Source organism: Meles meles, chromosome 8, assembly GCF_922984935.1.
Source record: "Meles meles chromosome 8, mMelMel3.1 paternal haplotype, whole genome shotgun sequence".
NCBI lineage: Eukaryota > Metazoa > Chordata > Mammalia > Carnivora > Mustelidae > Meles > Meles meles.
The window spans coordinates 104,218,547-104,289,569 of record NC_060073.1 but is presented as its reverse complement, the minus strand read 5'-3'; the positions used below and the strand labels follow the sequence as shown (position 1 = coordinate 104,289,569).

General features: G+C 51.9%; 1 long non-coding RNA gene across 2 annotated transcripts; it reads right to left on the bottom strand.

Moving 5' to 3' along the window:
* Positions 1-34,771: 34,771 nt before the first annotated feature.
* LOC123949943 lies at positions 34,772-66,438 on the bottom strand. Of its 2 annotated transcripts, none has more exons than XR_006820101.1 (4): positions 65,864-66,438; positions 41,664-41,870; positions 40,467-40,699; positions 34,772-36,333 (listed from the first exon to the last, which is right to left on the bottom strand). It is a non-coding gene; the product is annotated as an uncharacterized LOC123949943 (long non-coding RNA). The 2 variants fall into 2 exon arrangements; XR_006820100.1 differs by lacking the exon at positions 34,772-36,333 and adding an exon at positions 38,133-40,397.
* Between the last annotated feature and the right edge of the window lie 4,585 nt (positions 66,439-71,023).

Genomic DNA, 71,023 nt, shown 5'->3' with positions numbered 1-71,023 from the left:
CCCTCCGGCCTCCTGTTAGCAGGTGGGACAGCGTAAATACTCCCCGCGGTGAACACAGGAGGGAGGGGGTTGCCCTTCCCCCGACACCTTGGGAAACAGGGCGGGCAGCTCCCTGGGCCTCTCCCAGAACTTGTGGCGGAGGACTCCAGTGTTTGCAGAGATAGTGGTGTTGTGATGGAAAATGTTATCATGGGACGGACTTCCTGCCAGCAGCGCCGTGTTCCTTGGAAGAGCAAAGGGCTAGCGAGACAAGCGCGATCCAGAGACCACTGCAGGGACAGGCCTGAGCAAGGATAAACAACACGGTGGCTGGTGCCGGGAAGGCAAAGAAACCAGGACGAGTAAATAAGGAGACAGATGCTGAGCATGGTGCCAGGGGAGTGAGTGTGCAGGAGGGCGCTGGGGCCAGGGAGGCCTGCTTGTGCACGACGGAAGTATTTGATAGATGAGGACAGGTACGGAAGGTGGGGGCGGGGGGAGGGATGAACTTTCTACTGCTTTCTCTCTGCTTGGAGCTGAAGGGAGATGGGGGTCTCTGAAGCTGGTGGGTACCGTTTTTCTTTCCCCTGGAGCTTCCAACTGCTGGTTCTGAAAAGCCCGAGAAGCACAAATAGCCCGTGCTCCCCTTGCAACCAGAGGTGGGGTCTTCAGGCATCCAGATGGCCCCTAGTCCCACCTTAGGAGGCCTGTTCCACCCCAGACACACGCTGTCAATACCCAAAGGCAGAGGGATAAAAAAGGTAATAACAAATCAGAAGGTAATAAACCAGTCAGATGGTTTCTTTCTAAGGCAGCTTTGCAAATAAGAACGCAATATGCCAGCCTAAAAATAAGTCTTCTTGATCGGCACCCCCCACCAACGAGCAAGAGGCAGTCAAGGCAGTGACGTGGGCACCAATTGCCTGGTGGCGTCTGTGGAAAACTAACGGCGTGCCAGGGCGAGGGCCCAAGGGCCAGCCCATTCTGTAGCCTTCAAGTCTGGTACTGAGCCAAGGGGACAAGACGTCCCCCCGCCAAGACCACCGTTATGGCTCTAGCTAGAACCTGGAGGAGCTGGGGCCAAGAGGCTATATCCTCCTCAAGATGGCCCCAGAGTTTTCCAGAGAGACCTGCCCCCCTCCAGGGACCGCAGGCTGATGTTGGCAGGGATAGGGATCCATGTGCCTTCAACTGTGGGTCTCGAGAAGGAACTTCCATCTGATAGCCCGGCTGGTTCATTTGTATCCATTTGGTGTCCTCCTCAGATGCTGGGATTTATCTTCATTACGGAGGGAAGGAGACATTTTCTGATGAGGTCTGAGAGACTGCTTCACCTTCCTCCTGTCTCACCCGAAAGCCGGGGCAGTGGGCAGGGTGTTCTCCTGAGATCTCAGGTACCTGAGACAGGTCCCTGTCCCTCTCCAAGAAGAAAGTGTCTCTGGACAAAGGGAGGCCCCAGGAGAGGGTCTCTGGCTTTGCACGCACCTTAGGGCCTCTCCTACTTTCAGGGGAAGAATCCGGAAACTATCCATCCCTCAGGCTGAGGGCTCTGTGTAGGAAGCTCTGAGCACATTAGTGCCCTTTGTTCTGAGGAGGACGGTCGTATTAGTTATCCATTGCTGTGCAATAAATCACTCCAGAACTTAGTGACTGAAAATGACACTAATCATTTATTATCTCTCCTGGTGTCTGGTACTCAGGAGCAGCTTGGTGGGGTGGTTCAGGATCTCTTATGAGGTTGCAGTTGGGACGCTCCTGGGGCTGCAGTCATCCGAAGGTTGGACTGGGACAGGTGGGGGGAGGGGCACTTCTAAGATGGCCCTCTCACATGGCCGGCAAGTCGCTTCTTCTCATGCAGGCTCTCCATGGGGCTCCTGCTTCCCACAGAGCAAGCAATCCAAGAGACCGAGGCAGAGTTGTGGCACCCTTTATGAGCTAACCTTGAAAGTCCCATGCTCCCACTGTGTTCCACTGGACATATAGTGTAGGCCTGCTTCAGTGTGGGAGGGAACTATACCAGAGCCCAAGTCCAAGAGCATCCATGGGGTCATCTAGGAATCTGGGCATCACAGCCAGGATGAGAAATGGCTTGGGGTAGGGGTGGTATCAGGATGAGGTTTCTCCCAGGACTGGGAGACTAGGGAATGGAGATCATGTAAAGAGAACTGACCTCAGAGTCAGAAAGATCTGGGATTGAATCCCAACTGAGTCACCTGCTAGCTGTGTGACTTTGGGCAAATAACCTTGCCCTCTTAGCCTCAGCTTCCACATCTGCTAAAAAGAATGAGCATCCTGCCTTATACTCTTCTCTTATTGAGGGTAGGGGACACATAGTCAGGCTCAGGAAGAGATCATTTCTTCCTTCCAGTGTCTTGTCCTTCCAATGTCACGATGAACCCCACAAGTGTTCTGGCCACCTACCGACCATCTTCTGGGGGCCACTAACTAGGACAAGCACCTGGAACTCACCACATGGGAGTCTGAGGTCTGGGAGGAGAGGAGGTATGTCTTCTATCTCTTCTGGTCTGGTTGAGATGCTCTAAGATGGTTCATGGACCCCAATTCTGCCTCCTTTGTCCACCAGGTGAACCCTTGCCTGGGGGAATCACAGGCCCACTCTCCATAATGGTGTACTTGTTAATGCCTGGAATGCTAATGCCTGCTAGAAGCAGCTGCTTAAATAGCACCAGGAAGGAGCTGCTGAAGAGCCAGCCCCAAGTGGGGTGGTGGGGGAGGGCAGGAGCAAAGGAAGGAGGTGCATTGATCCGGGGTCCTGAGCTTGTGCTAGGCAGGAGGCATGGGGGATGTCCGTGGCTTTGACTTCAGGGACTCTGGGTCTGAGTCCTTCTCACCCCTTCCCTTTAGCTCATCTGCTCAGCACTCTATGGCCAAGGTCCCGAGGAAGTTGCCAAGTGCTCAACATTGACCATACACTTGCCTCTGGCTCTGGTGCCCGGACAGAGACAGTACCCCCTTGGCGGAGAGAGCTGGTTGGTTCCTGGGGCACCTCTGCACCCGGATGCCTTGATGTGTGCCCAGACCCTGGCTCCAGACTCAGCGAAAGCCCCATGGTCTGCATCTGTGCCTCAGTAAATCTAACACTTTCTGCACCTGCTGCCATCTCCTCTGGACCCACCTCCCTGGGAGGGGATTTGCAATGACCCAAAAGACGCCATTTGGTTTTACCCAACAGACCTCCCTTGAGTACCTCCTAGGGGAACAAGACCCAGCTTGTTCCTCCAGAGCCAGGGAAATGAAGAGCTACCTTTTTGAAACAAAGAATTGTAGGAGCCCAATGGAGAGAAGACTTGCATCTGCCTCAAGATGGCGGCTGCCAGGGATGGCCTCTGAGAAGGGATAACTAACATGTGGGGAGAACAGCATGAGCAAAGGCCCGGGGGTGATGTGTGTATTGTGTCTGGAGTGCAAAACTTGCGGTGCTGAGAGATGGGGCTGGGAACGCAGGTTGGAGTGAGAGCATCACATCCTTTGTGCCTGGGTCCACGGGGGCTCCAGGAGGTTTTCAAGCAGGGAGAGGGCAGCATGGCCCGAGCACTGCTTTAGAACAACCAACAGCAGGAGGGCCCAGGTTCGCTTTCTTCTCTGCCCCTCCGGTCATCATTCACCTGCCCCCGGTCAGCCCCCCAGACCCAGTGCATCAGAGAAAGAGGCGCGGACAGAGCTGCACTACCAAGTTAACACAAAACCCCCAGGGCCAGGGCCACACCAGCCCAGGGGGGAGGCAGCCGTAACAAGAGAGGAAATTACAGATAAGAGAGGAGAAATGGCCACAGCAAGAGGAAGGGAAGGCAGGAGCTGGCAGAAAACAAACCAAGGTGTCAAGACAGAATCAATAACCATCACCGCGAAGAGAAGAAGATGGGATTCATTACAGAGAGGGTAAAACAGACATTACCCAGCCTGCCCACGCGGCTCGCTGTACAAGTGGAAGAACTTTCGAGGCGGCAAGTGCTGACGGTGGGAATACTTGACAACACGGCAGCGGGGGGGGGGGGGGGGGGGCGAGAAGGGAGAGGGGGACACAGGGAGGAGCGGAGAAGGAGACACACGCAGGGTCTGGGAGACACAGCCTGGCATGCGGGGGACCCCGGGTCCGTTCGGAGCAGGTGCAGAGGGATGAATTCACGGTGGCATTGGATTGATTTTATGCCCCGGTTCTTGGGCCAGGGGTGTGGAGGGACAGGGACCTTGCACGCTGTGAGGAGCCAGGACAGACCTGAACCTGTCGGACTGAAAGCAAACGAGGGACCCAAAGGCATGAAGAACACCACACCATGCTGGTGCAACTCTGAGCATCAGGCCAGAACCCCTAAGATCTACCAGTCCTATTGCTGAACCCGGGCCTGGGGTGCGGCCTACAGCTGGGAGGAAGGGAAGGGGGGTTTGTGCAGCAAGAAACCCCAGCCTTGGGAAGAAGAGGGCTGCAGAGGTCAGGACCCAGCAGGTCCAGGGACCACGGCCCCACCCTGGGCCTGCCTGGATCTTCTCCACCCCAGGTTGCTAAGATGGGCTGGTCGAGAGCTTAGAAGGATGCACAGGACAGCTGTGGGCACAGGTATTGGCATGCCAGAGGACACGGGACCCAAGAAGAAACAGCGGCGGGACCCTGCGCCCCCAGCCTTCGCGCTCCAAAGGCGGGCACCTGCTGTGGCTTGCCTGAAGGGTGCTAGGAGCCGCACTCGGCGCTGGGGTTTAAAGAGTGTACCTGTCAGGGTCAGTCTGGAGAATGAGCGAGACGGGAGCTGGGAGAGCCTCCAGGCCCCAGTGCACTCAACCAAGAGAGGACAAGGCCCTCAGCCACACGGTCCCTGCTTAGACACCGTTCTCCCAGGCAGGGGGCCAGACAGAACAATAGCACCGACAAGCAGTACGACGGTATGTGCACAGCGCACCCGGCACCGTGCTCAGTGCTGTGTGCTTTGCCTCCTCGGAACAGCACAACGAAGAGTGGGCCCGTTTTAAAGAGGAGGAAACAGGTTCAGGGACGTGATGGAACTGGCCCAAGGTCACACAGCCTTGAAGGGGAAGAACCAGGATATGAACCCAGATGGTGTGGCTCCAGAACTCAAACCCTACCCCATTAGGTTGTCTTCGTCCAAGGGCAATCCTTAAATTCTTCCGATTCAACAGCTTCTCAAAGCTGTTGGCAGCTGACCCTCTGAGCTGCCCCCATCCTACGATACCTCGCAACGCCAAATCTTCAGGCTTCTTGACATTGGCTGGGGGTGGTGGACCAGCTGCCTTCAGCACGCCAGGTCTACCCTACTCCTGGGCATTCCCCTTTTCCTGGAAGGAGGGTTCTGGGCTCCCTGTGCCAGAGGGGGTGAGGACCAGCTGAGTTGCAGAACGCCTGCATCCCGCCTCGCCGTCCCTCCCAGGGTGTATCCCTTCATCCCTCCTGTTTCCGTCTCTTCCCCCTCATCCTGGCTCTCTTTCCTTCCTGTCTATCTTTCTATTTGTCTCTGTTCCTCTTAGCTTCTGCCCCTCCCCCTCTGTCATTACATCCAGCGTCCTAGCCTGTGTCTTGCCTCTGTCTTCCTATATTCTTTTTTTGTGCTTTCTACATGCCTGGATTTGCTTCCGTCTTTCCTGTCTGTCGTTCTTGTACACCTTGCAGAAAAGCCCTTGGTCATCTGCTGTGATGCGCTTGAGAGATCTCTCGCACGCACGTGTATCATACAGGTTCTCCCCCATGCGCGTGACCAGTTTCCTTCCCTTTCCCGGAGCCCAGCTCAGAGCAGGCTTTGCAGGCAGGACCAGCCCAGCCAGAGCAGGCAGAGTCCTGAGCTGAGCAGAGGAGCTCTCAGGAGAGCGAGGAGCTTTGATCATGGGCGGTCAGCATGGAGACAGCATCCTTGGCCTTTGGGGAAAGAATGATGGGCTAGAGAGGAACAGGGGGTAGCTGAGTTGAAAGCACGTGGGTGCCAACAAAACTCTGGGTAAAACAATGAATTGGTGAGATACAATAATTACTGCTTTCTCCGAGCTTGGGGTGGTACGGATGGGCCCTGTCCTGCCCCATAATAAAGGATGCTCAAGCCCAGATCCCACCCTGGGCCCACCTTGAGAGCAGCAAATCCAGATGAGCTCCTCCTCGGGGGACCCGGGCCTAATGACTGTTTTCTGGGGCAGAGCCAGACTCCCTGACACCTCAGGACCTCAGTACCGGCCCTTCCCCTGCCCAGACTGCTCCTTCCCCTGCAGTCTGTGTGGCCTGCTCCCCACACCCCAAAGGGATTTTGCTGGGATATCCCCTCTCAGCCAGGCCTTCTCTGAAAACCCCATTTAAAATTACCCCTGCTTCACCACCGCTCTCCCCTCCCCTGTCTCTTTCTGTCACTCTCTGCCTCCCACCTACGGGTCACCCCCTCCCATCTCTCCAATTTACTGCCTCCCCAGAACCTTTCATAAAGCCTGGTATGTAGTGGGTACTCAATAAAGATTTATTAAATAAATGGGTGCTCTCTATACCTGGGTTAGAACATTTTGCTGTACTATGGAGATGGTTTGGCAATCTTTATGCATTTTTAAACATTTATGTCCATTTTTTCCAGAACCTGAGTTATTTCCTTTTGTGTTTTTTTTTTTTTTGAATTTCTAATTCACATGCAGCGTATTCTTGCTACTCCGAACTGCTCAGATAATACAAATGGTCATAAAAATTTAGAAATAACTCAAATACCCAATACCATATTAGTTGGAACCCTACCCAGTATTACAGAACAGAATATATGAGAAGACTATTTTTGTAAACTAAATCTGTAGATATAGATATTTGTCTCTCATTATTTGGCGAAGTGTCTTCTCAGAAACACGAATATGGATATTAATAGCTGCCAGATGAAAGGGGACTCAAGAGTCAAAGAGTTTAGGGAACAACAAAGTTAAACAGATTTCTTAGCTGGGGATCTCTCCAGAGCTTTAAATTCATTTATGAGGAATATCACAATGAATATTCATGCCAACGACTATTACAAGCTCCGAGAAGGAAATAGAATACGTAATACTTTTCAAACTTTGACCAGGTTTGTCGTTGCTGTTCATGTTCCTGTGTTATTGCATGGAGGGACCGAAGTTCTGGAACTTTCTCTGGGAAGCGGTAAAATGTCCATACGCACACACACGGAGAAAGGAATCCAAGGTGTCTATACCAAGATGTGCCCAGTGGTTGTGTCTGAAGGGGGGGAGGGGCTTATAATTGTTTGTTTTATTCTCTTTGCTTGTTTGTATTTCCCATCATGTATATTTTTTGGTAATAAGATAAAAAGAAGCATAAACAAAAAATAAAACCAAGAAAGACACTCTTAAGGCAAAGTCTCTGGAATGTTTCCATTTGGCAGTCTCCTCCCTCTATTTAAGCATTTCTGATTTGTGTCCGACCTGCCGTGCTGTGCTTTTTATAATTTTTATCTTGAAAATTAGTTGAAAATGGATGTTTCCAATCGACAAGCCATATTTTTCATGACCCATACATCATCCTGACCAAAGAGTCATCTGTGGACCCAGCCAGGCAGGGGAAAGGGGCTTGGAGAGGGAGGCAATGGAGAGACTAGGTGTAGACAGGTGGGAAAAGAGAGTGGGGAGGAGCAGGGAGCTGGGAAGGAGTGGGAGGAGTGGGAGGACTCAGAGAAATGGCAGAATAAGCAGGGGGAGAGGAGGAAGGAAGGGGCAGCCACGGACACGCCCAGTCACGTGCTGAGCAAGGGGGCGGGGAATGGTGCACAAAACGCTTGCCCTAGAGGAGACCACAGCCTTTGGGGAGGTGGATAGCAAACCACTTCCAGAGAGTGCCCCGATGCAGGAAGCCCAGGGTGCTGTGGGCCGAGGGAACCCAGAGAGGCTGCTGTCAGCACAGCCCCCAGGCGGGGAATGGCGGTGCCCACCTGCGCTGCCCTTTCCCCTACAGGACAGAAGCCGGGTCCCTGAGCTCCCGGCCAGGGTCTCCATGGAGGGGCTGCAAGACAGCCACCTTAATCAGTCTGGGCGGGGTGAGAAGGGCTGCCCCCGCCCCAAAGCCGCACATGCGTGTGCACACTGTTTTTACAGAGACTGTTTGTTATAAATGGACAAAAATAGAATTTTTTTTTTAGACTCGCTCTTATTCACATGCTTTACATAAGATTGAGAAATGTCAATTGCCCACAGCAGAGAACACATATTATTACTACCATGTGGAGACCGGAGGCTGTTATGCCGGGGTTAAAGCCGCCCTTGTCCCCAGCCCGGGGCACGGCCTGTGTCAGAAATCGGTGCGGTCATGTCCTGCTCCAAACCAGGAACGGGGTGAAAATGGCCTCTGGAGGCCCCTTTCCAGGCTGTCGGTCCCTGAACCCGCAGAGCTTGGTGAGGGCCAGGCCTCTGCCACACCCCCGCCAGCCACCGGGCTTGCCCTGGCCCTCATCGTGATGACTAGGTCGCGATCCTGGTGGCAGGACCAGCAGCCAACACGAATCCCCCCCACTCATATTTCGTGTTTCTGATGGAGGGCTCTGGGGAGCCCATATGAAGGGAGAAGAGGAAAGGCTTCAGGGACCCAAAATTAGTATCTGACAAGCGGGGCAGGACTGGCCACTGGAACCACCCCAGCACCTCCTGCCTCCCTGGGAGGAGCCCCCTTCCAGGACTCTCCCAGACCTCCTGGATTTTAAAGTCCAGCAGGAAAGGCAGGCAGGTCAGTAACTGTAGATCTGACAGATACCAGAGGTGTCCCAGGAAGGGAGGAATGATGGTAGGAGCAGGTGAGCAGGAGGGGGCAGGGCCAGAGCCGTGGCCTGGAGGAGGCTCTGTGGCCATGGGGAGCACGGACGGTGAGCCAGACAAGGCGGAGGGGTGGAGAGGCTGAGAGGGCGTTGGGAGTGGCTGGAAGGGAAGGGGAGAGTGTGTGAACACGTGCATGCCTGTGTGTGCACGTGCGTGTGTGCATGTGCGTGTGTGTGCACACGTGTGTCCTCTGTCCACCTGCCACCCGCGGCAGTCGGTAGGGTCCAGGATCCCGAACCAGACTCCTCACCTGGGGTCCTGACTGTATCTGCCCTTGATTCGACCTTGGCCAAGTTCCTTTACCCTCACTTGGCACCTCAGTCTCTTCCTTGGTGAAATGACAGTAGTGGCCCCTTCCTGGCCGGGTTATCAGTTAGGGTTCCGTGAGGTCAACCAGGCAAAGCTCCGAGACAGGAACTGACCCATGATGGGTTCTCAGCACAGGGTAGTAGTAATACTATCAGTGACATTGTTTCATCTGTCAGGAGGAGGACGGGACTCACCCAAGGAAAGTGAAGCTTGGGGTACAGACGCCCCCTGCCAAGGCCCCATCCTCTTCTGCTTTGGGCAGGTTTTCAGCCGCAGGCCTCCGCGAGGACAATGGCATCCGCGAGGACAATGGAAGCATCCCCGTGCTCCAGGGAGCCACCTGGAATGGGGGGCGGCTGAGGCGCACCACCCCCTCCCCCACCCCACCAGGAGAGGCCCCGCAAGCAACCAGTGACAGATGGCGGTGCTTTGAGTGACTACTTCAATTTTAACTCTTCTCGATAATCCAGCGCCAGAAAGCCACATACTTTAAAACTGTCCCCGGATCATAGATCAGCCCAAAGAGACCAAGTCCAGTTCAGTTAATAACCTCTGGAAACCCCATCAATCACTGGGGGCAGCCCCTCCTTAGTGCGCTCCATACCGACTCTTGGCAGAGACGAATGGACGGCGGCGACTCTTGGCGGCGCCTCTTGGCGGCCCCTCTTGGGCGTTTGCAACTTGGACTCTTCTGAGTTGAGCCCAGGGGGGCTGTAGTAGCGAGGGAGTGACTGTCTCATAGAAAGAGGAAGTTGGCATCTCACCCTGGCCCCCTCTCAGGGGACTCCCCTCCTTCCTGACTTCTCATGGGCTGGGCCTCCTCTTGGCCCCCCAGTGACTGGGTAGAGCCCCAGCTGGCCTCCGTCCCTCCTGCAGAAAACTCCTGAGACTGCTCCCCGGGCAGAGGCCACCCAGTGGAGAGCCAGGGCCACGTGAACACGGCGCCCTCCCCTTGCGGTGGGAGCCCCCATCTGCAGCTAGCAGAGCTCAGGACTGTTCTGTTCTGCAGAAGCCGGGCCCTTCTCTGGAAGCTGTCTGGCCAGGGATGACATCCCCTCTGATGGAGACACCCCAGGCCTATGGGCTCCTCCTTCCTGCCATCTTTCATACCCAGCCCTGTTGCCACTTGAGGACCTAACCACACACTTGCCTCCGAAACTGTCACTGCACTGGCCTCACATCAGTCCTCCCACACCCTGCTGGAGGCCTGTTTGAAGTTTAGACACCATCCTGAGCGCATCCCTCCTGTATGCAACGCACATTTCCAATGTTTCCCCACCACCTAGGGAATAGGGTCCAAGTTCCTTAGCTTGGTGTTCAAGCCCAAACTGACTCTGCCAATTGGCTCAATGCTTACTCCTCAGCCTGAATCCTTGGCTCAGGCCAGATGAGTCATTCCTCCTTCACCCACTGCCATCTGGCACATTTCAGCATTCATTCCTAACACTCACGAAACCCCCCTCTGCCCTTTCCACCTTTCCAGTTCTACTCATTCTGTAAGTCCCAGTTCCAGCTTCACCTCCTCCATGAAGCCCTCCATGACTACTCCAGTCCCCACTTCTGGTGCTCTGGTGGCACGCACAGCTCAGTATTGTAGCCCAACCTGTAGCGTCCTTGTCTTAGCATCTCTTACTCCAGATCTATCTCTATATATCTAGCTATCTCCCAGGCTTCACAGTGCCCTCCTCTTGGACCCGCTCGCTCTTTGGAGGGTGATGGAACCAGATGGAAAGTCCAGGAGATGGGAACTCTATTGTCTTTTCACCCTCATGATGTTCTTAGTACTTAGCCCCAAACCTATCACATAGTGGACAAAAGAAATAGCTCAGTTAGAGCCTTGAAATTTATCTTTACGTTTTCAATGGCATGTACAGCCTTCTGCCTTACACTGCAAATTATATTCTCTCTCTTGTTCTGTAACTTACTCACCCTGTGGTTTCCCCAGCAGTATCAGCAAGGTGCCTTGCCGCAAATGCCAAACACTTGACAAACCCCTGGATACGGTCTCCCACGAGCATCCTTGGATGTTCTCTTTGACCTGTGGTAACCTAGATGCATGCGCCGCATCTTCTTTACCCATTCATCTGTCGGTGGGTACTTCTGTTGCTCCCACATTCTGGCTATTGTGAATAGCCAAGCCAACCTGTTGCTGTGATAGCATATTATTTTCTTCTTCTTCTTCTTCTTTTTTTTTTTTAGATTTTATTTATTTATATGAGAGTGAGAGAGAGAGAAGGAGAGCATGAGCAGGGGGAGGGGCAGAGGGAGGAAGCAGGCTCCCCGCTGAGCAAGGAGCCAGATGTGGGGCTTGATCCCAGGACCCTGGGATCATGACCTGAGCTGAGGGCAGACACTTAACTGACTGAGCCATCCAGGCGCCCCAGAATATTATTTTCTTCTTAAAAAAGAATAAAACCTTATCCTGTGTGACAAGATGGAAGAGACCTGAGGACATTGGGTTAAACGAAATTAGCCAGTCACTGAAGGACGTGTATTGCGTGACTTCACTTATAGGAATTCTCTAAAGCAGAGAAGCAGAAAGTAGAATGGGGGTTGCCAGCAGCTGGGAGGGGCTGGAAAGGGGACTTGCTATCCCACGCGCACAAAGCTTCAGTTCTTGCAGGATGAAAAAGTCTTAGAGATCTGCGGTAACCATTGAGCTCGTATTGAACAAGAATATACTGTATGCTTAAAATTTTAAGGGAGTAAATCTCATGTTGTGTGGTTCTTTTCCCTATAATTAAAAAGAAGAAGAAGAAGGAAAAATGTTTCAAGGAATTAAAGTAGTCAATCTGCTAAAAAACAAAACAAAAACAAAGCAGCCCGACAGCCCCACGCCCCACCATGCCCCTCCGGGGCCAGCAGCCTTCTTCCCTCCCTCTCCTTCCTGCCCAGGACCCGCTGCAGACACGCAGCACTGTGTTCTGCAAAGATCCCTGAGCCGAGACTGGCAAGCTTTGGGTTTCTTGACTCTGCTTCTTATTAACTGTGTGGTGTGTGCAAAATATTTAAACTCCTTTCACTGAGTTTCCTTATCTTTGAAAACGGGGAGCATAGACATAACCAGTCTTGGCCGCCTCCTTCTGTGTCTGTGCGCATCTAATGAGCTCATGTTTGAGAAAGCGCATTGTAAATAATAAAGCATTATACAGGTTGCTATTATCATTCCACTGAAGTTTCTGGCCAGATGGAGGCTGGGGGTCAGAAGCTGTACTTCTGTTCACTCGTTTGAATCAGGAGCAGTCAAGATTGCAACAGACATCGACCCTGGAGCCTGAGCTGCCTGGGGGCTCTGCTCCAGGTGGGATGGAGTCAGCTACAAGTAACCGTAGAACAGGGGCTCCTATCAGGTAGGGTTTTTTGGTTTTTTTTTCCCCTCACATGAAAATCTGGAGGCAGCCAGGGAATGTCAGGGATGGAAGCTTTGGTGCATATATCACTCAGGACCCCCACGGTCCTTCCCACTTGTTCCTCTCTCTGCTCCCCGGAACAACCTTGTCCTCACTATTCAAGATGGCTGCCGTCCCAGCCATGGTCCTGGTGGCTTCACGGACAAGTACGAAAGGGGCAAAGGGCATGCTCGCAGGCCGTAATTAGGGAAAACTCTCAGAAGCTGCCAGAAGATACTACTGCCTTCGGGCAGAACCTAGACGTACGATCACCCCTCTCTGTGAGGGACGCTGGGTTCTGTAGTCTTCACCCTGGGTAGCACGTGCCCAGAAAAATCCTACTGCCTTGGAAGGAGAGGAAAACGGATGCTGGAAGGAAAACCAGCATCTCTGCCGAGGGATGGAGGGGGGACGGCAGGGGAAGAGAGGCAGGTCAAAATCCATGTTTTCCCGTTGGACTTGAAAGCCTTTTATCGCCATGTTTCTTTGTGCCAAAGACCTGAAGAGAAGCGAACAGTGTGGACGCTGGTATCTGCCCCTTCCCATTATTTCCTCCATTCCCACGGACCAAGCAGTCCACCACCTGGATATCCCAGATTTCAGGACCCATATTCAGAAATGTGCCTCAGAGGCACAGGTGCCTAAATTATTTTTTCTGATAAAGTCGGAAGCAGGTTAGGTGATCGCTCTGGTCTGTCCATCTGTCTGTCTACATATTATGACAGAGAGACTGGAATATGAGGCTGTCTAAGCACTAGCATGAGCCATGCAATAACAGCCTGGAAAACAATGGCCCCAAGCTCTTTCCCATATGCTATCGTGTCCATTTCACAGAAGGAGAAACTGAGGTACCGGCAGATTAAGTAACTTGCCCCGACTCTGACGGCTTATTAGTAACTGAGCCAGGTTGAACTTAGTGTCTTGCCTTCAGAACTCATGTTCTTTCCGCTACATTGGACTCTTTCTCTGTCCGTGTGTCTGTGTGTCTGTCTCGTCAAGACAGACAGGGCTCCCAGTTCCTCCCCTCTGCCTCTCTGGGAGGCCCCAAACCAGCCTTTTTCCTGGATCAGGAAGTCCTTCCCCAAACCCTACGTTCTTTACCATCCTTCTTAAATATCTCGTCTTCCAGAGAGGGCCCCCTTTAATAACCCAACGGCTGGTATGTCAACGCCCCGTCTTCCCTCTCTGTGCTGTATCTATCCATCGCTCTGTCCAGCAGCTGCTGGCTGGGCCCTAGTTCATGGGCCCCTGTCGTAGGCAGCCTGTGTGTATCTCTCCTGTGTTCCTGTCCTGTCTGCTGACCCTGATGGGATTCAGTGAGCTATAGTCACAGTGTGGGCTCTGGAACCTCTTCTCTCTGCCCCCCCCCCCTCCTCTACTTTGTGAACCTGCCCCCTCCCTCCAGCCCCGGGAACCACACTCCTTCCATCAGCCCCTCTCCACATGTAGCCCACTGTTGCCTTTGCACGGCATTGACCTTGTCTGGCGAAGGTCACATATGACTCCATACTGCATATCGATGGGCCCTTCTCAGCCCTTCCCGTTCCATTACTCTTCCTGGCGTTTGATGCTGTTAACTGCTCCCTCCTTCTGGAAACTTTATCTGGCCAAGTTAGGTTTGGGAGGTCTTAATCCAACCGAGGTTGGGGTGCAGGTACATGGATTGGCAAGTGTGGAGTTCAGAGAGGACTTGGGGCTGGAGGTGCGGAAAAATCTTTTCCCTGTGGAAAGCCCTCTCGTGGTTTCCCTTTGCCCTAAGGCCAGAGTCTGTCCTGGGAGGGGCAGGAAGAGGGGCCCTTCTCAGCTCAGACTGGGAAAGTTGGAAAAGTCAGGGGATCCAGCCCAGCCTGGGACCAAGTAAGAAGTCAAGTCCAAACCCAAAGAAAGGAGGTTCAAATAGGCTATCAACATCGGAGGGGCCAAGAGCAAGGGCAACATTCATCTGTATCTGTCTAGGGGTTCTCAGCTCATTTTTAGTACTTCTGGAAAACCTTTCCCACCTCCCTGAGTAATTAGTCTCTCTGTTATAGGCCTCCGTAGCAGCCCGCAGGCAGCTCCCCTTCATAGCCCGGCTCCTGATTCACATTTGATATTTTCATGTCATATCTGTACCTTAAAGAAATCACACAGGTATTGTATTTGATACATGTGACCCACAGTTGTGCACTTGATTGTTAGATCAATGTTTGCTTCTTAGACTAAGAACTGCATGAGGGCAAGAGTGCTTCCTGTCCCGCTTTCTGCCGTGATGAGAAGTAGAGGGATGGGTGACTCCACAGGAATTCCAGAGGCGGAGGAAGAAGCGCACAGAACATCTGAGGTCAGGAGCAATTGCCTGGAACACGCATTGTCTCAGACTGGTTTTTGTGGGTTAGGGGAGGCGGGACGTGTGGGTGGGGCCGCGGTGCGCTGGGACAGGCTCCAATTGCAGGATCTTTCCTGGCCTAGAGCCTCACCCCTGCCAACCTCCTTCTCCATCTCTGCCTCCATCTTTATAATTCCAAGACACTGTTGGTAGCTCCTGTGGAGTTGGAATTTCATACCCTCAGCCTTTCTTTATTCATGCTCTTTGCTCTTAATCTTCCTTTCTTATCCATGGCAAATTATTGTTTATCTTCCAAAACTAAACTCAGATGTCTCCTTCTCCAGACGGGCTTCCAAAACCTCCCAGACTTTCACGCATTCTTCCGTCCCCCACTATTCAGGGTCAGCCTCTGTAAAGGGACCGGCAGCTCAGTGAAGGCAGGAGCTGTGTCCCGGTCTTCGCTGTGCCCCCAGTACCAAGCACACAGTAGGAGCTTAATAAGTGAGAGAATGTGCGCGTGAATGAATGGCAACGTAACCCAGATTTTTGGAGACAGTACTGAGTTCAAACAGCCTGTCTCATCACTCCTTACATGGATTCATAGTTGTCACACCGTAGGTCCTGATTTTTCTCCCGAAAATTGCGGTTGCTGTAAAAATCGCACAGCATTTCCCAACCTAAGGTCTTTGGACCCCCAGGGAAAGTCATAATAAAAGGTTCTGAGAGCTTCTGTCAATGTCTCAAATAGCCCAACAGAAACCATACTGTTATCTGCACTCGGGCCGCAAGGCTTACCTGAAACACAGCTTTCTCAGCTTTTAACTGGGATCGTGTCAACTCCATACGCTGACAGTGGTTGTCTCATGCTCCTTGGGAGCTGTGATTGGCTGGGGATGACATCATAGGAGTCCCTGGGGTCTGTGGAAGGAAAAACAATAAAAGAGATCCTGGGAAGTTAAAAGGTCGGAACCACAGCAGGGAGGATGGGGCTCTGGGCTCAGAATTAGGAGACAGGAGAGCTGGCCATGGTTCTGGCTGAACACCCATCTTCTCTGCCCCCCTTCCTGGAGAGTGGGAGCACTCATACCTTCCTCGAAGTTTAAATAAGGGCAAAGATGCCTCCAAGAGAGCAAAGCGCTAATGGAGGAGCAGGACCATGTCCAGCCTACAAGATCCCCAGGAGAGTGGAGGCAGAGGGGGAAGGAGAAGCTCTTCCTTGAAGCTGGAGCATGGGATACAGAGAGTGGTGGGGTGGGCATCCTGCTGGGGGAGGTGGTCAGGCAGGTGTCGCATTGCAAAGGGCTCTGAAAGCGTGCTAAGTGGTATGGACTATGTGGTCCTTCATAGAAAAACCCAAAATCCGTATCGACCCTCAATTAGGGCGGACGGTGCGGATCCCACTGCTCCCCTCCGTGCTTCTCAGGGAGTCATTTGGACTCAGCACCCGCTCCAGCCCCCTCCTGCAGTGCTGATTTCAGCCTGAAGCTCTGAAGGTTTCATCCCAGCTGTGGCTCCCAGGATGCGGAGTCCCTGCGTCCTGGGTGCTGGGGAGCATGAGTGTTTCCTGCAGAGGAAGGTCACTGAGACCCGATGCTGGCACCATGGCAACGAGGGCCCGATCCTGCAGAAGCCACAGAGGATGACGGGACGCCCTTGGCAGGAGGTGTGACTGTGCCCCTGCTGAGCTCTTCTCTCCAGAGCAGGGCAGAGGGAATACTCAGAGCTGCCAGTTCTGCCCCCTCGCCCCCCCATCCCCTCCTCGGGTGTCTTCTGAAAACGCTTCATAACTGGAGACCAAAGTAAATGCTGCCTCCCAGGGGCGGAGGGGTAGGCCACCTTCCCCGAGTCCCAACTCAGAATGCGTTCATTCTTTCTCCGTGCTCATACAACAGCTTTGGGACACCTCTCCTTGCTACTTGCTTTGCTCTGCCTCCTGTTGGGATGATTTCCTTTCTTGCCCATCTCCTTCCCAGATGGAGCAGGATCGCACCTTGCCTGAACTTGTATTTCCAGCCCGGAATGCTGAGCCTGGCCACTAGGACAGGGATGCAATAAATATTGTCGACCGTGGGAGAAAAGGTCTTCTGTGGCCACATCTGATGCCCGGTTTGATGCTGGACTGGAAGGACCAAGCATGCACCGAGCCCATTACCCCTCTCCCGGGCCCCGTTCTTCCTTCGTGTTTTCTCAGTGACTGCAGTGACAGAAATTGAAATAGTGCCCAGAGGGCTCCTTAGAGAAGGTTTCCATGAAAACGTCAAAAGATATCTCCAGTGAGGATAAACACAGAAGCCACCCCAGAGAAGCTCATGGTCTACCGCTATAATTTCCCAAAAAGGTGATGAGGTCAGCGCTACCCTTTGCCCCCATTTTGTACCTAGCAGATTCTTGGAAACACGGAATCTTTCTGGATGTCCCTTTCCTCCTCTCTGAGCCCACTGCCTACCAGGAGCACCCGAATTGCTCTCCCCTCTCCACCTGGATTGAAGGGAAGCCCACAGAGCCCTGGCTGGCGCCTTGGCAGGGGTAGGACCAAACAAAGGAGTGTGTCTGTTGGTGGCCTCAGCAGGTGGGGGCCCGCTTCGGGACTGTGTGATGGCGGCAGCGCCACACTCATCTTTGGGGACAAGGGAGCATCCAAGAGCAGCTTTTCCTTCCAAGTCACTGTGCTGGGAAAACACTTGCCTCTGTCACTAGGCTGCACCTGTAAATACATCCGAAGATAAAAGGGGCCTTTCTGCTTTTCAAACGGTGACAGGCACATCCTGGTAAATTGCCTTCATGCTTTTTTAATAGAAGTAAAAAGGTTTGGGTGGATTGCGTCGCCTAATACAGAAGCACTTTTCTCTCATTTGAGCAGCCGCAGATGGGATAATGAACACATTTTTATCTGTGTCTCTAAACAGAATGCAAAGAACCCGGAGTTAGACAAACTTTCCTTTACGGCATTTCGAGGAAAAAGCTGGGAGTGGGTGGAAAACTCTCGGTGACAAACCCCACAGGACTGGGAGCTAAAGTTGAGGGATTTGCTCTCCGGGAGAGAAGGCAGCCTTCTGGGCTGGACGTGTGTTTGCTCCCGGGATGCAGAGACCCATTTCCATACTCCAACCTCCATTTATTGATCTGCACGATGGAGGTCAGGTCCTCGATTTCTAGATCTGTTGGGAAAACCCCGGCCCAGGTCAGCCACACGGAAAGCGTTGAGTTAGCGCCAGTGAGAGCCTGTCCTGGTTTGCTGTCAGGCTGTCCACACAGCCCAAGCACACGTTCCTTCCAGAAGCAGCCATTCAAGGACACCCCCTCCAAAAGGGGGAAGGCTGGGTGAGTGGTCTCTACAGGGCTGCTGGAGGCCGGCCATGCTCTTTGGCCACTGGGCCCCCCATCAACATTATGCAGCCCCTCTTAGGGGAGTGGACTTTCTAGAAGCTCCCTCCGTCAGTCCCTCCTCTCTGCTGTTGCTTTGCATGTCCCACACTGCTGTACCACTCTTCACCTAGACCTTGGTCTTTCCTCCAAGACTGGGAGAAGGCAAGTGAGCCTCATGCCGTTGGACGTTCTTAAGCTCAGCATCCAGGACAGTGCCTGACCAACAGCTTGGCAGGGACTGAATGTTTGTGTCCCCCCAAACTCCTGTGTGGGAGCCTTAACTGCCCATGTGATGGTATTTGGAGGTGAGGTTCGGGGGCGATAATAGGGTTAGATGAGTTAATGAGGGTGGAGCCCGTGTGGGATTCTCCCCCACCCCCGCCCCCCATCATCTGAGCCCACAGCAAGATGGCAGCTGCCTTCGAGCCAGAGAAGAGACCTCGGAACGAAACTATCCCACTGACCACCTTTACCTTGGACTTCCTGGCCTTCAGAACGATTAGAAATTTCTGTTGTTCAAGCTATTCAGTGTATGGTATTTTTTTAGGGCAGCCTGAGCTAAGTGCTCATGGAATGTTTGTGGGTGAATGAATGAATGACCCCAAGAAGCTCTGTCTGGAATGCAGGATGTGGCCGAGGCTCTGCAGCCGAGAGCTCCGTCTGTCCCTGTGCACACCCCACCACCCAGGGTATATGACCCTCGCTTCTGGCTGTGTGACCCTTAGCTTCTCACCCATCTCAAGGATATAGGGACAGGACGCAGAGAGGTCAGTGAGGCGGCTGGGAGGCTTTCTCTGGAGGGAGCTGTCAGTGGGCTGTGTCCCAGTGCCACCCCCCATGGGAGAGGGAAGGGGGCTGCTTCCCTCCCACCTGCCCAAATGAGGGGACAAGAAGAGAGACACTCAAGAGCTTGGCTAAGGCCTGTGAAGGTGTGAAGGTGAGAGGTTGTGGTTGGCCCGGGCCTGCGGGTGCTGGGCAGAGGGGGACACGGTGGCCTCAAACTGCGGTCCTCCTAGAGTCTGCAGGGATGCTGGGAACTTCGAAGGCTTCATGCCAGTGCCCAAGGCTGGGCTGTGCCCTTGGCTATAGGACTGGAGGAGGTGGGCGGGGAGGGTCCTAAGCCTCCAGGAAAGAATTATCAGCATCTCGAGGGGATTACAGGTGAGAGAACACACACGAGCCCCCGAAAAGGGAAAGACTTGACATTTGGAATCTGCCATGTCCAGATGGTACGGAGGCCGTATTACCATCCAACAAGTCAAGGAAGACTTGCCCTGGCCTTCCTCCTCCCCCGCTGCCCCATCTCCACCCTATCTGACCTTGGCGGGAGGTCGGGGTGCGGGGGATTCCCAACAACAGACAGGAGCGGGGGGGAAGAGTAGAGTGAGAACACAGTGATAAAACCAGCCATCCCTGGGTCCCCCCTTTAGGTTTCCCTCGTGCGCAGGGCAAGCCGGGGGATACGAGCTCCAGACGGATACGAATGAGAGGCTCTGATGTTAGAAAGACCTGGCCTGGGTTTGTTTTGTTTTGTTTTTTTAACTGAGAGTCACTCCAGAAGCTGTGAGGTTTTTCTAAGAGGTCCTCCAGCGGTCAGGGGAGACCGTGCTTGAAGGGGTTGTAACACAAGGACAGGACGACCAGGATGACGCTGCTTTCTGCTTGCACACTAGCAAATCCGGCCCTCCTGGTGGATGGATGATACCGTGTCCTGCCTGCAGGGGGAGGAGGGGGAGGCCCAGGAACACGCTGCCCAGAGGGGCAGATGGCAGGGAGAACACTCCCAGCGACTCCTGGAGGTGTGTGCTGGTCTTCGGCCTGATCCAGCCTTCCCCAGCGTTCAGCAAGAGAGGGAAGGGGGCCTTCAAGATTCTCTTCCTAATCAAGACACAGCACATTTTTAACCTCATTAAAGGATAAGTCAGGCACCAAGAGAGTTTAGAGGGAGCGAGGGCACATTCATTTAGGCTGTTTCTTTCCAGGTTTCTTTGCCTGGGATCCCCTCCCTGCAGGAAGTGGGTCCAAGTAAAGGCAAAGAAAAGACTGTTGGGAGATTAGTCTCTGAGTGATGACTTTATTATTTCATTTATGTATTTTTAACTTTCAGTGTTCATTGTAGTTTTTATTTTCATTGCTTGGAGTCCCTGGACAATCCAGGCACATGATTATCTTTCCATTTACATATGGAAAGACCCCCACTCAGTCAAAACTCAAAAGAAATTATCTTTGAATTAACGGTAGTTTCCAGGTTATATGTGTGGCTTTGAGATTTTGTGATATTTATTTATCGGGTCAGTTTAACCCCTTCTGGGCCACCCCTTCCTTTAATTCTTCCCCATGATGAGGACTCTTGGAGGGGGGAGGAGAATAAACACAGAGAGGGCTCTGGGAGCAGACTGGCTGGGCAGTGAAATGGAAATGTGTTTACAGGGTGAGGGGAAAAACGATTTTGGGCAGTGAAGTTGGCAAAAAGAGATGAAGGGGATTTGGTTAGAAGCGAGAGTTAAATGATAGTAAAGGTCTAGAGAAGCTGTGATCAATAAATATAAAGTTCAACCTCATTGCTTTTTCGCAGCTGAGAAGGGCCGAGCCCCTCCTGTGTCGGGTCACCAGGCCTCCGGCTGCAGACTGTGCTGGCGGGTTCAGCTGATGAGGCCCTCTGACTCTGAACTTGAAATTCTCCGAGTCTGGCCAGAGCGCTCGCTGAAGCAGAGAAGAGCAGACACTGTGTTCCTGCCATGCTGGCCCAGGGGACGTACAGGAGGGGAACCTCTGCTGTGTTCTGGGGCTGCCCCGAATGAGCCCAGGGCTTCCTATGGGAGATACCATCCAGAGACTCCTAAGTTCCACTGGACACACTGGTTTTTTTGTTTTTGTTTTTAAGATTTTATTTATTTATTTATTTAACAGAGAGATCACAAGTAGGCAGAGAGGCAGGCAGAGAGAGAGAGGGAAACAGACTCCCTGCTGAGCAGGCAGGGCTCCATCCCAGGACCCTGAGATCATGACCTGAGCCAAAGGCAGATGCTTAACTGATTGAGCCACCCAGGCGCCCAGGGCACACTGTTTTTAACATAGTATAGTTTAGCCCAAAGTAGAGACCTCTTTGTTGTCCGTATAAAATTCAGAGTCCCTATCCACTGTCTTTTTTTTTCCCCCATTTTATTTATTTTTTTCAGCATAACAGTATTCATTGTTTTTGCACAACACCCAGTGCTCCATGCAAAACGTGCCCTCCCCATTACCCACCACCTGTTCCCCCAACCTCCCACCCCTGACCCTTCAAAACCCTCAGGTTGTTTTTCAGAGTCCATAGTCTCTTATGGTTCGCCTCCCCTCCCCAATGTCCATAGCCCCCTCCCCCTCTCCCAATCCCACCTCCCCCCAGCAACCCCCAGTTTGTTTTGTGAGATTAAGAGTCATTTATGGTTTGTCTCCCTCCCAATCCCATCTTGTTTCATTTATTCTTCTCCTATCCCTATCCACTGTCTTTATGAGCAATGAGTTTATGCTTTGGAGAAAAATGAAGTGAGTTTCTCAAATATGATCTTCAGCTTATGAGAGTCAACAAAGGCCAGATGCCCACCCATGTCCCACCATTTGATGAGTTCAAGGTCATATATGCAGATAAAAGTATTGGTCTCCATCTAGACCACCAAGAAAGGATTTTGAACCTGGGTGCTTTGCTGCCTGGGGTCCTGCACGGGGGCTCTTTGGGAGTGTGTGCAAGCCTCCTATTGAGAAAATTTTGCATTTTAACATTTTTCTGAAGTTTGCCATTTTCTTTAGACCCTCAAAAAGGCTTGGACTTCTCCAAAAGGCGAAAACCACTGGTCTATCAGGTTCTGTGATATCTATGAAGATACTCCATTGTATATGAATATATAGACCAACAGAGATAGGAATGTTGAGGAAGGGAGAAGCAGGAGGGAATTTTGTTATATTGCTTCTCAAAAGCAGAGGAAGATGCTCTGGGGAACCCTTCCTTCCATCTGTCCGTCCATCCATCCATCCCCCATCAGGGAGTGTGCCAACGCTGTGTGTTAAGTATAGAGGTTTTAGACACAGATGGCGCAAGCTGGTGGTGGAGATAGGTGTATGCCATAAAACGAAATACTATGAAGTAAGTTCTAGAACTGATGCCTTTTGGGGTACAAGTGGAGGTACGCTGCAGGGAAGGAAAGAAGGGGCTCTGGTGGGCCTCATAGAGGCTATGATGTTTGAGCCAGGTCCAAAAGGATAAGTAAAGGTGATAGAATCTTTTTGAGGGGGTGTCTTTAAAGTAAAGGTGCCCTCCTGGCCAAACGCCAGGGCCAGAGAGCGAGACGTGAGAACAGCTGCCCGTGCAGGGGAGGCCTGGGGATGCGCGCGTGCTTGTTTGCACACACTGTTGGCTGTGGGTTCTGTGTGCCTCTTGGGCAGCAGGCAGGGGAGGAGGGATGGAGAAAACGGAGGGGCTCTGGGCTCAGCGTTCTCTGGCTTTCTGTTTTGCTTCGTCCCAGACAGAGACAGAGAAGAGCATGGGGCTCACTGGTGATTGACGTGTCTTTTGGAGGAGAGAGACAGGCTAATAAATGGAACACGGAACCGTGGGAGACCTTGTGGGCAGGACGCCGCTTCCTCATCTCCATCCCAAGCTGCATCTTGAGAGACAGCGGATGGCGACGAGGCTGGCCCATAGATTGGGAGAGGCCAGAAGCGATTTCTCTCTCTCTGCCTCTCTCTCTGCCCTCCCGGCTGGACCAGGAGTGGAGGAGGGGGCCTCTGGGTAGTTCGCTCCTCCCCTAGGAGCAAGCTTGAATGAAGGCATGGATGGGGGGCGGTGGGGTGGGGGGAAGTGTTACTGAATTTCTGCTCTTTTTGGTTTGCTTGGGAAGACCTTTCACAGCTGGCTTTGAGGAAGCCCGCCCCCTGCTAATAAAAGATTGAGAGGGGAAAGACCAACTCAGCCCCTAGGAGGCTTGGGGCCAAGGGGGGTCCTGGGGGGGTGGTGGGGGGTGGACTGCCGGCTGCCCGGAGGCGGTAGTCTTAGTGGCTTGCTAATAGGTGTGTGGATGAGAATCAAGAAACACCAGACTCACTCACAGAGATTATCCAGGGGCTCCTGCCCCCCAGGGTCCAGCTCTGGTGAGCACAGAGAGACAGATGAGAAGGCAGGGGGAGGGACTTAAGATCCAGCTCTCCTCCTGTTGATGGAGGGGAGACGACTGGTGTTTGGGAAAAAACACACAACCTCTAAACCTGGAGTTAAACTCGTATTATTTTCAAACTGAAAAATATTTTTTTTAATGTCCAGTAGTCTCCCCGTCCATTTGCTCCTCCTTGGAGCCCTACAAGGCAGGTGTTTACATTAGTTAGCCCTCTCTCTGGACAGAAACACTGAGGCACAGAGAGCACTTTGACTTCAGTTGCAAAGCTATCTAGAAGTGCAGACGCAATTCAGACTTCAATGCCTTCTGGCTGCAAAGCCCATGTGCTTTGCAACCAACGCTGCCCGGCCTTTTGGCCCTTCGGAGCTTCTGGAAATTCACAGGTTGCCCCAGCTACCCGGATGCCCTGGTACAGAGAGGCTGGAAACCTGTCCTTTCTTCATCTGAGTGGTAGAATAAAAGGGGGCGGGCCAGGATGTGGGTACAGCGTGCCCTGGGCCAAGGCAGGGAGGAACAATGAAAGGCTCACACTTCTTTTTAATGATACAGTGATATATGTAGTTACATTTAAAGGTCCATGAACTAGGGATATAGCCCAAGTGCCCCTTTGGTGGCAACTGGGGGATCGCTGTGCCTCCTTACAGACAGGCGCCTCTCTGTTCTGCATGTACGCACAACTAGAAACATATTGGGTCTTTGTTTTTCACATAAGTGGTAAAATGTGGTATTCTAGCTTACAATTCACACTTCTCACTTTTTTGCTTAACCATACGACTTGGAGAGATTTCAGTTTCGCTGCCTATAGAACTACCTCCTTTTTTAACAGCTCAATACTATGACATTACAAACGTGTATGCATACACTTTACATATATGTATGCATGTGTATAGCGTTTGCTTTTCTTCCTCTCTTGGGCGTTTGGGTCATGTGTTTTTCCACTGTTAGAAACAATATAACAACAATAAAGAAACAACATAATGGAGGACATCTTTGTCCAACCTCTTTCATACCCATAATTGAGGAATTCTCAGTTCCTCAGCTGAGACACCCAGAAGTAAAATTGTTGGTGGAAAGGTAAGTGCGAATTTAATTTGGATACTCTTTGCTAACTTACACTCCCAAAAGCAGTGTTTCAGAGTTCCCATTTCCCCACACCACCTTGAACACTAGATCTCATTAATTTTATACTTTTTTGCCAAAATAAAATATTGGATTTGATTTGATTTCCCTGACTTCTAATAAACATTTTTCATCTGTTCACTGCTTATTTATCTTTCCTTTTCTATGAATTACTTATCCCTATGTTTTGCTTATTCTTACCATTTCTGTGGAAGCTCTTCATACATCCTGGATATTAATTCACATCTGTTATGCACGTTTCACCCAGTCTGCCAATTACCTTTAACTCTGTTTATAGGGGTTTTTTGTCAGACAAAAACAATTAGTTTTGACACAGTCAATTTATCAATTTTTTTCTTTTATGATTTTGGTTTTATTGTGTCTTCTCTAAGAAAGTCTTTGCTACTCCAAGGTTATATTTTTTTTCTAATTTTCTTCTAATATTTGCATAGTGTTCCCCTTGCTTATGAAGCTTAGTCAACTTGAGATTTACTATTTTGTTATGGTGGAAAGTGGGCTCTAACTCTGTTTTCCAAATCGATAGCTTCCATGGCCATTATCGGTGGCCTACCTAGTGTTTATTTCCACTTTTCCTAGATTTTCAGTTAGGCATTCACCCCTTCCCTGTCCATTCCCTGGGCTTTGGGGCAGGGCCTCTTGAGTTTAGGGGTAATCCCATATACCTTGCCTAAACATCAGAGCACGGTACCCTGTTAGTGATTAGTTGGGGATCATCAGTTTGACCCGGTTAAGGTGAGGTCAAGGTCACAGAGTGCACCTGGTGAAATACAGTGCTTACTTCTAAAAGACAGCCCTGGGAGTGGGGGGATGGGGAGCGATAGCTTTGGGAGAGGAAAACAAACAAACAAACACACCCTTCTTTCTTTGGACATCATGGTTCGAGGCTATGGATCCAGGAGCCGCTATGGCTCTTTTGCAGGAATGAGAAAAGCCAGCCTGAGGATGAGGCCACCTGCAGAGACCCGCATGGCTATGAACGAAGCCTCGGGAATGGAATCAGAGCCCCTGGGCTGGGCCAACCTGGAGGCCTTGCCGCCACCTTATCTACCCTTGGGCTTCCTCGCACAAGCAATATGGTTCCTTAATCGTTGAAAATGAGTTGAGTCAAGATCTCTGCAGTCGGTTGATACAATGAGCAGCTGTCCAGAGCCATCCGTGACCCATCAGTCCATCCCTGCACCATTGGTTAGAAATGCTATCATGCCATATCTACGCCAGTACGTGCACGGACTCTGCACTATCGGTCCATTCTCAGGCTGACCTCTTGTTCTCAGGGCTGTGGCTGATGTAGTGTTAGTACCTTTCATACTGCTGGGGTAGATCCCGCCGGCTCGCACTTCTTTTCCAACTATTTCCTGGTTGTTCTTGTTCTTCTCTTACTGGTGAATTTAAGTTTAAGTCGATCAAAGATTGTAGAATTTGGATAGGATTTAACCAGAAGTGGCTTTGAATCTGGGGACACTCACCCTCTACACAAGGCTGAGACTCCCCCGGCAGGAACAGGAAATGCCTCTCCATTTCTCTAGATCCTCCTCTATCATCCTCGGCAGAGTTTTATAAGTTTTCCATCAAAGCCGTGTTCACATCTCACCGGGTTCATTCTTGGGACCTTCAAGGCATATGTTGTTGTTGTTGTTTGTTTTGGGTTTCTATTTTACATACCTACTTTTTTTTTAAGTGGTGGCATGGAGGGAATGTGTGGGTTTCAGGGATTGTTCTGATACTCAAGCATCACGCGGGAATCTTATGATCTACCGGCGTGTCATTTCACTCTTTTGGATTTCCTAGGTAGATAATCATGTTATCTGAAACTACCATTTTCCTCATTCATCCTTTTCTTTGTTCTCCATCCTTCTTTTTCTTCCCTTGTTGCAACCTCCAGAATCTTGTCCGGACAAAACGGGCATCTGTGTGTTGTTTCCAGCCAGAATGGAGATGCTTCTAATGTTTTTTGGCAGTTCTGGAATGAAGGAAGTTGATTTTCTTCCTGCATTATGGAGACTTTATTTTTTCATGAGGAAAATATATAGAATTTTATCAAATGCTTTTTTGGTGTGTACTGAAACAACCACATAGAATTTTCCTTTATCATGCGATGAATTCTAGTAACACACTTTGTGATGTTGGATCAGCCTATATTAGTAGGCTAAACCCAAGTTGTGGATGAGGTATAATTCTTTAGGCATTGGTCGATTTCATTTGCTAATGATTTATTTTGGATTGGGGCAGCAATATTCACAAGTGGGATGAGTCCTTGGTTTTTCCTTCTTGCTTGTTGTGCTCTCCTTATCTGGTTCCAGTACGTCACCGGACACTGCTTCTCAGCCCCTTCAGCTAGGCCCTAACCTGGCATGCCCTGTGACTCAGGGTCACTCTGCCTCCCTTCTCTCCCCACACCTACTCCCAGGTGTTTTTCCTAGGACCCGTGGCTTTAGTACTATCTATATGCTAGCAGCTTCCAGATGTACAACTTCGGCCGAGTCTTGCCCATTTCCAGATTCATATAACTAGCATTCATATGCACTTAAAATGTGCAGAACAGAATCCCTAATTTCCCCCTCCGAAAGATGCTCTGCCCTCCATCCTTCCCAACCACAAATGGCAATACCATCCTCTGGCTGCTCAGGCCAAAAACTTTGGACTCAATCCTAACTTCTCTTTGCCTTTTATACCTCACATCTAATCCATCAACAAACCCTTTGGTTTTCCCAGGACCTGACTGCTCTCTGTTGCCTCCAGCCAGCCCAGACCCTCCTCTCATGTAGGTTACTGCAATAGCTTCCAACCGTCCTCCCTGCTTCCACTCTTGCTGTCCTTTAGTCTATGACACAGCATGGTGCTCCCTAACTCCTCTATCCTGATCACTCCTCTAACCCCATTGGCCTCCATGTTTTTCCTCCATCATGCCCAGCGTTCTTCAGCCCCAGGGCTTTTGCACCTGCTGCTTCCTCTCTCCGGATCACCATATGTCTTTCTTCCTTACTTCCTTCAGGCCTCTGTTCAAATGATTCCTTATCCTGAGGACTTCCACAACCACTCTACAGATCATCACAACACTCATTCCACACTCCCTACATGCTTCGTCCTCTTCCTTCTGCCCCGCAGCACTTACCTCCGTTTGACATACTATGTTTTCATTTGTTTGTTCATTGTCCGTCTCCTCCAAATAGGATGTCATCTCCACGAAGGCAGAGACTTGCCTGTTTTGTTTGCTGCTGTACCTCCAGCACCAGGAATAATGCCTGCACATAATAGGATGTCTCAGAAGCATTTGTTGGAAGTAAAGAAAGATTTTTTTCTTTTGCATTTGTGGGTTGACTCTAATGCCAGAGAATTTTACATGTTTATCTCACTTTTATCCTTGAAAAATATTTGCAGTGGAAACAGGGACAGAATCATAAAATCATTCTTTTCCTTTTTCTTTTCTTTATTTCCTCCCTCTCTCCCTCCCTCCCTCTCTTTTCTTCTTTCTTTCTTTCTTTCTTTCTTTCTTTCTTTCTTCCTTTCTTTCTCCCCCCCCACAGATGTGAAAGCTGAAGCCCAGAGAGCCTCAGGGATTTCTCAAGGTCACGAGCCAACCGATGGTCATTTGGGGTTGAATCTCTACCTGGTGTAACCCTGAGGGCCCCCCCCCCCAGGGTACCAGGGGCTGGGGAGCTGCCGGGAGCTAGAAGCACGGATCAGGTGAGATGAGAAGACTATGTGATCCGTCCTCCCTTACCTGCTGTCCTACTTTCTCAGAGAGAAGACATTACACACGCCATTCAAGGGAGCATGGGGGAGGCTCTGCCTTTGTAATCAGCGGCTGACCCTGGGCACTTGTCAATCAGGATGTTCCTATCTTGTGCGTGCTGACCACCTGCCGTGGGCCCTCCGCGCCCTTCTCCACCCAGCCTCACCCTGCTCTGGCCCACCCCACCCCTAGACTCGCCCACTTGCACAGAGTCAACAAACTTCCTTGCTCTCTGGCGGGCGGCACCTGTAGAATATGGGAGGACAGCAGCCTAGGAAGGTCGCTGTTTTTTTTTTTTTCCCCAAAGATTTTATTTATTTGTTTGAGAGAGAGAGAGAGAGTTAGAGAGAGAGCATGAGAGGGGAGAAGGTCAGAGGGAGAAGCAGACTCCCCACAGAGCTGGGAGCCCGATGCGGGACTCGATCCCGGGACTCCAGGATCATGACCTGAGCCAAAGCCAGATGCTTAACCCACTAAGCCACCCAGGCGCCCCAAGGTTGCCGATTTATTCCCTTAACTCCTTCCTCGCAGGATCCCCACAAACCGGCTGTGTCCCTTGACCCACGGCCACGGCTTCCATCAGGCAGCCCCTTCCCCACTGCCCTGAAAGTTACTCTCTCGCCCTGCCAGTAACTTCCCCTTCTGTCGTCCCTTCAGGCCCAGGGGAGGTGAGGGACCCTGCTGTTGCCAGTCTAGGGACCTTGCACTGGCCTTGGTTAGTTCCCTTAGCTCCGCCCGCACCTCTGTGAACACTTGTCAGCTTCACGGGATGGAGATCCAGTGTGTCACCGCCCGCCCCCAATGGACATTAGGGCTCTAAGGACTCCACAAGGTAATGTAAATGCCAGAGACAGCCCTTGGCACAAAGCAGAGGCTCTCCAAATGACCCTCTTATCTCCTGGGAGAGTGAAAGGGACAGTCAAAAGGCAGGACGTGGGCGACTGCGGCGGTGGGGCAGGCGGCAGCAGGGAGACCCAGGCTCTGCGGCGTGGTGTAAGCACCGCAGAAGAGAGGTGACCGCTCCCAGCCAGGGCAGCGTGAAAGGAGCTCAGGTGCCTTCTTCCTCCTCACCTGTGTCCCACTGTCGGGCCGACTCTGCAGCTGGTTTGGGGGCCAGAGGTGCAAGGTGAGGGAGGGAGGCAGGTAGGGACAGGGGAGGTTGGAGGCAACTTTTCTCACCAACCTGCCATCTTGCAGCAATTTACAGCTCCTCGGTCCCACTGGCCTCCCCCGTGCCACCCGCGGGCTGAGACACAGCTGCCCATCCCCAGCCCGGCCGGCCCCGAGCAGCAGCCTGGCAGCCCACATCCACGCCTTAGTCTAGCAGCGGGAGACAAGGCTGTCAGATTGCATCACATCAGGCCTTGGGCTGGAACTCCAGCTGGGCCAAGTGACCTTGTAGGTTTTGAGGAGCACGGGCAGCGGGGAAGGAGATAAATAGCCTGGCTGGACGTATAGCATCTTTCCAGCCAGAGGGCGGTGGGAGACAGTCCTCCCTTGAATACCAGCCACCCCCCTCCCTGCCATCTTGCAATCACTCTTTGGGGTCTGTGCATTCAGGGGCCTTGCAGCAGGTGGGAGACCGGCCAGAGTTCAGGGTGACCATTCTGATTCTCAAGGCGAGAATTCATCAACAAGGAAAGGAGAGGTTTCTTGTTCAGGGTAAGGAAGGTTCAACTCCTCTTGGAGCCCACATTCTCCGATGAGTGGTTGAATTACCACAATTCACTCCTGCCAAGCACTTTGGTGTTTTAAATGCATGATCTCTCTTGAGCTTCACAACACCCCCACAAGGCAGGAATATTTAGCTGTATTTACTATAGTGAAGGAATCAGAAGCACAGAGAAAGTGAAATGAACTGTCCAAGAGGCAGAGAAGAGACTCAAATCCAACTTGGCGGACTCCACAACCAGATGAAGATTTTCTCTGCAGGTTATTTTCAGTGATGAGATCATTTATGCGCCTTTCTCTTCCTCCTCCCTCCAGCTCCTTGACTGTGGGTAGCGTGGAAACCAAAGTTCAGTCAAAGTTTGGGTTTAATCTCATCCAGGTCAACTTCCTGGAGGAGGTGACAGGAAGGATAATAATGAGAATAATGTTCTCCGTAGGTTGGGGATCTTGAAAAGGAACAGCCGTTCTGAATCTTGAGGGCCTGCCCCGGAGAGGTCACTGATCACCCCAAAGGAGCCCTTCCCCAGCTTGCCTCTCCCTGGGCACGGGTGTCGTCTTCCCACCCCCATCTCTTTGGTGTCTTGGCCACAGAAGGAATTCCAGTTAGACTTTGGGAAGGGCTTCCCTACTCTTCCACTGAGAACCATCTTGTGCAGCTTTCCGTCCTTCCAGGGAGCTCGCGGTGTGGATCAGGTTACCGTATTTGCTATTGTGTTTGGGTGGAGCCTGTCCTACTCCTTTTGTCCTTTGTTTTTGCTTTTCCCTCCACCTAGTTGTGTATAGGCTTCCCTGATGCAGAGCGATCACCCCATGGAGCATGGCCCTGAAGCTGAGGGGTGGAGTGGAAGCTGTGTTTGGGGGTGACGGTGACATAATCTTGAAAAAGCTCCATCTGTCATCTCTGGCCTTTTACTGTTGTAACAGCACTTATGGTCCCCGCCAACTGCTGAGGAATCTGTCTGTGGTTTAATTAGCCTATAACTCCAGGCTCCCCCACCATGCAAGAAAGCAATAAACAGCTTCCATCCTCTTAGTGGGGCTGGGCAGCCACAGCAAGGGGAACCACAGGAGGCTCAGGGCCAGTGAGGTCTTTGAGGGCAAATGAAGGACTCAGGGACCTGCAGGGAATGACTCTTGACTCCTGCCTCCCCTCCCCACTCCTGCCATGGGAGACCAGTTGGTGCGTTCAGAGGAAACAGAACAGCAACAATATACCAACTCCTTATGTATCGATAGTGTTTTCCACTCAGCAAGAGCTTTCTCTGACACTTTCTTATTAGGTACCACTCTGGACCTCAGTTTCTTCTTCTATGCAACAAGGCCATTGGGTTTAATGACTCCTGAAGTCTTCCCTGTCTGGACTTTCTGGGGGTTCTATTATCCTAACAAAACTGCAGGGATGTGACCAGAGCCAGGGTCCGTAGACTCATTTTGTAGTTGAGAATGCCGAGGAGCAGAGAACGGAAGTTATTTGCCCTGGGTCACCCTGCCAGAGCCGGGTGTGGCACGATGTGAGGTGGAAAGGGGAAAGAGACACACCTTGACTTCTTAGCTCAAGGAGAGAGGACGCAGAGGTGTGCTTGGATGCCCAGAAGCTGCTCCTGGACCGTTTTGAGGAGGGGCCTGCCCGACTGCCCTGCAAGGGAGTGTGTGGCTGGGGCGCTCTGGTGATGGGGGACATAGCCAGGAATTTGTGCCTGAGAGCCTCCTGTAGAATGCCCCCTCCACGGGGGTGGTCTAGCCTGTTCACTGCCACATCACCATGGCCTAGGACAGTGCCCACATGGAGGGTGTGCTCCAGGAACGCTGGTCAGTGAAGGCATGAGTGCATGCGGTCCCTGCGAGCTCATGGCGCCCACACGCGATACTCTGTTCTCCTTGCACGGGGCCCGGACCCCGGAGTGTGTACTGTCAGCAGAAGATACCGGGCCGTGGAGGCTTTGGAGAGCAGACAAAATTCCCACATTTTTCTGGCTGCCTGTGAGCATCCCCCGACTTCCCGCTCGCTTCCCTCGCTTCACCCGGGCCCCTCAGTGTGTGTGATGGATGCCCTGCCAGGGAGGACGGGTTCGATCTGGGTTTCCAATCTCCTCTGGATGCACCACCGCCAAAATACAATACACAATTACGGGGACACGATACATCAGTGATCACTGAGGGAAAGAAACCCCATTTAGACGGAAGAGCTAACGGCTGGTATCTAAACTTATGACTAGAGTCAGCTCCGAGCCCCTCTGGTTCGGGGGCAGGAAGCTAGCCGTTGTCCCCAGGGAGAAACCTGGCCACACCGTGTCCCTCCTTCCAGACCCCGGAGCCCCAGCTCCTTCCCTTCTGCTCTAGTGCAGCTGCAGCCCCTCCGGCCCAGTACTTGGGCTTCTCTGCCCTCTGGCCCACCAGTGGCAGGCACACCGTCTTCCCAATTGCCCCTCTTTGCTGCCTCCCAGAGCCAGAACAAAAACCCCTTTCCTTCCAGGAGCTCATCTGTTGGGCCATTTGGAGAACACTGTAGAGGTGACCAAGATCCCAGCAGACAAGTGGCAATTGTCTGGGGACACACACAGATCTGGGGGCCACGACTCCCAGCCTCAACCCTGCTGGCCACTGGCTTCTCTTCCTCCCAGAGACCCAGAGGCTTGAAATCACAACCAGGGGAGCCCAGGAAATAAAAACCAGAGCCCACTCCAGGGCCCACCTGTCTCAGGTGCTGACCAGCTTCCGGACGGCCTCCTGCCTTTGCCACATCGGCCTCCGTGGGGTACACCCACATCAGCCCAACACAGCAGGTCATCTCCTCAACAGGCCCTCCTCTTCAGAGTTTTGAAACCTGGGGTTCACGGTCAGGATGTGTGAGCCCTTGAAATTGCACCACAACTTGGGTGCGTGGGTATGTCTGTATTTTTTCTGGAAAGAGTTTTCATAGCCTTCATCAGTTTCCCCCAGCCCTTTAGGGCAAAAACGTTACCTCTGCCTATGAAGGTAAGCGTGAGAGCGGAGTGACCTCAAATTGTGAGTAGGCATTTTCAAGTTTATTTTATTGCCTTGAGCCTTGAATTAAATTTTCTTGGCATGTAGATGGGTCCTCTCTTCTGGCTTGATAGATAGGCTGGTCATTTGTACGCAGGTGCGCACACAGAACTAACCTGACCTCCACCTCCCAGCCTGAGTCACGATTCGGCTCTGGAACAAGGAGGATGTCAGTTAAACACCATCAAAGCGGAACCTAAGCCCCTTCACGGGCCACCCAGCCCGAGCAACCAGCAGGCAGTTGATAATCAGACTGGACGCCCACTGGGGTGATGCCATCCCAGGCCGGGGGTCTTTGGAGCACACCCCCTCTCCCCAAACCTGTGGGCTTTCGGAGACGCCTGGTGGAGCCCCGCCCCCAGCCAGCTCACGAACACCCCAGGCAAATCTGCTCATTTGTTTATGATAAGGCCTTCAGCTTCTGGACATTCCAGGAAGACAGTGCTGAGCTCACTTGTCTCGCTGAGAAAACAGAAAAGCCGAGAGAGACCGAGAAGTATCCTTGAGGTCTGTTGATAAACACCACAGCTTTTCAGCCTGCTGAGATGCTATGATCTTTGTTGAATCACCTAATCTATTCGGCTAATTATGCCCATTTTCCGTTCTCCCTCTCTCTCCTACTCTCCCTTCCTCATCACAATGTGGCACTTCAGAAACTCTCTCGGAGGAATTTCAAGGAGCCGGCTGGGTCTCCGTGGAGTACACCGCATTATCTCATTACCATCTCGCCTGGTGATCGGGTTCCGTTAGCTGACTCTCTTTATTAGCAGGCAAAGGCAAGCTTATGAAATACCTTTAAACCTGGATTTCCTTAACAATATATCATTGGGGAACTGACAGCCCCGCTCGCTTCCCTCTGCCAGAAGGAATTAAGATTGTTCCCAATTCAACCTCTCTTCCATATCGGGGGTGGAGACTTGTTGTTTTAGCAGCAAACTTGTAGTAGAGGTTCTGGGGGAGGAAGCTTTGGGCTGTCGCAGAGTAGCTTCGATGGGTGTCCATGTATCGTTATGGGGATGGGCTTCCTGGAGCCTGGGCAGAGGTCCCCATTCTACCCTTGATGGAAATGGCTCTGGTCTTTGTAGCACCAGGGACAGGTGTTGGGCTGATGGCTGGTCAGTCACGGACACTGATCACTGTAATGCACTGTAGTTTCTTGGCCTTCTGGTTTTCTGGAAGTCGGAGTCAACAGGCTGACTCTTGTTGGGGTTCTGGCTTTATAGCTGGGCATATGGCGTAAGGGTATGCCTGGTGCCCTGCTCAGATCCCCACAGCTGAGTGTCAGCTTCTAGAGCTCCCAGCTGTCCCCCTTCTCTAGAGAATGAGTCTTGGATAAACAGGAACCACTTGGCCCCAGAGGATAGTGTCACCCTGCCCTAGTCACCCTGCCCTAGTCACCATGCCTTAAGCCATTAGACTGTGACTGACCAACACAGGGGCACGAAAGACCAGCCCCATGGCCTCAAGGGGAGTCTGCTTTTGTGGTATACCCCCATGCTTCTGGGGTCCCAGCAGGACCAGGCTGAAGCTGATCTCAGCCCCGACTTTGTTCCCCCACCTGCTTCTCTTCTGCTCCTCTGGTAACTCACATTCCCTAGGCTCAGCCTCCAGGAGGCAGTTGCGTTTGGGCTGCTTGACTTTCTGGCCTCTGATCAGCCTTTGAGTCAGACTCGGTGCCCGTGGCAGGGAGTCGCCATGGACCGTCGAGGCTGGCGGGGCCACGCAATCAAGCCATGAATAGTCCCCGAGGCCCCACGGACACTTTCTGAACACCCCTCCCCCCATAACAGACAGGTGTGTCTGGGAGTGCCTGCACCCCCAGCCTGCCTGGCAGGGGCCGCCTAGGACACTGTCTCCCCTGCCCACCTCCCTGTCCACCCACCCTGACCTCCGCCTCCTGCTAGTGGAGCACATAAGCCGCCCTTCAAGGCAGCTCTGAACCATGGCCTCCTAGATCTACTCGGCCCCCGCCAGAGCCACGGACCCTGACCAGGGCGCACCCTGCCAAGCACATCACATCCCTCCAAGCGCTCTGCATGGAGATGTGGAAGGCTGCAGAGGAGGAGGGGGGAAGAATTGTGTTGGAAAATCCCATTATGTAGCCAGGGCCCCATTGATAGCCCATGCATGAAACCAATTTACAAAGTGTTGAGTCAAAGCCTCGTGGACCGCCTGTTCTCACTGGAGCCCAGCAATCACCCTGCCCACGGCCTCTGCACACAGAATGCCAGGCCGCCCTCCGTCCGCGCTGGTGTGCTCCAGAGCTCTCAGTCAGTGCCCTGGGCCGACCGGCCCCCTGGCTTCTGCTAATGTCGGCAGAATTTATGACTGAGAAGAGAGACACTTTGAGGAAAGCATGATGAATTTCTGATCTCTACTTTGCTGGTGGCTTGAACGAGCCCAAGCAAGATCTTTGGGGGCTGTGAGGGTTTCCTGAAGGTCATGCTGTCTGTCCATCTTCTGTCACTGTATGTAGGCAACGCCATGGAGGCTCGGGTGGCACTTGTGATCCGGGACAAGGCACTTAACCTCCCTGAGCCTTGGTTTCCTTTTCCGGAAAAGAGAATATCCTTCCCAGCTGAGGTCAGGACTACACGAGACGGTGCCCACACAAGTGCCCGCCACATAGTAGGTCCTCACATACGCTTTTATTACCGTTTCTCACCTCAGCCAACACAGTTCATACAGTGAAGGCTACTGCTTTTCTTTCTGGAATATTCTTTTAGGTCTTACGTGCGTAACAGTCAAGAAGCTCATTTATTCAGTCACAGTGTCTCCTGCTGGAAACGATTCTGGTCTTAAAAGAGACTCCTGCTCCTCCCAGCTAACGCCAGTATGGCCCTGAGTGTGTGACTCTTCCGCCGCCCAACCAGGACCCTACATGGCGGGCACTGTTCCTACCCTACTCTACAGATGGGGAAAACGAGGAACCACAATCGCCCAAAGTCACAGACTGTCAGATGCGTGTCCCAAATTCGTTTAGCCGATTCGTGAGCTTTTCCCCTTTTACGGGCTCAGGGTGGGAGAGCCTCGGCTCTGCTTTGCCTTCAGAAGTGGACGCACCGTCCCCCCAAACGTCGCTTCCCTCCGCAACCCACGTCGCATTGGAACAGAAATTGGGCTGGCCTCATCTCTGACCTTAGCCCCTTCTTCAAGTGTCCTGGCAGAGTAGGGAGGGCCTCAGAGACAAGGGCTGGGCTAGGCCTATCAGTCTCTCCTCCCTGCTCCAAACTGGGGCTCTGTCCGCTAGGCCATTATCTCACTCGGTAAGTCAATAAGGCTCCTCTCCCCCAGTCTGTGTCTCCGGGGTCTCCCTCAGTAGGATGTATCCATCCCCCAGGGAAAGGGGCTCTGGTGCCTTCCCCAGGCAGGAAGAGCGCGCTTCTGGTCTTGGCACTGACCATTCTCGAGCTGACATAGGAGACTATATCCATGAAATATGCGGGCTCTTGATGAAGGTCAAAGCCAGGGCCTCAGATTCCCCACCTGTAAAATGGGCAGGAGAAAATAATAGCGGTATAGGAGTGGGAGTTGGAAGTATCGAGCTCACAGGTTAAATAAAGCTTGGCTAACATAGCCACCAGACTCAAGATTACAAACGGCCTTTGCTCCGCGGTTTGGGTCATCCAATGCATTCAGAGGAAAGTTCATTTTTTTTGTTCAAAACAGCCATAAAATTCAGTGCATCGAAGTCAGTGTGAGGCCTTTTTCTCCCAGCTTGGTCTGCAACTCCATGCCAAGCGGAGAGCGGAGAGCGGAAGGGAGGAGGGATCCGGAGTGAGTGGGCAGGCCTGGGTACAGACAGGGGAGATGTCCTTGGAGCTAAGATGTTCAGCGGTCTCCAGGTGAGTCTGTGGAGACCAGAGCTTGTTAGAAACCTTTGCCAGCTGGCAGCAAGCCAGGCCCCATTAGCTAACTAGGCCACCTCTGATGGGGCTTCCGGGGGCGGCCCTCCCTGGTCCGAGTGAGTGACATCCTCTAGACGCAGCTACACGACTCTTATTCCAGGTGGCACTTAGCAGACCGCCAGTGCAGGACCCCTCCCACCCCTCCAGCCTCCTTCAGCTGCCTGGGACGGAGCAGGAGTGGAGGGAGAGCCCCAGGAACTGAAGAGGAAGGAATATGGCAGGCAGTGAGTCGCCCTGCTCCCAGATCTCCAGAACCCGAGTTAGCCTGGACGGTGGCCTCTGCATGGAGCACAGAGGACCTCATCAGGGAGGGAGAGCAGGTTCTCCCAAGGGGTCCCCACATCCCTTCTGTGACCAGGAGGCTCCCATCAGCCTCTCAGCCTGCTGCTCTGCCCCCACAGCTGGGCACCAGCCTCTGTTCTTTCTGTCACGAGGGTCCTCAGAAGGGACCTCCCACTCTGTGCTCTGAGAGGTTGCTGACCTGGACGGACACTGCGGGCCTCTCTGTAAATAAGACAGGCAGGCCTGGGGAGCTCCCGGGGGCCACCGAGGGGCATCCAAACCATGTGACATGCTGATCCACTTTGAAAGGAGCTTTTCAGCCGCACAGACGAGAAGGCGCCTGTGCCCGTGGAGAGCAGGTAGCCGACACGAAGGCTTCCACTGGCGCCTGCCTCCCGGCCTTGGCTTTGAGGGATGAGAAAAGGCAGAGAAGCCACAGGGCCCGTCCTCCCTTGGATCGTGTCGTGGCTCCTGCTGAGCTGAATTTAGAGCCAGCAGGTCAGCGAGAGCTTCCAAGTTTCTCTCCACTTTGAGCAGGGCCGCTGGGTACCCTCCCGTCCTCACTGGCCGACCTCCACCTACAGCCAGCCACTCTCCATGGAATCCCCTGGGGGCTTTAAAAAAACACTGATGTCTGGTCCCCATCCAGAAATTCTCATTTTAGTTAGAAAGAAGTGTGGCCTGGGCTCTGAGTTGTTGAAATCTCCCCAGCCGCGTTCAATGTACAGCCAAGTCCGCGAACTACCGGGCTCTCCAGCTGGATTCTGGCTTTGTAACAGGGTATCCATCTCATCTCAAAAGTTGTGCACGACTTCCCCTCACAGTGTTGCTATACCTTACTGATCAAGGAAATCGTTTTTATGAGATTATGTTGGAGGCTAAGTAAAGCAAAGAAGGAATGCCTTTCGTTAATAATAGAGACTTAATTGTATAATAATTAAGCATCTAATTAACTGTACCCGACAGACAACTTCTATGGATTGTAACCAGAGGGTGGGGTTAAATGTCAGGAGACGGGGGGGGGGGGGTCTGAAGCAAATTACAAGGGCACATCCTGGAGGCCCTGGAAAAAACAAGAGAGTTTTATTTGTATGTATGTATGTATTTATTTATTTTTAAGAAAGAAAGCACGAGCGGGGTCGGGAGGGGGCAGAGGGAGAGGAAGAGAATCTCGAGCAGATTCCCTGGCGAGCGTGGAGCCCACCGAGCTCAGTCTCCCAACCCTGAGATCATGACCTGAGCTGAAACCGAGTCGGACGGTTAACCGACACTTCACTGACTCAGCCAGGTGTCTGTAAACAAGAGTTTTTAAAAAACCCTTTTTACTTGGGAAGAAAAAAAATTGTGGATGGATGCACAGGAAGTTACAAAATGGGAATTTGCATGGGCCCTTCACCCAGCTTCCCCCAAACCACTGCATTTTATAGAAATATACCCAATGTCAAAACTAGGAAATTCACCTTGGTGAAATCCACAGACCTTATTAAAATCAGAGACTTTTTGTTGACCTTTCATTCCTTAGTTTCTTCATGCCTTCCACAAACTCTGCTTGAGGTACCTGCATAGTTGTATCAAAGTGTGGCCCGTGGATCACGTGCATCAGATTGACCCGAGAAAGTCATGAGAAGTGCAGATTCCTGGACCCCAGGCTCAGACCTAAGGAATCCCATGGCACAGGAGTGGAACTGGAAAGTGGGCACTTCTAGCAATTTTCCCAAGTAGTTTCCTAGGGTCGCAAAAGTTGGCAAAGCCTCTAACCTGCTCTATGGCAGGCCCTGGGCTTGGCACAGGAGAGACATTTAGGAAAGACTGGTTGTTGCCCTGCCAGGATAGAGGACACAGGTCCTAACAGCAATGACAGGGGCTGAAAGAGAGCCATGGAATCCAGCCACATGGCATAAGACCACAGGGGAAAGATCTCTGGGGGTAGGGGGATGGGCAGGAGTTGTGTAGGTTGGGCGTATTTAAATTGGGTCTTGACGGTTGCGTAGAAGTTTGATAGTTGGACAAGATTGGAAAATCTCAGTCGTAGCTTTGGCATATTGTCTCCCTTTGCCTTTGAAGCTGATTTCTTGCCATGCGAGCTCCTTCGCAGCAAGGAGGTGTGTTACCCATCAGCGTATCCCCGACGCCTGGCACACTGAAGGTCCTCCATGAATGTTCGACGAATCAAAGGACGGAAGCTCTGGCTGGCCGGATAAAGCGAGGGAGGGAGGATGGCGGGTGACTGAGTGGATGGGTGGACGGACAGCTGGGAGATGGCCGGGTCCATGCCTGAGCAGCGAGAATACAGCCGGAAGAGGCCGTATCCTGGCCTGAAAGGCTCAGTGGTGTTGTCGCCTGAAGCCCTAAGGGGAGGAGCCGGAAACCGTGGGAGAAGAGGCAGCAGGACCCGTCCTGTAAAGACACCCTGCACCCCTGAGAACCCAGGGAGACAGCTGACTTTGAATTTGAGCTAAGTGGCCTTCACCTTGGGGGAAAAAAGTAGAAAAGACCTTCACCCTGAAAGCACGCTCCTGCTCCTTAATAAGTACATTAAATTTAAATGCCAGAGGCAGACTTGTAAAGTCTTTCTCGGAGGATTATTATGGCCAGAGCCCTGCTCGTGGAGAGGGCTGAGAGCTGGCCGCTGCTGTTGGCAGAAAGAGCCCGAATCCGCGGTTTTCCCGGCGGCCCTGCGAAGGTTGTCTGTGCCGCGTGTTGGATGCTGAAGGAGCCGAGGGGCTCTGCTGCCTCTTTATTTCCCTCGCCTCTCTTGCTGGGCCCAGGAAGTTGGGAGGGAGTTCCTTCGGGCGCCTGTGCTGGATCAGAGCAGCCTGGGAGGAGAAGGGGCACGTCTGATGGGAGGCCGAAGAACCGACCGGCTGGGAGGAGCTCTCTGTTCTGAGGAACCCAAAGTATGAAGCTTCAGCACCTGCATCATAGCCTCTGAGGATGTTTCTAGAAGGTGCAGTCTGCAGTGCTCCCGGATCAGACTCCTGGGGGGTGGGCACCCCACAACTGCCTGCCTGCCATGCTTCTCAAGGCGATCCCAGGCACGCTGAAGTTTGAGATGAGAACTTGGCTGCGAGGAGACCTTCTCACCAAGGCTTTACCGAAACAGCCCCGGCGAGTCGTCGTGGGGGGCAGCTGAGGTTGCCAGCCAATGCCACGAGGCAGGTGGTGAAGCTGGAACCCTTCCACCTCTCTGAGACTATTTGTCCATCAATCAAATGGGAGTCATGGTCCCCACCTCAGAGGGCGGCGTGCAGGTGAAGGGGGAGTCCTGAGCAGAGCGCCGGTGCGAGAGGCCCTGAGTGTTAGCTGAGACAGGGCCGGGCCCTGGAAAGCGAAGCCGGTCCCAGGGCTGGTGACTCGGGCCTACAGGACATAGTGTGAGTTTCAAGAAATGTACGCAGTGTCCCCCCCCCCCCAAAATTTACCACCTACCTTACATCCATTTCTCTTGTCAGCTGGGCTCTCTTGACAGATCCTATTCTGTGGGTTGTCTGTAAGATCTCAGGGACTGCCGGCCGGCGATGTCCCGCTTGACCCCAAGCCGCACACTCGACCTTTGTCATGAGCATGTTGTTTCACCTAATGATCTCGTGTGCTTCTTCTAGGGGGGCCTTTGTCCTCTACCAGAAAAGAACGTGAGAAGCTTTGCTTCTCAGGGGAGGTCCCTGCAGGGAAACACGGAGAGAGAAGGTTTCAAGAGTTATTCCAGTCAAAAGCACATGAACCATCGTAACAGTCTGTGTTGCTAACTTTTCGAGACAGGTTTATTGCATAACATATAGGGGAACGTTATCAGGATGGTTTATTTACTTCATTCTTGTGCCCAGCCCATTGCTGAGTGGAGGACACTTGTCAAAGGAACTCACTAGGATACTTTCTCAGCACCAAGAGGCCCACGGAGTTGGATGTCCTGTAATTCATTACATTTTTTTTTCAAAATTTTTTCCCCTGAGGAAATCTGAACACATAAGACTTGAAGCTGTTGGGGGGAGGAGGGGAGACTTCTGATTTATCTTAGGACATATAAACACTCAGATTCAATGGGGCCAGGAGCATCAGGCAAGTGACAAGTGGAGATTGTGCTCAGTTTCCATCAATGAAATGCCCAGCTCATCAAATCTCATATTTTAGAGAACTGCAGACCTATCTAGTAATAATAAAGTCACGGTTTCAGAAGCGATTCACAGACTTAGATGAACATGAGGCATGCTTTAGGTTTTGGGGTCATCCTTTGGGGTCCAACGTCAGGACATTCTGAAATATCATGCTTGTCACTGTGACTCCACAGTATCTCCAGAACAGTGGACACACATGTGTGACCCAGAGGCCCATCTTTGGACCACGGCAAGTTCTCGGAAAGTATCTTCTTAAACCTGGAGGCAGAAATGAACACATTCCCCCATTCTTCGAAGAGTTCCAGGCATTAAAAAACAATATTCTCAGCCACTTGATCAAAACTGATCGATGACCCGCACCAGGCCCATAACCGTGCACTTCGATAGGCATAAAATTAATTAAATGGGGTGTGCATTTTTTTCAGCCTTCAACATTTGTATTGCTGCTAAAAAATCTATACTTTTAAATATACTTCATAGTTATTCATTAAAACTGCGTGCACTCTGTACTTACAGAGCTTCAATCACATGGGCCATCGCGGAGAAAACCAGGTATCCCGGACTAATGTGCTTCTAGCAAGTAGATCACTGTGTTCCCCAACCTGAGCAGCATTGAGCTCGAGGAGACAGAATAGTCATGAGGCTGAGCTGAGCTGGCTCTTCCATAAAGCTTGGCAGAACACGATCCACGGACCCCAGAGGACTCGCTGTTCAGCTGGGACTGCAGTAAAGTGGACATAAATCAGAGGCACGGATTTAGGGAGGTCAGTTTCACATCCTGTGATGGGCCATCGTTTCCTCCCTGCCGCTCCTGCTCCCTCCCTGGCCCGCAGCTGCCCCCGGGGCTCCAGTCCTCTGTGGGATTCTCAGGACATTGTGGTTCCTTAGCCCTTGCCTCTGGGGCCCTCCTGTCCCACGTCCCACGTGGCCGGGTCCCCACTGCTCTCCATGTCTGGCCCCCCTCTCCCCTGACCTGCCTCCTAGCCTGGGCTGGCTTCCTCCCTCCTCCACTCTCAGTTACTTCCAGGATGTTCCCACCTGGGGGAGAAGGTGTCCTTTGTCACCCATGGTTTTTCTAGGATTCTATCAAAGATGAGAGAGGTGGACCAAGTGCGTGTGGTCACAATCAAGTGAAGTTCACGGGCAAAGCGTGCTCCAAAGAAGCAAAGCCTAGAGTGACCCACCTCGGGTAATGGATTAATGCCTGTGCTTGTTCTGTACCTTGTGTCAAGGAGAGCGAGAGCGCTCCCCTGCACTGGGCTCGGTGGTTCAGCTGAGGCACGCCCCACGACAGGGAAGCAGGAAGCGGGACCCAGAGATCTGGGGTTATCGCAAAGGAGTTGCTAGTGTTGTTTCCTATTTTGCCTTTATAACTCATTAACATGATACGTGTGTCTCCAGAATGTCTTTGTTTAATACAGTCCTTTTCTCTGAAATCTTTGCATAAAGTTTATCCTTGAGGAAAATACACACCTTCCCTCCCCCCCATATCACCACCCTGCAGGCCCGGGGTCAGAGCCCCCTGTTTGAGGAACATAAATGCTCATGATCACAATTCATTTCCACCTGTAATTCAGTTGTGCCTTTGAGGCGAGTGAGGGAACTGAGAGTCACGAAGGTCGAGTGACTTTTTTCTGGAGTCATCCAGGCTCGGATTAAAAATGTCCCAAACCCCGATGCCGACTCATCCCCCTTCAGTTGTAGCGCTCTGCTTTCCTGCCGGACAAGCCGCCCTTGTCACTTGAACAAGCAGCCTAAAACTTTCATGCTGCTCAGGACATCCGGGTTTCAGAGACTGTGACCCCCTAAACCCCTGCTCCCCGTGTGCCCACAGCCACAGCCACGGCGACAGCAGGCAGCTGACCTGTCCCTTAGGAGCGGAAGTTCCGAGGGAGCAGAGCATCCTTATAACTGGGTGGTGGGTTCAGCTGTTGCCTCCAGGAACGACGATGGTCAGAGTGACCGGGGACTGGGAAAGTCAGGTGCCCTTAAGCAGAGAGCGGCTGTCTGGATGACCTGGGGGCTCCCCTGTGGGGGCTCCCCTGGTCCCCGGCAGTCTGGACTAGGCTCCTGCCCCTGCCAGTGGAAGCCAGGTGATGTGTGGGGCCCTTTCCCCTTCAGGGATTAGTCGAGGCAGGGCCCGCCTGGAGGGTGAGGCAGGGGATGGTGGCAGGGGAGGTGGTGACCCGCGGCCCGTGGGGCTGACCCCTGGCCGCAGTCTCATGTGGGGCAGCCAGGAGGAAAGCAGGTTGGCCCTGGGTTTCTCCCCAGATGGCCTCCGTCAAAGTCTGGTTGAAGTTCAGGAGGGCTGTTTGATGACGTAGACTCCCAGCCATCCTTTGATGGATCTCCTTGCCCCCCAGGATGCAGTCCAGATGCCCCCATCCAGCATGCTGACCTCCTCTCTGGCTCATTGCCCACCCTTCCTCCCCTCACTGCCACTTGGAGCCTCCCCAAAGCTGCCACTCCTTTGTGTTGCCCTTGTCAGTGCTGGGTCATGGCATTCCCACTGGGACTGCCTGGCCAAGCCCTACTCATCGGGCAAAATTCAGCTTGAGCGCTGCCTCTTTTTTTTTTTTTTTTTTTAAAGATTTTATTTATTTATTTGACAGAGAGAGAGATCACAAGTAGGCAGAGAGGCAGGCAGAGAGAGAGGAGGAAGCAGGCTCCCCACGGAGCAGAGAGCCTGATGCGGGGCTCGATCCCAGGACCCTGAGATCATGACCTGAGCCGAAGGCAGCGGCTTAATCCACTGAGCCACCCAGGCGCCCCTTGAGCGCTGCCTCTTCCAGGAAGGCCTCCCTGACCATCCCAGCCAGGGTCAGGCAGTTGGACTCTGTGTACCCACAGCCGTCACCCCATATCACAGCTGTTAGCGCCCTTCCAGTGACTCTAGCCCTGGACTTTGAGCTCCTTGAGACCTCTTTTTCTCCAGAGCCATGTGGGAGATGCTGAGTAAATAGTTCTGGGGTAAATAAAGTTGTTACCGTATGGGATTTGGCCAACAAGGAACCAACCACCGTAATGGATGCCCTTTATTGGCTGCAGACTGCACGTCAGGCACTGTGATAGACAGGTGACACACTTCAGCTCATTAAGTTCTCAGTACAGCCCCCTGAGATTTGTCGTTCCCATTTTCCAAGTCAGGAAACTGAGCCTTAGTTTGCCTGAGGTCACGAGGCAAGAGGGCAGTAAAGCCAAGATTTGATCGGAGGTCTGTCTGATGGAAAAGTCTAGGCTTTGAGCCAGCGTCCAACTTAGGCAGGTGCCCAGAGGTCCTGGGTTTCCCATACAACAGCCCGTAGTGAGGGCCTGACTCACACAACCCCTCGCAGACATCTGGGGCAGCACCTGGACCCCAGCAGGCCTGCGGACATCTTCCCTTCCTTCTCTCTGACAGAGTTGCCAGGTGCCCTCTGCTCCCCCTCGTAGCTTGTGTCTCCACCAGTCCCGAGCCCCGCCCCACCTTATTCGCGGGAGAGAAGAAGATAAGTGTTAATATTGTATGATCCGTGATGGTTTGTGCGACTAGGAGTCGATGCATCTCTGAGTAGACCCATCTGGGCCCGAGCGACACTGGGCCTTGTCCTGTCTGTGGGAGCTGTGACGTTGATGAATGAGTCTTTCAAAGTCAGTCCCCACTTGCAGAAGGAGCCACATCTCCCGAGGAGTGTGGCGGCCGGTGCCGGTCCACTGCCCTGCCCACGAGGCTGTGCCAGCTGGGCTGGACGTCGCCGGAAGCAGTCCTCAGAGAAGCAGATGAAGGAGAAGACAGCCTGGTCCCTATGTCCCTAAAGTCAAATTGCAGTGTTGTCTCTGCCTTGGGCATCACTGGTTCAATTGCGTCCTTTCCACTCCTCCCCACAGCCTCTTGGGGGCTCCTCGGCCAGCAAGCCTGGGCCAGCCCTTTATCATGAGTGCTAACAATGGGGCTGCTGTGGCCTGGGGAGCCTAGAATGGCAGATCATCCAAACTCAGTCCCCATCTTCTCTGCACTGTGGTTACTTCTCTGCACTGCGGTCGTGTCTGGGCACCGGCCGCCTTGGTGTTGACAAAGCTCAGAATGAAGCCCCTCTTTGCAGAAGAGGAGAGATGCCGTCCCTGGCTTTGCGGTCTATACTGGGGTGCAGTGGCCCTGGGGGAGGGGGGAGGAGCCGAGGAAGACAGGGCGCCGTGGGTTACGAGTTGACAAACGGGACTTTCACCGTTGCTTCACTGAGGCTTTGAGCCGAGGATGGTGGGTGACAAGCTCCGGCACGTCGCGAAGACAGGAGAGTGTGCTGGATATTCCCAGTCTATCCCTGGAGCGGTTTTCCTCCACCCTGGCCCTGCCCGGCTGACCTCTACAGACAGCATCAACTCGCCTCCTTTGCCCTGGGGTTTCGGGCTGAACTCAGCCAAAGGGAGGCACCTGCGGGACAGCTGAGGGCAGGAGGACAGAAGCCATCATATTTATTCCTCTGGTTCCTCTCCTCTTAGCCATGCTTTGAGAATGGCTGAATCTTTCTAGTAAAGGCTGTGGCACCTGTGTGACCATCCTGGATCTTCTAAGGTTCCAGAAACATCTTTCTCCCTTTGCCTCTTACACTCGAGATGTTTGTTAACCCCTTGTAGTTCCCCAAACCCTGCCCACACCTTTATAAACAGTGTCTTCAGTTCTCTTCAGTTGCCCCTCTGACATGCCATCCGTTTCCCGCCCTGGAGATGCATTGCCAGACGTAGCCACAGCCTTATCAAGAGAAAGAAGATGGTCTGAGACTGAATTTTGGAGGGGAGCTGGTACTGTGAGTTTCCCTTTGTCTGTCTATCCCAAGCCAAGTGAAGGAAGCTTCTAGAAAATCACATATAGAAAGAAGGTTTTGTCTACAAGCAAGAAGAGTGGCATCTGCTCCCCCCACCCCACCCTCTTGCAGGATGTTATACTACAGAAACTCAGAGACCTATCTCTAATTCTCCTGGAGGGGAGCTCAGTCAAGCACCCGGAAGCTGCCTGCATGGGCAGAGTTGGGAGGTGCAAGGTTACCTCCTGAAGGCCAGATCGATCATTACAGGTTGGCCTCACTTGAGCTGTCTTAAAAAGATGCTCCAGTGAACATTGGCTGGAAGGGGAGACAGGGCAGGCTGGTGGGGGCACCCCTGAGTTGCAGAAGACAAGGAGTCCTGAGAGATCCGTGGGGAGCCCACTGCCCCCATCAGGGAATCGTGTTACACAGAAACCATCTGGTTTCCCAGGAAATATCTTAAAGGACCCACAAAATCCACCCTCCAGAGACAAAGCTTGCATTTGGACATTTATGGGCTCATCCAGAGAACCACCAACAGCTTAAACCAAGTAAAAAGACCATGGTCTCCCCACCCTGACTTTGGAGGAGGAAGAGGCAGCAGAGAGTCAGGGAGGAGGAAGAGAAGGGCCAGGAGGAAGGATAAGCAGCAAGCTGCTTCCCTTCCTCACTGCAGGCTCTCAAGCCTGGGACGGGTGGGGCAGGGGAAAGGGAGAAGACCTTTCAGTTGGATAGGAGACAGCAGTTTTTATTTGGGTTGAAATGGATTTTTTTCACAAGGGAAAAGAGACAATACGGAAGTTGATTGAAAAGTTATAGGATCCTACGGTATTTCAATTTTTAATTTTTGAGGAACCACTATACTGCTTTCCATAGTAGCTATCCCATTTACATCGGCAACAGCAGCATACAAAGGCTCCCTTTTCTCCACATCCTCGCTGACATTTCTTATCTCTTGTCTTTTTGATAATAGCATCCCAGTAGGTGTGAGGTAATAACTTGGGGTTTCGATTTGCCTTTCCCTGATGATGAGTGATGGGGAGCACCTTTTCATACACCTACTGGCCATTTGTATGTCTTCTTTAGAAAAAGGTCTATTCGGACTCTTTGTTCACATTTTAATTGGATTATTTGCTTTTTTTTTTTTTTTTTTTGCTATTGAGTTGTATGAGTTTGTTATATATTTTGGATAATACCCTTTCTATATGGTTTGTGAATTTCTTCTCCCATTCCATATGCTGGCTTTTCAATTTATTGAGAGTTTCCTTTGCTGGGCAAAAGCTCTTTAATTTAATGGGAATGTGCCTGAAGGAATTGAAATCAGTATCTTGAGGAGATATCTGCACCCCGTGTTCGTTGCAGCGCTAATCACAACAGCCAAGTTCTAGAAACAACCCGAATGTCCTTCGGCGGATGGGGAGCCTGGGCGGCTCTGCAGGTTGAGTGTCCCGCTCTTGATCTCAGGTCTTGATCTCAGGGTCGTGACTTCAAACCCCACATGGGGCTCTAGGCTGGGCATGGAGCCTACTTTAAAAAAAAAATGTCCTTCAGTGGATGAATGGGTAAAGAAAATGTGATATACGCATAGCATGGAATATTATGCAGCCATGAGGAAGACAGGAATTCTGCCATTTGCGACAACATGGAGATTCTAGAAGGCGTTGGGCTAAGTAAAGTAAGCCAGGAAGAGAAAGAAAAACACTCTGTGGTGTCACTTATATATGGAATCTTTTTAAAAAGCCAATTTCCTAGAAAGAGAGAATGGAATGGCAGAAGGAAGACCTGGGGTGTTGTAGGTCAAAGGTCCAAATTTTCAGTTGCAAGAAGAATAAGCACGTGACTGGAGCCAATAGCGTGATGTTACACCCTTGGAAGATGCTGAGAGTAGATCTTGTATTTTTACCAGACACGCACATATGCACACACAAAGAGTTAATTATGTTAATTAACTGGGGGGGGCGATGGGTGTGTTAATTATCTTGATCTTGGCAATCATTCTACAGTGTGTATGTATATCAAATCAACACATTGTATACTTTAAATACATACAATTATGTTTGTCGCATAAAAGAAAAAAAGGAAATTTCTAAATCTGCTTCCTGTGGTGTGGGTGGGTGTGTGGGCAGAGAGGACACCTGAGAGAGCAGGTCTGAATGCGGCAGAGAAGGGAAGAGGCTGTGTCTGATTTTCCCACCCTGCCTGGTCACTCGATACATTGGCTTTAAAGTCATTTACAGGATTCTATGGACTAAATGAAAATATAAGAGAAGGTGGTAATATTCATACAAAGTTGAAAGGACAGTGACAGGTCACTACCTGTACCCCAGGTCACACCTGAGGTCCAGCTGGAATCTGCATTCATCAACATAGTGTTTTTTTTTTTTTAAGATTTTATTTATTTGACACAGAGAGAGAGGGAGAGAGCAAGCACAAGCACTGGGAGCAGCAAACGGGGAGAAGCAGACTCCCCGCTGATTAGGGAGCCTGATGTGGGGCTCGATCCCGAGACCCTGGGATCATGACCTGAGCTGAAGGCAGCCGTTTAACCGACTGAGCCACCCAGGAGTTCCTATCAACATGGTTCTTATAACTCATACTGAGCAGGGGCTATGCCGGGCCTTACAGGGAGATGTTTGTGCCTCGGACAAAGACGCGGGCATGAATGCCATCCCGGTCTCTGGGAGCTCACGGGCCAGTGAGATATATGATTAACCTGGCCCTTTACTGTTCTGGAACTGTTCCCTTTGTTTCCCCCAAAGTAGTCGACTCCTGAGAACAGAATCCACAGCAGACAATCGCTTACACGTTTACTGAACATCTACCACAGGCCAAGCTCTGCGGTACTGACCACTGGGGGAACCAGCATGTCCTAAGTGTTAGCCCCTGCAGGGCTCACGGCAGACACCATCAAAACTTCCATTTCCCTGCATAGATACGACAGACAGCAAGCAAACCCCTCTAGGCAGGGGTGTGCAGGGTCTATGTGAGTCCCTGTTTTCCTCTGGGCTTTCTTCATGCACCGTCCTGAATGTTTGCTTTCCAAGCATTGCTCAAAGTCCTATACTATTCTATACTAGGTAGAGGGGAACAGAGCCATGAGTAAGACCTGCCCCTGCCTTCAGAGAACTTGGTGCTCTTACGAGAGATGATAAGTAAGCCCTAAGAGCAAGCACATGTTAGGCACCATATAGAAGAAGGTTGGACTTCAGGGGAGCATGGTGAGGGCAGGGGTGGTTCGACCAGGTCTAGGGAGGCCAGGAGCGGCTTCATAAGGAGGTAGCTTAAGCAGAAAGGCGAAGGAAGGGAAGAGCATTCCGGGCAGAAGGAGCAGCTTGGGGAAATCCAAGGGTGCACTGGGGAAACGGTGGGTACAGGGAGCTGGGCCAGGGCACGCCCGGAGCTGTGGAACGAGGGCCACATCGCGCTCCACTTGCAGCCCGTGCTAAGGGGTTTGGATACCCCTCTTTTGGAGGCTACCTGTACATTTTAGTTTAGGGAGGTGCTGGCTTCAAATTAGCATTTGGAAAGATATCCTTTCATGGCTGAGTGACGCACGGGTTGTCAGGGAGGACGGAAAGCAGGAAAACTGGTTAAGAAGCTTCCAGCTGTAGTCATCATCCCCCTGAGACACAGGATGCAGAGGTGAGGCCAGAGGCCAGAACTTTCCAGACAAAGAATTGGCCAGAACTAGCAAAAGAGTTGGGGGACGGGGAGGGGAGGCCAAATGGCTGGCGGACAGGCGGGAAAGCCTCATTCTAGCTAGTTCTGACCTGGCCACAGTCCTGGCCAGTGGTCAACCCCAGGGCGCAGGTAGGGAAGGCTAGGACGCCCCCTGTGTGCCCAGAAGCAGCCAGGCCAAGCCCCCAGGGGCCCAGGATGGGCATCTGTGCCCTAAGCAGGCAACCTACAGGTCCGCGGCCGGGCCCTGCTCTGTCTCCAGGCCTAGAGGCTGCCGCAGCGTTCCACAAAATTACATTTTCCTCTTTGAAGGCAGCCTTTGCAAACAGAGCATTACTTAATCGAGAAGATATTTAGATCTGTGTATCTCTTGTAAGGTACACGGCTCCCCATGGTGACATCTTAATGGCCAGGGGCATGGAGAGGAAGGTAAATAATCTTTACCTTTGCTGCAGCCTGGGAATTCTCCTCGTTTGTCAGATATGATTAGCTGTTACCCTTCTGGTCCCCGCTTGTTATTCAGGTCCCTGCTTGTCACAGTCACACCCCTTTGGATGCTCACGCCTTGCTTTCTCTCCAGCTCTCTCTCCCTCTGGTGGCACCCTGACTGGCTAGTAATTTATGTATGACAATATGAGACTAATTCGGTTATTATGTCAAAGGGAAATTGAATCTAGGGTTTTAGTGCCGCATCTGGGAGAAATCTTCAAATGAATCTGGAGTGGAGAAAAAAGCCTCCGAGTTCGATTCATCCGCTTGTCACCCTGTCGGCAAGATTAAGTCATTATAGAGGGCTAAGCCCGGGCCAGAAATGCGAAAGGAGATAAAGGGAATGGGAAGGGGGTGGCGCAGCCCAGCGCAGGGTGAGGAGGAGGAGGAGGCACGGGCTGGGCAGGGCTGTGGGAGTCGAAGCCTGGAGGCAGCGGGCCTGGGAGGTGGAGGAGGAGGGCTTCCTGCCACTCTGGGGACTCCCTTATTTACCCACAACGGCCGTCCTGGCTGTGTGAGAGCCAGGGGACAGATGGACAGGGAGGAGGTTCAGTGGGAGGGCATTTATGCAAACATTAGCTTGTCTCTGCTCTGGGGTGTCTTAAACATTGTCTGAGTTAAAATCTGCCTCTCCTGCCTTTCAGGATGAGAGCACTTTGCACCGAGGCAAAGTGGGACGGTGGCATTTTTGGAGACACCCAAGCTCTGCCGCAGGACGAGGGGCTCCCCAGGCTCCACACAGTGCTGGGGCCTTGGGCGCAGAGCAGCGGGTGTGCGCCACGGGCGCGCGTGTCCCGTGTGCTTACTCACTTCGGTCTGGCAGGAGAAGAGGAGGCGGCTGGGGTGGGAGCCTGGGGCCTGGGAGCCTGGGTTGGAACAGTCGGGAATGAGCCCGCCATCATCTGTACCTGCAGGATGGGATGTACAAGGGATCTGACGCTTGGGAATTATGAGAATATTTTATAAGGTTGTTCTGCCCTCCGAGACGCTCAAACTCCGTTTCCATTGGTCCGGTTGTTAATTCGATTTATTTTCGCTGCCATGACGGTATTCTCCCCTCTCGAGCTTGTGGAAATGTTTCGGTTCGCTCTCACTGGTGGATACATTTCATTCCTCTCTCCCATACTATGGCGCTCCCACTCTTGGGGAACTTGGGTCTCTGAATAGCTCCTTCTAGCTGCTGGTGCTTCCTTCCCCAAAGGAAGACCATGGGACGTTTGGCAATGTTCTCACGAAGAACATGGGTTGCCATGTTGGTTTCCTGGGGAAATTTGGGTGCCCGGATTTGAGTTTCTCCCCAGACTGCGGAATCTGATTCTCATATACCCGGAGAACCTATTCACATGGGGAAACTGAATCGCATGGTTACCATGACGACAGGTCCCCCTCCAGCCTCAGAAGCATCATTCTTGCCTCTTAGAGTCTCCTCCCAGCCTGGATTCCCCACCCCCACCCCCTGACCCCTGGCCCCAGGAAAGGATGCCAGAAGGTCCTCTGGACCATGCCACTGCCTCCAGGTGGGATTTCAGGGGAACAACCAGGCCAGGAGTGAATCAAGTCTCATTTCTACATTTGTCCTTCTTTTTTCTTTTCTTAAGATTTTATTTATTTATTTGAGAGTGAGAAAGAGATGAGAAAGAGAAAGCATGGGGCAGGGGGTCAGACGGAAAAGCAGGCTCCCTGGTCGATATAGGACTCGATCCTGGGACTTTAGTATCATGACCTGAGCCGAAGGCAATTGCTTAACCAAGCGAGCCACCCAGGCACCCTACATTTGTCCTTCTCTACCAACCCTCTTCTTTCCCCTTTCCTGGCCTCTCCATAGAAAAATAACTCTCCCCCCCACAAGAAAAAGGAAGAAGCTTAAATTAAAAAAGAAAGAATTCAAAATAACCCTCAGTTCTTAACTCACGTCAATTTGACTGTTTCTTCCACCGCCCACACATCGGCTTCGACCAGACGCCCACCTACAAGTACTTATGCAAAAGATATTGGCAGCTGCTGCTATAACCCGAGAAACGTCTCGGCTCTCAGAGTGTCTCTGTCACCATCCCTCTCCCCGACCTTTGTGCGTCAGGGGCCTTTTCCAGCCTAATGAGGGAGGGTCCCTTGCCCTCGGAAGGACCTTGGGCGGCTGCCATCCTGCACCCTCGCCTCCTGAGCAAGCAAGATGTGTGAGTGTCTGCCGCATCTCCGACACCCACTGCCACGCTCATACCAGGCTTCTGTTAATTGGACTGTGTGATCTCGGGGATGGTTATTTATTAATAGATAATTCAGAGCCCAGGACGAGTTCATCATTACGACTTGAGGATCTGAGAGAGGCCAAGGATACTATGGGTTTTGCAGAGCCTCAGAGGTGGCGCTTGTGTGAATTCCAGGCAGACCCTACCTTGAGTGTGATGGAGGACAAAACCCTTCGTAGTTCCCGGAGGGAAGCTGCCGCTAATCATATTAAAGCATAAAGTCCATGGAGGGGCAGGTGTCTCCTTAAGTTCATGGACATCCCAGGAGCCCTCAGATCTGCATTCCTGATAAGCTCGGTGTTCCTAGAAGGGCAAGTTCAAGGTGGGGAGCAGGCTTGTTGCAACCACAACACTTTGTTCCAGTCTGATGGGTCCTGGCATGGGCTTGTCATCAGGGGGCCTTTCCTTCCTTCTCCTGCTCCCTAGCCCAGCTGCAGATAAAATAGTCTGACAGACTGGTCGCAGAGAAGGAGCTCTCCTCCTTCTAGAGTCTTCTGGGGAAAGAGATGACACGGCTCCCTACCGTCACACACAACAGTGCTGGCAGACCACTCCTGAAATCCTCCCCAAAGCCTCATACAGTGGATTCAGCCGGAAGAACCAGATGGTTCAAGCAGTCTGAGTAGACAGGTAGAGGGTGGTGATGCCCCGCCAAGGGACCTCGTGCTGACTCCCCTGCCCCAGCCCCTGCCTCCCGCCCTGGCCGCGCACCATCTTCCCTCCCAGAATGCCTCTCATGGGAGACTGAAACCAACACCCAAGCCACCTGTCTGTGTTGACCCTCCCGAGCCCAAGGAGGTCCTTAGAGAGTCCATTCAGGCCTCTTGCTCCAGGACAAGGCCGCCAAGCCCCCTTGGGGATTTCTGGAGACCCCAGTGGAACCCACATGCCCTTCCCAGTGTTGCTGGGATGAGGCCACCAGTCAGGGCTGTTGTACCAGTGGGGCAAGTGGGGAGATATAGCCCCCAGGGTAGGGCCCAAACTGGGCAGCGAAGCTGAGGGGACAAGAGGACAGGCACTTAGAAGAGACCCAGGTAGAGAGAATTTGGGTCTGGATTAAGGACAGGACCCCAGGGGGTGGGCTGTGGGACACAGTTCCAGCACAGAAGTCGGGACCCAAGCCATCTGTCCTCTCCCTGCTGGCTTTTGAGGCTGGGTTGAGGCCAGTGGGTGGGGCTGGGACTGCGGGTGAAACCAAGGGCCTTCAGCCAAGGAGGAAGAAAGGGCTCTGGGGGGTAGTAAGGAGCCACGTAAGCCATTTCTGAGGAGGACTGAAGTCCAGCCGGAGAAAACCCCAGATAGAACAAGGCTGAATTTAGGGATGAACTGGTTTACATTTTCTTAGTGGATCATTCTCTCTAACTTGGCTTTCCTTAGGAATGTATTTAATTTTTAATTTTACGAGTAATACACGAACACCTTCTTGTAAAAACTCAAAGAATACAAGGGAAGCAAAAGTCCTCATTACTTCCCTCCTTCTGTCTCCCCTCCTTGAAGGAAAACCCCATTTTCAGTTCACCGTTTGGATAGAAGGGTAGGTAGGTAGGTAATAGCTAGAGATAGGGAGATAGGTGGGTCGATGTTTATGCGGCTTGCCATTTTCACTTGACAGTTTCCTTGGTGTGATTTCCATGCCAGTTAAGAGATCCCCTTCATTCACTTAATTCTGCACGGCGTTCCATCAGTAAGCGGTACCCACGGTTCCCTGTAACGCTATGGATGAGTATTTGCTTTGCTGCCGTTGTTCTCTTATTCTTTACAGTAAGCATCCTTTTACACAGTTATGGCAGATTTGAAGGTGGGTTTAGGAGGGACTGGTGGGGATAGGAGGTCCTGGGGATCCTTGGGGGGCCTGGGGTATGGAGAAATGGCTGGGATTGAGGGAGGCCATGGAACACTCTCCAGACCACTCCTGGGCTTTGGCCAACTTCTCAGAGCAGCTGCTTCCAGCGGGGGCCTGGTTGGCTGGTGGGGTTGGGTCCCAGGGCTGTCCATAGAAGGCAACCTGAAGCCCAGACTGTAGCTTGTCCAAGAGGCCGCATTCCACCGTGACTGCCTTGTAGGACACGTGTCAACTCTAGGCCAGCCTGCTCCGGGCAGGTTTGAGTTTGAGCTAGACCCTGGCACGAGAGCGTGCGAATCATCCTCTCACTGCACTGATTTCCAACAGACTCGCTCTTTCTTGAAAAGGATCACAAACCATATTCCTGCAGCGGCCCCAGCTGAGGGACAGGTGCTATTTTGAGCTATTTTCAGTAATTGGTTAATGCAGGGATGAGTGGGAAAGAAGGTACAAGCGCCTTTCTGGATGCAGGGTTGACGTCATGGGTGAGTTTACAGAGACGTGGTTGCCTGCGTGGCTTTCGGAACAGGTTGTTCCCCGATTACGTGTCTCTGGGACAGTTGAGGAGGAGGTGACTTCTCTGTACGCAGACCTTGCATGCAGCCTCATGCCACCTTGGCCTTTGGTTTTGGTGGGTCATCTAAGTTGGGGTCACATGAAAGACACAGGGAGCCTGCCAAGGGTCCAGAGAAGAGCAGTTGGGGGGGCGCAGCTGGTTCTCCTCGTTTGCGTGCTATGACATCTGCTGTGATCCCTTATCTTTCTCCTGCTCCCCCATCTACTTGCTGACTGATGGACCTCCTCCCATGGCAAAGGCCTAGAGCAAGATGCTGTCCTTGCTGCTGTCTGACCTTGGAGAGGAAGGTCACGGTATCTGGTAAAAACAAGAGCTCTGGAGTCCCGCATCAATTGAGTTTATATCTTGCCTTGCATTCTTGACACCTAACCTCTCTGTGCCTTGATGTTTCCATCTGAAAAGCAGGCACAATATTAACACACTTCTCCTAGAGGGTGATAGTCCAGGCTCGGCGAGAGGGAACAGATGTACCCGTGAGCGCAGTGCTGGGCAGATGGCAAATGCATAAAAGCTGGCATGATGACTGTTTATTGCGTTGTATTGTAATGCTCTCTTTAGCTTCCTGTTTCTTCCACCAGATATTGAGTCCTTTCCAGGATCAGAATCATCTTCCTTGTCTCCTCAACTCAGGTCCTCAAAATAGGTTTAATGAAAGGAAGCGCAGCGGAGGAAAATGGTCTTACTTCCTTTGCAACTCCTCCCACCGAGGGTCTATTTCCTGCCCCTCATCTGGGCTGGTCATGTGACCTGCTTTGACCTGTAGAATCCAGCAGAAGTGATGTTCCGTGGCCTCCAAGCCCAGAAGTTACCAGTACTTGCAGCTTCTATGCCTTGGCCCTTGATGCCCTGTGGCTACCATGTAAGGAAGCCTCCTGGAGGGTGTGAGACAGGTGGGGACAGAGGCCAGGCCACCATCCCAACCATCCTTGCCATCCTGCTAGCCTCTAGGCATCCAGTCGAGGTGCTTGGAAGAAGCCTGGCCCCCAGCTGTGCCTCCAGCGGCAGCTGCGAAGGTGAGCCCCAGTGAGACCAGGAAAAGCCCAGCCCGAACTGCAGAATCATAAGTAAATAGATGGTTGCCATTTTAAATCACTGAGTACCTGGGTAGGTTTGGAGTTTTTTTAGTGTAGCAATAGATAAATGATATGGGAAGCTAGGGGCAAAGCCTTCCTAGGGTTCATAAGCGGCAAGAGGGAAAGCTAGGCATAGTCAGAATGGACCATAGAATTTCAGCAGGTAGAGTTGCCCACTTTCAGAGGAAACAGTGTTGGTCCCTGGGCAGAGGCTGTACAGGGAAGAAAGCTGGGGAGGGCTGAGAAACCCTGAGTTCCGATGCTGTGATCACTAATGAGGCTGATGGGGAAAAGGGAGGCAGCGTGTAGAGCAAAGCCCCGGTCCCAGAGAAACTCTGCGGTGAGCTCAGGCTGTAACGGGGTGGGGGGGTGAGGAGGGAGGAGGGTCTACATCCCAGGCAACCAGGAGCTGCGGGGAAGGGTACCAGTGACATCACAGCCCTGGGTGGCCTGGGAACACCAGGGACAGTGAGTACATTAAAGATTTTTGAAGCCATTACAAATGAATGAGCCCTATTCTTCAGGGAGGATATTATAACATTGATAGAGGCCCAAGTGAAACCACATTCCCATCCTACTTGCTTCCAGTGAAGGAAAACATTCAATGTATGTGTTGCAGTAAGTCATGATCAAGGGAGGGGACCCCTGGAGCAGTGAGTGTTGCCGCCACACTCCTTCCCGGGGAACTGCAGGCAGCCTCTCAGCCTCCAGCCGTCATAGATTTTTTTTTTTAAGATTTTATTTTATTTATTTAACAGAGAGACAGATCACAAGTAGGCAGAGAGGCAGACAGAGAGAGAAAGGGAAGCAGGTTCCCTGCTGAGCAGAGAGCCTGATGAGGGACTCAATCCCAGGACCCTGGGACCATGACCTGAGCCGAAGGCAGAGGCTTTAACCCACTGAGCCACCCAGGTGCCCCATAGTTTTGAACTGTCTGTGAGCATCTGGGCTTCAGCTCAATTTCTTTTGTGCATCCATTAGCAAGATGTGTCCTAAAGTATCAGAAAAGCCTAAGAGAGGTTATTTTTGGGGGGGTCTGGGAACACCTAAACATTTTTCCATGTAAATGAACAGTAATGGTTTCTCCCCTTTACACTTTGGCTTACAAAAGTTTTCATAGGAACGCTACTTTCAGCTAGCAGAGGAAACCTGTACTTGCTTGGATTTTTATTCCCGGCTAAAGTGTGTTTCATCTCAATGGTCAGGAAGAGCTTCGCGCAGGACATGTTATCATCATCTCTGGGTGCTCGACCCACTGGCATCAGAACCCACCTGGACACTCTGGTCGAGAGCAGATTCCTGCCCACAGCCTTCCTCACCCAGCCTGAATCACCAGAGAATCATCAAGAATCTCTTAGGTTGGGGACTGGAGACATCGATTTATTTAGCCAACACATGCATACCACTTACTGGCACCGTTCTAAACAATTCATACAGACCTCTTCCTTATTCATCACAACGATTCCACGTGGGAGAGCCTCTTGCTACCTCTATTTTAGATATAAGAAAGCAGAGGCCTAGAGAGACTGAGTCATGGTAAGTGACTGAGCCCAGATTTGGGCATGGGCAGTCTGGCTTCTGAATCCCCCCGCTCCCGTGCTGTGAACCATGCAGCCGCTTGTAGATTTGAAACACCCTCCCCAGGTACCCGCTGCCACACTTACATTTGCAAACCACTGCTCTAAATGGTCCTGGGACTAGAAGAGGTAAATTGTGCCCCCCCCCCTTTACTTCAAAAATGGGAGGGAGAGGAAGATCCCAGAGACTGTCATCCTTGGTAAAACTAGCATTGGTTCTTAACTAAGAGATGGTTTATTTGGACACAAAGGGAAATGGTGAACACCAGGAACCAATGTGGGCTCACGAAGCATGAGCCAAGCCAAAATCATCTCATTTATTTCTCAAGAGCATGGCTGGACTGGAGGGTTGGGATGTAGCGAACACATCGTGACATGGATTCCACTCCCGGATGACTGGTTCAGTTTGAGGCTGACCTAACAGAACCGAGCCAAGGAGACATGAAGACAGACTTGCTCAGGGCTTTGGAGAAGAGAATCCAATTTCTTTTTCCCTGGATGGAAACAAGATGTGTTGCTACAATCACTCTGGCAGCCACCTTGGGAACGTGAGGGTAATCAGACTTGAAGAAGCTAATGCTGTGTGTCTCTTCCACAGTGTTGGGAAAACAGGACAGCTACATGCAGAAGAATGGAACTGGACCACTTTCTTACACCACACACAAAAATAAACTCAAAATGGATTAAAGATCTATGTGTGAGACCTGCAACCATAAAAATCCTAGAAGAGAACACAGGCAATAACTTCTTTGACATCATCTGTAGCAAATTCTTTCTGGATACGTCTCCTTGAGGCAGGGGAAACAAAGGCAAAAATAAACAACTGGGACTACATCAAAATGAAAAGCTTCTGCACAGCGAAGGAAACACTCAACAAAACTAAAAGACAACCTACAGAATGGGAGAAGATATTTGCAAATGACGTATCTGACAGTGGGTTAGTATCCAAAATATATAAAGAACATGTAAGACTCGCCATCTCAAAGCCAAATAATCCAATCAGAAAATGGGCAAAAGACATGAATAGACATTAAGAAAAAAAGACATCCAGATGGCCAACAGACACATGAGAAAGTGCTCATCATCACTCATCCTCAGGGAACTGCAAATCAAAACTAGAGTGAGATATCACTCCACACCTGTCAGAATGGCTAAAATAAAAAACGCAAGGAACAACAGGTGTTGGCAAGGATGTGGGAACAAAGGCACCCTCGTGCACTCTTGGTGGGAATGCAAACCGGTGCAGCCGCTCTGGAAAAGAGCACGGAGGTTCCTCAAAAAGTTAAAAATAGAACGATCCTACAATCCAGAAATCACATTACTGGGTTTTTACCCAAAGGATACACAAACACTAATTCAAGGGATTCACACACCCCTATGCTTATAGCAAAATTATCTATAAAAGCCAACTTGGGTAAACAGCCCAAGTGTCTATCAATTAATGAATTGATAAAGAAGATGTGGTGTATATATATGTATATACATGGCGGGGGGGGGGAGGAATACTATTTGGCCATAAAAGGGAATGAAATCTTGCCATTTGCAATGACATGGATGGATCTAGAGAGTATTACGCTAAGTGAAATCAGTCAGAGAGACAAATACCGTATGATTTCATGCCTATATGGAATTTAAGAAACAAAACAAACAAGCAAAGGGAAAAAGAAGAGAAGGGGGGCAAAGCAAGAAACAGACTCTTAACTATAGAGAGCAAACTGCTGGTCACCAGAGAGGGGTGGAGCGGGGGAGGGGTGAACTAGGTGATGGGGACAAAGGAGGACACTGGTCATGATGAGCCCCAGGTGAAGCATGGCCGTGCTGAGTCACTGTATTGTACACCTGAAACTAATATCACATTGCATGTTAACTAGTGGGAATTTAAATTAAACCAAATCAAACCAAACCAAACCAAGCAAACAAAAAGGGAATGCTGTGGATGGTAGACGAGATGGAGGGAATCAGCCTCTGGGGACATCATCAAGCTACTGTGTCAACCAATCCCGAATCACATTCATCTCTGGGCTTCTTGTTACATGAGACCAACAATCTCCTTACTGCTTAAACCAATTTGATATAGGGTTTCTATAACCTGCAGGGAAAAAACATCCTAACTGATAGAAGGGGAATGAATGCCTAACATATGAAACACTTCAATTTTAGAAAGTTATTGACCACAGTGTTCATCCTTATGGGCAAAATGGAGAAACACGGGCTAAATAATATCATCAAGAAGATTCACGACTGGGAGATCTAAAGTTGACCAGAGGCCAGGTAGAACAAGGCAGGTGGTACCTTTAAAAACAGCCATGTGCACTCACAAAGGCATATCTGTGCCTTTAAAAGAAGCCCCAGGCAACAGGATTCAATCTCCCGGAATTCATTTGGACATTGCCTGGCTCATTTGTGTCAGCATATTCCAAAGCTTGGTGCATGCCTCAAGCCCTAACTTTGGTATACACACCCCCCCTGAGCTCTTGACTTTTCCAGACCTGATGCCACCACCTGGCATCCTTGCCTCCTGGGTAGGTGTGATTTTTACTGAGTTTGGCATTTCTCCCTTGACCTTACCCTTTTCTTCTGGATTGGAATTGACCTCTGCTCTCCACTCCTCCATAAGCGACCCCTGGCATATCTCTAGTCTTAGTCTGAACACCAAGCTGTAACTGGCATTTGACATCGGAAGCGGAGTAATGTTTCATAGATCAGCGTCACCTGGTAGGCGGTCTCTAGTAGATGGTACGAGACTCAGCCCTTGAATCTTGGCCTGGCTTTGATCAATGACTTGGCATAGAAACTCAGCTTACCCAATTTGCAAACACCTCCAAGCTGCAAGGCTACAGTATCATCTGACAAACTCTGCTTCAAAACGATCTTAAACGTAGTGGGAACAATAAGCTGAAAACAGGTTTTTTATTTCTTTTTTTAAATCTCGACTACAGAAGTAGCTGATAGTAGTTTATGTAAAATAAGACCAGCTAACTAAAGTCAAATAAAACCCTTCAGTTTGTTTAAAACAGTCAATGATGGGATGTGCTGCCCCAAAAGTCCAGTGACATCTTAGGGTTGCATCCTCCAAGTAAGGTGTCCAAATGATGGAGGAGATATCCCGCAGAAAACAGAATTCTTTGGGGGGCCTATACTTGGAAAAGGGCCTCCAGAGGGCATCAAAAGAGAGGGACAGGTGTGGAGAGAAGGGAAATACAGGAGGGCAGGTGGGAGCCTCCGCAAAACTTGAGGTCAGATCTGGAAAGCAGAGTTTGGTTCATTTTGAGCAACAATTTCCTACACAGTATGACTTAAGGCAAGTTAGTGTGACCTGACAGGGCAAAGATTTGGGAGTCAGACAGCCCCAGGTTCAAATCCCAGCTCTGCCCCACCCTAGATGCATCACCCAGAACAAGTCAGTTTTTATGCGGCTCAGACTAAGGTCCCATTAAACAGAGATAAGAATGCCTACCTTGCCGGCTCATCTGCCATAGTCTACCTAGTGCGCTTAGCATAGCACTGGGCGCAGGCTCAGCTCTCAATAAATGTCCGTTCTTCTTAATAACAACGATCAGATGGGGTTCCAAGGCGGGTAATGGGTTCTCCATCACCACGGTGTTAAGCAGAGGCTCTGTGTCAACACGTCAGTGTTAGAGAGGATTTTTATGCTCTAGGCTGGAGGTTAAAATAGCTGATTTGTAAGGCCCCTTCGAACCATAATTCTGTGATTTTAAGTCATTATGAGAGCCCAGACTTCTGATCAGGTCAGGGACAGTAATCTCTTAGTGGGATGGAAATCCGCTGGTGGCCCAAAGGGAGAGAGTTTCACTGTGTGAATTACTGTTCGAACACTTCATGTGCACGCATGCGTAACTGCGCAGGTACGCCGTCCTGCAGGTATCTGTGTGCATCTGGGTGTCTGTCCATGGGGGAGCGTGTGTGCGCCTGTGTTTGCGTGGGGGCGTGCACCACGCCAGACGACAACCATGCATCGTGTGTGACCACACTCTACTTGATGACAGAATCAAAGTAGATTCTGCTGGGACCTGGGTCCGTGTTCATCTCTGCACCTCTGCCACATCTGCTGGCAGGGGACGTGTCCCTCTCTTGATTTCTGGGAGGTTTGTACTCGGCGGGGCGGGGGAGGGAGGGAGGAAAGGGGAGTTTATCAATAAGGGCTGTAATGCCATGGATTCTTTCCAGCCACCGAGGGTCAGGCCTGTGAGCTGGGATTTGATAGCTTGCGGTTGGTACCCTGGGCTGGCCCTTCCGAAAACATTCTTCAAGCGGCTGGGTTTTGGCTTCAGCCCCATGGATTGCCTCTCTAGACTATCTAGACTTTCCGTTCAGCTCCACTGATCCCCTTTCTAGAATCTTCCCCCTTTGAAGAGCTTTCCCGATCCCACCTGAGGCATCCTGGATCAATCTGCTATGAGACCCACCCCCTCCTGGAGGAAAAGCCTTTGACAGACAGATCACTGCTGGTGGCTCGTGCCTGAGAAGACCCACCTTTACCCACATGATCACTCGCTCACTGAGCTCTAGCACGCGTCAGGACCTGCTGGTGGTGCCTACTACCACCAGCAACATAAGGGTTTACAACTCACCAGGAAAGTCAGAGGCAAACAACTCCTCGTATAAAAATGCTTCGGCCACAGCTCAGAGGCCAGGTTAGGGAACGGGGGAGAAGGAGGCAATCCCATCTCTCCTAGGACTCAGCATCTCCATTCCGTTCTCAGTGAGGATGAAAGTCAGAATGCTGGTCTTGGGGTAACTAGGGTGTGGCATAGACACCTTGGAAAAGGAGGCGTTCCTGGGAGACTGCCCATCATCCTGCACGTGCAAGTGTCCAATAAAAACTGAATATTTCGCCTTCCCCAATCTTCTCTGGGAAGATGTCACATAGCAACAAGTCAGCCAGTGTCTCCATTTTGCAGACATGAAGCCCAAGTCTCGAGGCGGTGGTGTGACTCGCCCATCACTGGGTACGAAGTTCCAGAGCTGGGGCTTCAAGTCCTTGAATTCAACATCCCACTTCCTTTCCAGCACGTCTGCTCTTTCCTGCAAGCTACCAGCAGGACAGGCTCTGGTTGTGGCTGGTCTACCCCACGCTGTGGCATTTGTCCCCCACCCCTCCTCGGCTCTCTCACACACGGCTGGTGACCGGCTTGAGGGCCCTTGAGTGTTGTCTCACTCGGCCCCCCCTTGTTGACACCAGGCATTGCCTCTGGGGAACTCCATTAGCTTAGCCTACTCACTCGCTTCCTGTCCTCGCTCCTAGCGCAGCCAGGGTCCCTTAAGAATCCATCTGGAGGGGCACCTGGGTGGCTCAGTGGGTTAAGCCCCGCCTTCGGCTCGGGTCATGATCTCAGGGTCCTGGGATCAAGCCCCACATCAGGCTCTCTGCTTGGTGGGGAGCCTGCTTCTGCCTTTCTCTCTCTGCCTGCCTCTCTGCCTACTTGTGGTCTCTGTCTGTCAGATAAATAAATAAAATCTTAAAAAAAAAAAAAAAAAGAATTCCATCTGGAGCAGCCACAGCCCCTAGACAGGCCAGCCATGCAGCGGAATGGCTGGTCCCTGGAGCAAGCCTAGAGGCCGAGTGGAGGCGGGCAGTACGGAAGCCTCTCCCTGTTTCCGCACCACCCAGCCTTGCTGCCGTGAGGTCCTTTATAGACTCTCTCCCAAGTTATTCCCTATTTATTGTTGTTATTACTATCGATCCTGCCTCTAAATAGCAGAGACCCCAAGGCTCAATTGAAACCATCAGTCACATCGATAATTCCCTTATTTGTAATATTGTCACTTCTGGGACTCTGTGGAGTCCTCCCCACCCCAGAGAGGTGAAGGAACCAGAAAAGACTATTTCTCCAAGGGAAACTGAGGTACAGAGAGATGGGGAGTTTGGCTGAAGTCCACGGAGCCGAACGGGCCCCAGGCTCCCTCCCGAGACTTGGCTTCCTTGCTTGGCTCCTGGAATTCGGTCTCCTCCACTGTTGCGGGATGTTCTGAGCCGGGCTGAGGTTCTCAGCTCAGTCGAAGATCCCCCAGTCCCTCCACAAAGGCAAGGTGCCCTTAACAACAGAGTGCAGGCCTTCTGTATCTGTCTCTATTCCCCCAAGGCCCTGGCCGGCCTCAGCTCTGCCTCCCTCCTTTGTGCTTCAGACTCAAAGGGGATACAGTGAAGAGCTTTCCTGTTTTCCTCCAGCCCAACTGCCCCCCCACCCCGCGCCACCCAGATACTGAGAGCTGCTTTGTGAAAGGCGCAAGAATCTCTTTTGTAAATAGGGTTGGCAGGGGGGCGGGGGGGAGAGTTGGGGGTGGATGTAACATCACAGATGCTTGCCTTTTCCATTCTGAGAATATTGGCAGGAGAAGAGGAGTTAAGGTGGTACGTGGGTACCCAAGTTTCCTTATATGCACAGAACAATGTGTCTTCCAGTGGGGGCATGATAACCTCATTCGGCAGCCAGTGGGGAGCAGTTCTTTCCTCAGGGTCCACAGGCTGGCAACAGTAGCACCATCCCTGCCCTTCTGTTGTGAGGGAGAAGCTGATGGCAAATGTGGGCCGTGTTCATGCTGGTTCTTCAGCTCCAAAGTGTCTAGAGTAGCAGCATCCAAGATAGCCTCTGCAGGGGACAACAACCACCAAGTACATGCCTCTTCCCTAACATACTACTTCGCTCTTCCTTGTCCTGTTTTTTTTGGGGCTCTAGGGGGCGTTTGTGCCCCTTCTCAGCAGGCACACCCTTCCCTGCGCCCCCATTTCCACTTCAGGCCAAGAGGACCTCACCTGTTGGCCAAAGCCAGCAAGCCCACGTTTCCAATCTTCCGGGCCACGCCGCACAAGAGGGGCTGGTTCACCCCCTATTTCGTCTCTGGGGGAGAGCAGGCACGGATGCTGCTGATGGATGGGAAGTTTAGAGAACGAAGTCTTGGAAATCGATAGAAGAATACACAAGCTATGTATCATGTGAGCGCCTCTTGTCTGCTCTGCAGTAAATCCAAAGTAATGAATGGCAGGCTTCTGGGGCCCAGGACCCCGCCTCTCCCCGAGGTGGGGGCTGGCTTTGTGGTCGGGTTTTCATAGTCTGAGCACATATTTTCTACTTCAATAGGCCTAAAAATAAGGGCTTTTACCGATTTTTTTTTCTTTTAATATCTCTGCCCCCACCTCAGCCCTTTTGCTCTGTAATTTCCACCGTGCCGGCACTGGGCGTCCCTTGTAGAGGAGCGACGTATTGCAAGATAAGCGGCCTCTGTGGCTTCTCGAGCGCACGGCTCATCCCCTGGGCTGCGTTACTGCGATATTAGCAAACTCTGATCCTGCTGCAGTCTGAACACCTCAGCGCCTCCAAGATGATTATCTCTCAGGTTCCTCAGATTCGAGGCTGCGGGCAGCACTTGGCTAAGGAGCTGGTCTGAGGACATCTGCAGGAGGGCCGGGGGCGAGGGGGCGGCTGGGGGGCCCAGGGCCACACCTTCCCTGGGACACCTGCGGACCAGGCGAGGTCTGAGCTCTGAGTTCCTTCTCCCGCCGCCAACCCCACCCCACCCCTCCACATGCCAGCTTCCCTCTGCCTCTTCTTTGAACGTGCCCTTCCCTCTTCTGCTAACTGAACCCCCTCCCTCTGCCTCCTTCCCCACAGCCCCCCACACATAGGGGGCTGTTTCCTGTCCCTCCATCCTGGGGCTGGAGGCAGAAGAGGGTCCTCCTGGCTCCTCACTCCTTAACTCCCTGCCCATAGCCTTCCCTCCTCCTGATAAGCACCCAGCTCTGAACCGAGGGTCAAAGGCTCCCGCTTTGAATTTATGGTTCCTCAACTCAAGTGGGTGTTGGCTGCCAGCTGTCATCATTCATCATTTCTCTGGTCCATTCACTCTCCCATTCACCCCTCCTCTCTCTCTCTAGACCTCCAGCTCCTCCCCTGCACCCTCATCTCCACAAATCACCTTGCTGTCTAGCCGCTGGAGAAGAGGGAGGGATTGAAGACAACCACAAACTCTCTTTCCTACAACTGTCCTCCCACCCCTTCTGTTTGCGAATTCTGTACCTGTGCTGCAGACAGACTGCCCCTGCTCCTGGCCGTGGCCAGTGCCCCCAGTCTCCATGCACTGTCCCCCCACCCTGCTCCTGGCCGTGGCCAGCCCCCCAGTCTCCCATGCACGGTCGTTCCCTGTGCATGGTCCCCATCCAACCTACATCACTAGTTTCTCATTCTCTCCTGGGCCACTCCTATCAGTGCACAAACCTGCTGTTATTTCTTCCCCATGAAAAGAAGAGAACAAAAAAGAAAAGAGGAAAAGCTCTCTGTGCCCAGTTTCCTCCTCCGCGGATGGCTACACTCCTTGAAAGAGCCATCCACCTTCACACCTCTGAGTCTTTGCCCCCGTCCTCCTTGAAAGCGTTCAGAGTTTCGTCCTACCAGCCCGCGCTGCCCCTGTGTTCTCATCAAGGTCATTCTTACCTTCCAGAACATGGGATTCATTCACCAGCGAGCCCCCAGTCCCCACTCTCCTTGACCCATCGGCAGCGTCTGGCAGTATCGATCACTCCCAGCTTGTTCAAATGCTCTCTTCACAAGAGTCCAGGACCCCACACACTCCCAGATTTTCTCTTTCATTGCCGGCTCCCCCATCTCCTCTGCTGGCTCCCCTTCATCTTGACATTGGAGGCGCCCAGCACTCGGCCTGTGTGACGCTTCTATTTTTCTCTCTGCACACTGCGTCTGGGTAATCTCATCCAGACTCGTGGCTTTAAGTTGGCTTTAGATGCAATCTATACAGTGGCGACTCCAAGTTCAGGGCTCCTCCGAACTCTGAAGCAAACCCTGGGCATGTCACTCCTGGCCTAAGCCCTTCGGTGACTCTCACTGCCTGCAGGATAAAGCCCCGATGTCTGAATGGTGAATAAAGCCTCCGTTAGGCTTTGCCCCACTCCCTTTATTTCCCATCCTGAACTCTCGCCCTGGCCCTGGGCTGGCCTCCGTGACACTCTGAGTCTGTGGACACGCCACGCTGCCATTCACTCAGGCCTTCGCACACTGTTGTCCCCACCCTGGACCCTAGCAATGTTCCCTCTTCTCTGCTTGGCTGACTGCCACTCCTTCAGGTCGCACGGACCTCTGGGGGCACCGTTCCCGCCACGCCCCTCCTGGGGTAAGGGTAGATACCAACGCCCGTCCCTGTGCGCACATGGCACCCTGGACTCTGGACTCTGCTGATGAGGAAACAAACAAGCGTGCCCCCCATCAGGCTAATGCTCTCCGGTTACTTTCCTGGTATCCACAGAGCCAGAAAAGATGTGGTTCCTATTCTGCTGACACAATCCTAACCCAAACCCAACCCCAGCACTGGTGGTCTCCTGGCCTCTGGAAGATGTGATGATAAGTTGCAGGATGGGAAGGACCTACCTTTCCCCAAACCCACACCTTCTGCCCCATTTTCATCTATTGACAAGAAATTTTGCTTTCGCATCCCAGCAGGAATGCCTCCTCTTTAAGTTGGCACTGAGCCCTTCCATCCTCTGTGCTCTCAGATTTATTAATGTTTCTCACTCAACAGCTGGTTCAACCCCTATGACTGGCCTTGTGGCCAGTCATGACAGATTCGGAACTCCCTGCTTAGAAGGCCCTGGGGAGTAGGGGGGGGGCGGGTTACATGTATCTGCCCCTTGACATCTCCCACTCCATCCAGAGCCGGAGCCCCTGCCTTCCCCATCACAGGTCATCAGTAAGTGTTTTTTTTGGGGTGAAAGGTGTGGCTGTTCGGTGACTCAACCCACCTTCTCAGGGAAATTGTTCCTGACCACCCACTTCCCACATGGCTCTTGTGGTGACTTGTTTCTGTTGCCTAGAAATACATGGAAAGCCCCAGTTTGGCAGGAAGAACATCCAAGCCTGTGTCTCCGCTCTCTCCTCCCCATCCCCCAGACATCGCCGGTGCCTCGTAGGTAGTAGGGGCAAAGCATGCTCCAATTGGGGTGGAGGCTGACATTTGCGGCTGTGGGTGTGGGCACAAAGCCCCCCTCCGTTCCCATCGGAAGGCCTTCTAGACACATGGGGTGGTTTTCAGAGCCTTGATTCCTAAGACCCCATGCAGAGCTTCCAGAAGCACTCTGGGGACTGGCTTTTATTTCTCAAAGCAGACTTCCTACAGCTCATCGCGGTTCTTGGTGACACAGTCTCTTTCGACTCACCACACGCCCCCAGTTTGTCCTCAGGTCCGTCCTCTCTCATCCGCTTCCTCTGGGGCCCTTCTTTGGTCAGAGGATTCTGGGTATGAGGAACCTTCCCACTGGGGATGGGGGGGGGGGGCAGATTAATTCTAGGAATCTCTCTAGGGGCCTCCCTAAAAGTGTAATTCAAGACAAACTGAAACCCCAGGACCTCATCCTTCCGAGCTCAGAGGCAGGAGAGAGTCCCCAGGAACAGAAGTATTTAGCCAGTGAATTTGAAGAGGAATCTGTGCCCATTCTTGGACACAGGAGCCCATAGACTGACTGAGCAGAAGATGAAAGGGATCATTTGGCTCAGGGGCCCAAAATCACATGCCGCAGGGACCGGAAAGGGGATGTGAATGAGTAAATATAGGGTTCAGATGATAAATGACAACTGACACATGCCTTTAATGGTGGAGATTGTCTTTGCCTGGCTTCCCCCAGAAAGCTGAGCCCGGGGCAAAAGCTTATGTGCCATGATTTTATCAGGGAGTGGAACAGTGAGGGGCAAGGGGGGAGAGGCAGGGAAGGGTGGCCAGAAGGATGGTGTTATCAAGCTAGCCACCACCATGGGCAACTCATTGGTCAATCTCCAAGAACCACTCCCCAAAACCTGCAAAAACCACTTGTCCAGAGTGAAACAGAAGGAAGGTTCAGCTACCAGTTCCAATATGCTGTTTGTCAAAGGTTGACCCCACTGAGCACAAACTTCCCTTCCCTTCTGCACTGTAATCCATGAATGCCAATCCCCTCAGCATCTGGTGTCATGGTGTCAGCAGGGCTGGCGGTGAGAGGCGTGCAGCAGGCAGCACGGACCTGAGGCAAGGCCCTCTCGGGTAGCACCTGCACAGTGTCTGCTGAGCCCACGCACAGATGCTCACCACTGGGCAGAAGAGACATGGGTCAGGCCAAAGGCATCTGAAGTGGTGCCCGAGAGATACAGATGAAGTCCACCCCTGGCCAGACCCACCTTGCCTTTCCGTCCTATCTGGCACTCAAAATACAAAACAAGGCCTCTTTTATGTGCGAGCAGAGAACGTCCCTCTTTTCTGAAGAGGGAAGGTAGAAGCACAATCAGTCTCCCTCAAGATGGCGGCCAGTTACAGTTGTAAAGAGACTAAGGCAGGAGGATGAGGGAAACGAGCTGCAGGGGTGACTGCTGCGTCTGGTCCTGAGTCTGCTATGTACAGTCACCGTCCCCTCTCTCCAGCCTCCATCCTAGATCCGCCTCACTCTTGGCCAGGACTCTGGCTGGTCTGGGTTGCTTGCCTTGGGGGAACTGGCCTTTCATCCTGGAGGAATCAGGGCTCCTAATGGCCTTAACTCCTGTTCAGTTATTGTCCTCATTATCATAGAAGCACCGTGAGATGCCCCCACAAATCTGAGTTCCACACATACTTCTCCCTGCTCCCAGGGTACACTGAAGCCCTCCTGGTTAAGGTCAGGGTGAATAATCCTGCCAAGCGGGTCATGGTTTTCTTTACTTGCTGCTCCACTGGCACGAAGGGCCCAGAGTACTAAGGTAGCTAATGCAACTTCAATATCCTTACTCTGTCCTCTGGCAGAAGCATTCATCACCAGGAACCAGGAGGCATAGATTTCTCAAGTAGGTCACTAGGAAACATGGCAAGAGGACCAGTCCTACTTTACCCATTGGTTCCCAGTTCTGTGCATTCTAGCTACTGGGGACACAATAACATATAGGTCATGATTTTAGCACATACACTTTGACCTAGGGGACAGTCCCCCAAGCCTCAGGGTATTGTCCCTAACCTGGTACCTTAGCTTAACAGGACATTTTACCATTCTTTTAGGTGGCCTGCTTCAGAGTGATAAGTATGTGATAAGACCATGGATCCCAAGATCATGAGCCTTTTGGTACACTTCCCTGGCTGACTTGGGTTTCTTGGTTTGAGACAACGTCATATGGGATATCTAGTATTTTGTACACACTCAGATGCTGGTACTAGTGGGGGTTCTGGGGATAGGCAAGGCAGACCTATGTCCAGAGTAGTATCTGGCAAGGATGAAGTGTTGCCCCTACTAGAGCTGAAGGAGCCTGGTTCAATCAACGTGCCAACACGTGACTGACTAGTGTCCATAAGGAATGGCACCATATTGAGGGCTCAGTGTGCGTTGCTCCTACAGACAGTTTATGTATCCAGCTGGGGCATTTGCAAGACTGGTCTTGTGAGAGGGAGCCCATGCTCTTGGCCCACGCATGGTCTCCATTACTACCACCATTATCCCTCTGTACCTGCTCCCGGCTGACTGACAAAAGAGGCTGGCTGACATCTCCAGGATGACTCATTCTTTCTATGATTGGTGAGAATCAACCATAGACGATACTCAAGGCACAAAGATCTGTGTGTTTGTCCCCACCACCATAGGACCAGCTAGACACTCTTTCTCAAGGCTTCTTTGTCTCTGATCTTTCAATATTATTCTTTTTAAGCTTCTGACTCAGCAACCAGGCCACTTGCCACCATCCATGTATATTCATACTATAGGAGTATATTCATGCTTCCATACTCCCCTCTGTAAGGAGTGGCAACCAGGCATATTTCTGCTCATGGCTCTGCCCATGGATAGGATTTTCCATCGCCACTGATCTTCAGGGTCATCTTCTTTTCCACCGACATGATGTGCTAGTCTCTTTGTTGTCCAGGTCCCTGTTCTTTCTCTCCCTTACAGTCGATTGTTCAGAACTCCCACAGGAGTCCATAGGTGTGAGCTGGGGGAGAGGGGTTGCCACAGGAGAGGTCAATGGCATGGGAATCTGTTTATCTGTTCATTTATTTGTGCCTTTGGATCCTGTGTGGGCCCCTCCCTGAATATACCGTTTCTACCATACAAGGGACTCTGCCTGCTTGACTCCGTGACTCAGTAGACCTGGGAAGAAGCTGGCTCCTGAAGACAAGCATGAGTCTTCCATTCACTTGGTATTGGGTGGGGTCAGTCTCTACAGGGGCCCAGGAGCACACCGAAAGGAGCTTCTGAAGAGATGGCCACATTCCAGAACCTGGGGGATGTGCGCTGCAACTCTCCTTCCAAGGTTTTGCCAAAGACCCTTCACGGCGTCTTTCTCTATCACACAGACCTGTGGTGCCCTCTGATCTGTTGGGACCTAAAATTCCAGAGCCAGGGAAGCTCGCATCAGAGGCAGAAGTCCTCAGAGAGCCCTTTTTTGTTGGGGCCCCGTCAAAACTGGTAGCTTTTCAAGTTACCCAACAAATGGACCAGAGCACGATTCCCAAATGTGCGGGATCCTGCCTCTAGGGTCCAAAGGGGCCCACTCAGCACTGTGCCTCTCTCTCTCAGTGGTAGGAGGTAGACAATGCAACACTTTGTCTTCTACTTTAGAGGGGATGTCCTAGAATGTTCCAGACTCCTAGACCCACAATGTGGC